This window comes from Aptenodytes forsteri, unplaced genomic scaffold (genome assembly GCF_000699145.1).
Source record: "Aptenodytes forsteri isolate BGI_AS27 unplaced genomic scaffold, ASM69914v1 Scaffold112, whole genome shotgun sequence".
Taxonomy (NCBI): domain Eukaryota; kingdom Metazoa; phylum Chordata; class Aves; order Sphenisciformes; family Spheniscidae; genus Aptenodytes; species Aptenodytes forsteri.
In genome coordinates this window covers 717,074-776,492 of record NW_008794883.1, presented here as the reverse complement: position 1 = coordinate 776,492, position 59,419 = coordinate 717,074, and the positions used below count along the sequence as shown (strand labels likewise).

General features: G+C 38.3%; 1 protein-coding gene across 3 annotated transcripts; it reads left to right on the top strand.

The window, feature by feature from the left end:
• Positions 1-290: 290 nt before the first annotated feature.
• ZNF532 (zinc finger protein 532) lies at positions 291-49,328 on the top strand. 3 transcript variants are annotated; one of them, XM_009274727.2, is made up of 11 exons: positions 291-363; positions 1,395-1,550; positions 2,029-2,138; positions 14,132-16,491; positions 22,824-23,005; positions 25,567-25,743; positions 34,163-34,325; positions 38,069-38,347; positions 44,505-44,617; positions 46,357-46,504; positions 48,308-49,328. In XM_009274727.2, exons 4-11 carry the CDS (start codon positions 14,152-14,154, stop codon positions 48,800-48,802), a joined length of 3,897 nt encoding a protein of 1,298 aa, XP_009273002.1. In that variant the 5' UTR covers positions 291-363; positions 1,395-1,550; positions 2,029-2,138; positions 14,132-14,151; the 3' UTR covers positions 48,803-49,328. The 3 variants fall into 3 exon arrangements, with proteins under 3 accessions (XP_009273002.1, XP_009273003.1, XP_009273004.1); XM_009274728.2 differs by having other exon boundaries at positions 1,395-1,584; XM_009274729.2 differs by lacking the exons at positions 291-363; positions 1,395-1,550; positions 2,029-2,138 and adding an exon at positions 7,964-8,025.
• The last annotated feature ends 10,091 nt before the right edge of the window (positions 49,329-59,419 follow it).

Genomic DNA, 59,419 nt, shown 5'->3' with positions numbered 1-59,419 from the left:
AGCAGCCCGCCCGGGCCGAGGGGCTGAGGGAGGGCCGGCTGGAGCCGCCTGTGCAGAGAATACGGGGCTGAGGCAGCGGAAGAACATGGTCGTTTTCCCCAGAATGGGGTGGGGATGAGGGATGTGGAGAAAGTGCCAGATCTCAGCTCTCTCCGCAAGGGAAGGGGGGTTGAAGGGTTGTGCCCGAGACCTCTGCTAACAGTTACAGGTGCAGCCCGGAGAGCAGAGGGGCTGGTTGGTGTAGCCTAGCGTGGCAGCTGGCTTGGAGGAAAGCCTTGCTGAAGAGCCATCTCACGGCAGATCCCGGAGAGGATGGGGCTTGGCGCGTAGGCGGAGGTAGTTACTGGTTTTACCAGTGCAAGGGTGAGTAGCCAAAACAGGAGCCGGGTGAATAATGTCTCAATTTGGGGTGACTGTCAGCCACACAGGAGGAAGGCCCTGGGTGGCAGAGAAAAAAGGGGGAGCGGGCTAGGAGCAGAGCTGCCATGGGCAAAGGTGGGTGCAGAGCCCTCCTCTGGAGGGACTTTGGGACCGTAGGGAATCATGACCTTGATGAGGAATTGCCCCAGAGAGAGATGTGGGACCGAGCAAACGGCTGTAATCAGCAGCCATCTTTGTGGGGTGGGAACTGAGCAGGCTGCGCAGAGCTGTGTCCTGGCCTCCCCCACAGCTGTGGGTGTGGGAAGGCGGGGGGGCTGGTCAGGCATGGGTCTGCAGCTTTCGTCTTTTCAGTGCCTCAAGGATAGTTGAATAGCAAAAAAAAAAATCAGCTCAGCAGCCAACTCGGTGCTGCTAGGAGGGGGCAAAGGAACTATTTTGCAGGCATCTCGCTGCTGCTGCGGAAATGGATTTCTTGAGGGGAGGGAGGTGCGTGTGTGGGTAATCTTTGTAGTAACGCTGTGCAGAGAAGAGAAAATGCCATTCCAGCAGCCCCAGATGCAGCGAGGAGTGGGGAGGGAGGATGGGAGAAGACCTTGATCGGCCACCCCACGGCCGTGGGCATGAGGGGGCAGATGTGACGTTGATCAGCAGCCACCCCTTGTGCTGTGGGGAGCAGAGAGGGGGGAGCAGTCCTTGGTTAGCAGTCTGTCTCCCAGTGCTGTGGCCGAGCCTGCCTGGTGCTGCAAGAGAGATCCTATGAGGATTTTTATTGCGGTCTCTTTGTTAGCTACAGACAGGCACGCACACACTCACAGCTTTCAGCCAGGTTGTGGGAGGTAAGTGGGGGAGGAGAGGAAGGGAGCGTGTGGGGCGGCACTGGGGAGCAAGGGGGCTGCGTGGGCCGGGCACGAGGGGAGCAGGGGGACAGGGCTGCAGCTGTCCCCACCACCACAGAAAAAAGAGCCCCTGCGATTTTCAGGGACTTGTTGGCAACTGAGCGAGGGTTGCCATAGCTTTTTATGTAGGGTGACCAGAACCGGCTGGAACTGGTTTGAGGCAGATCAGCTCCTGAACACAATGCAGTCACTGAGCTACTACAGTGGGATAGCTTCCTCCCTTCATGGCAGCCAAAAGCAGAGGAGCTTGCAGAAAGATACCATCCCAAAACAGTATGTGAATGCACACTTTAGACACACAGCACTGGTATGTGGCTAATATAGTCATAAAGGATTCTGTATATAAATGTACATATTTGTAGTAACTGAGATTACTTTGGCTTTTCGTGCCTTTTTATGCTTAAGGAATGGGCAAGAGCTGAGATTTATGACCCTTATTAAAATATTTTTGCTTTGCAAGGGTGGGACACTGGTTATGCAGTCTATTTTAAAACTAAACTAAATAAAATTGATTGAATGATTTGTAATTGTAGTTATGCTTGTGACTGAGGAATGCTGCTTTGCATGCTCTTTTATTTACAGGGTGCTGTCTTGTGGTTTTCTGCTTTAGGAGATGTTAAGGGGGGGGTGCTGTGCCTTTCTGTAAGGCCAAAAGGAAACAATATTGTTGTAGAATTGTGCATAAAAGCATTGCAAAGATGCTGTAAGGCATACTCGTTTTCCCTTTTTTTTTTTTTTTTTCTCCTTGTAGGCCTATTGATTGGGGCTGCCTTTAACCCTTTCATATTTGCAGAGGTAATGCATCTGTGGCAGTAACTGAGCATTGGCTAAAAAAATCTTTCAAAGGTCAAGGTTCACAAGGTGAGATGTGGTGTTTTGGGTATGAATATAACAATAGCATGAAGGTACATGTATGTGAAAAGTAAATCTGGCTCCTGATTGCACACTTGGCACATTAGCAAGGATACAATTGTTTAAGTGTTACTAAAGAAATGCTGTTAATGTCCTCCAGTTTTAATGGGATTAAAGCTATTATTTGTAAAGACTTGCTGATGTCTTGGCTAAATGCAGTATTTTCATTGAAATATCTTCTATCCAGATATACATTTTTTTCACAATGTAGTGATATGGAATAGGCCTCTGAGTGACAATTATAAATTGTGGACCACATGGCAGTGAACTTCTGTGTTGTATTACAGTGTTACACATTCAGAATTTGCTTTCTGATTATTCAAAGGTTGCTTGTTTGGCCATATCTGAGTAACCCGATATTTACTTCTGAATTAAGGTCTTCAGTGTTAAACATGTACTTAATATAGCCTACATAGAAAAAAACCCCATATAAATAGTATGGATGGTGTTTCTTAAACTGTTGTAACCCAGGGAGGACTTTGCAGCAGCCAAGTGGAAAGATGTATTTTAGAGGTTTGATGGAGCTCCAGTGGGTTATTAGTGGCATGAATTATAATATTGTGCAGTAATGAAATAAGAATAGGAAACCGGATGGGCAGTGCATCAGCTCCTGAGGGATGACTACTTTTAACTCAAAGCGATGGATAATGGATAGGATTTTTTTTTTCTCTCATCTAAAAAATAAATGTGTACTTAGATTTGAGCTGGCATTTGTATCTTACAGTGAAAGCTGAAGGATTCAGAGAGAGGGAGAGGGGGAGAGAGAAAGCAGTAATGAATATAGCAAAGGGAAGAACAAAGGCTGTTAGAGCTTGCACATTGGAACACTAAACATTTTGCCTTGGGGATTCTTTTGCTAGAACTGTTACTTCCTATAACAGGAAATCAGCAACTCTAGAATCTTAACCAGTATGATTTTTAAAAAATCTGACCTTTCCTGGCTGTGTTAGCTGCTTTGGTAATCTACAATCAAGATAAATATGGAGGCAAAACATTGAAAATGTTCTGTTCTAGTGTGAAATGAGGGTTTTTTCCTCTGTGCTCAGCAGAATAAAGTAGACAGTCTTAAAAGCCTTGAGAGGTTGTGGATATTGGGTAAGTTGTATGGTGGCTGGTGATAGGCAGGGTGCCTGCATCAAAGAGTGACAATACAAGCGAACCTTTTTATTTCTGACTGCAGTAGATTATGTAAGGTATTTAGATATTAATTGTAGAAAAGTGAAAATAGCATGCTAATGTTTAGCCTGAAATTATGTTTTTTGTGGGTTTTAATGCAGCTACAATGTGTTGTTTCTCAGATTTGATAGGGCAGTAAATAGCTTGTGTGGTGGAACAAAAACAGATCACTGTGCTGATTTCTGTTCATATTTTTTCATAATTTGGATGCAGAGGTTCTATATTTGACTATAGACATCTGTAGCAAAATTATGCTTGCCAACATGAATTCTTGTTGCATGATAGGAATAGTATCTATTGCTGCTGATGATGCATGTTTTTCCAAGTGTCAGCTAAAATTCATGTGTTACATGAGAGCACCTTTTAGATATTTTTTTTCTTTCTACCAGAATAGTAAGCAGTTTTAAAATTGTAAGTTCTTGAATTGTCACAAAATTCAATGTATCTGTTTTGTTTGGATTTTTGAACATGATCTGTACTATGAATTTTTATTTTTAGCAAAGGAGGTTTTGAATTTGCAGGGATTTTTGTAGACTGTAAGATGAGAAACCTGAATAGATGCTGGAGTCTGCAGTGTTCTTGGTGAGTTTTATTTTTTTAGTCTAATAATATTTGTAAATGCTCTTCACCAGGAGATTTTGATTTTGCACGTAGGCCAGCTTTCCAGCAGAAAATGCTGCTTAATGCTGGAGGGTTGGTCCTCTGTATCAGCAATCATGATCTCATTTTGCATTGAGGCTTGTCTCAGGTATTTGATCTCGAGAATAAGGGTAATGATTTATCAAGTTCCAAGCCTCTTTTGAATGAATTAACTAACTTTGGTTTTCTTAGAAGTATGAACGTGTGTTAAAACATAAATATGCATACAGATTGCTGGGAATGTATGTTTAAAAAAAAATAAAACTTGACCCTAATGTTTTAGGGCCTGTTTGTTGCTAGTGTTGCACAGGCGGGCCCTGCCTGACTTGGAGTGCTCTCACTGAGATTGTCTGCAGCTGCTTCACGCTGTTTTTGAGCAAGAATTGCCATCCACTTAAAAAAAAGTACATTAAAGAAAATAGGCAGGAAGCAAGTGCCATTTAGAATGTGATTCGAATTTGCGTTAAATTGGGAATCTCAAAATTGTATTCATTATTGTTGCACATCTGAATTAGTCACGTGTTACTGTCCCAGCCCATTTTACATATAGAAGTGCAAAACTAAACCATTTTTTATAATTCATTTTTAAGTAGAGTGCAAAAATAATGGTATGGGGATTTACCTGCTTTTCATGAATTCATCTCCATTTTAGGAGAAATTCGGGAAGTTGCTAGGCCCCAAACCTTTTTTTGTGTTGAAATATCCCTGTTCTTTTTGCCAGCCAAAGGCTGATAATAGTGAATGTTGAACCAGTTGCATGTGGTTCTCTTTAAACTGTGCTAGAGGTAGTTCAGTGCTGGTGTGAGAAGAGGAAATGGACGGACTTCAGAAGATGCCCCTTCTATTTCCCTTCCTGTTTTCTCTTACCCAAAGAGAACTTGAGATACCCATTTTACAAAAAAATAAGAAAGTTAAAAAATGGAGGAGGTAGACTACAAGATGAGGCTTCTAAGGAGTCGTAAACTACAAGTAATTCTATTCTGGCTGTCAAAAAACCCCCGTGGAAATTTGCTTAAGAAAACAAACAAAAATTCTCAAGAACTGTCTTTACTTAATGATACCTATTGCAGGGGAAAAGGGCTCATCTTTTAACAGGTCAGGTAAGAAGGATCCATAATCAGATGCAGGATATAGTAGAAAAGAGGACAAAGACAATTCCCCACTCTTTTATAATCAGTTATAGGGTTGGATATGTTTTGAAAACAGTGGTAACATGCTTACAGTTGTAAAACAACTCGGGCTCCTTTTGGGGATATATCACTTGTGCGTTTGACGTGGCTTGGTAATCCATAATTGCAAAACTCAGCTAAGTGAAAAGCACAAATAGCACTTTGCCATACCTCACATTAAAGACTGAATAAGAGACTACTCTGCAGAGATCTTGTATTCCTAAGGCTCTAAACCTGAATCCATGGGCAAACCGATTGGAAAAAGTTTTGCCTGTATGAATTAACAGCAAACAAGGCAACATAAATTCTCAAGTTTTAGTCTGGCTGCAACTGCATCTGCATTCTGTGCGTGGAGATAAGTATCATCCTCCTGGCCTCTGGGGACTCCCAAATTATTTTGTTTACCAGGAAAAGACAATGTGCATGCACATGCACTGTAGGTCTGTCTCTATGCCAGGTTATAGCAATACACCATGAACATCATGCAAGTGCCATTCAATATCTTTGTGATTTTTTCCATAATTTCCATTTTCTGCTATCCCAAATGTAGTTTGCTACCATTACTTTCATTCTTGGTGTATGTGATTCTGAACTTCCAAAATTTGTATGGAAGACACTCCTGAATTGAAAAGTTAAAAATATTGTAAACAATGACAACCAAACTGCACTTTTATTCAAATCAACAGAATACATTGGTAATGCATTGACTTTGGTGGTTTTATTGCTTGTTTGTTTTCAGCATTTGCTAGTTTAAAACAACTTTTGCAGCCAGTGTGTGAATTAACAGGCTTCTGCGGTATTCTAGAACTAGATGAATAAAAGTGGAATGGAGGAATGGGTTAGTTAATTTTTTATTGTTTTGTAAATAGTTTAGCAGTTATTCTAAAACAATATTGTCTTTTGTGTGTAATACTGAACAATATTTTGGATTAATAGTTGGGAAAGGCTGGCATTCAAGTTTTTTTTCCTCCTTACGGCATCCAGATTTGTTTATAGCATCTTAATTGTACAGCTCACGTGAAAGTAGATTAAAGTCAAATGTGAACCGGTACCGTCTGCTGTGGAAACAGGCCGCAGAGACAGCATTGTAAATCACAACCACTAGCTGAGCTTTGTGTAGCTTCTTACCCTGTCCCAATTCCAAAATGTTCTGCCTGACCATGGTGTGAGCTGGGATTGTGCTCTGGATCAGCAGCATATGGGCAGTGATTTGATAAGCTTCCATAGCTTGCTTCCATTTGATGGTGCACTCTAAAAATGCATTTAGATATCGTTATAAGTGGGTGGTAAGGCAAGTGAATGTGAGTAGGTCTGAATGCTAATTAATGGTTTAAATACTTTTTACTGTGAGGGTGATGAAACGCTGGAACCTGTTGCCTTGAGAGGTTTTGGGGTCTCCATCTTTGGAAATACTCAAAACCTGACTGGGCAACGTCCTGAGGGTCCTGCTATAGCTGTCCCTGCTTTGAGCAGAGAAGCTGGAGTTCCAGAGGTCCCTTTCAACCTCAGCTATCCTGAGATTCTGTGAAATGCCTGTTGAAAACTTTTTTGGGTTAGTAAAGAATAAATGTTGAAATTCTTCTGAAACCATCAACAGCAAGGTTACTGCATTGAGTAAAAAAACCCTTAAAATTTTAATACTTGAAATACTGGGCTAATACTTACCCTCCAAAGCTTTTTTGAGGGGGCGGAAGGAGGAAGAAAATTGGTAGAATGTTCTCTTAGAAAACCAGAAGTGCAAATACAGATTTCTCTTACTCATTGAGGCTCGCGCATGGAGACAAATTGGATTATCCTTTTTTTTTTTTTTAATGCAGATAGATAACGGTGTATAATGTTGAAATATGAGATTGCTTGGTATAAATTTTAACTGTAAAACACCCCATACTTCATAAAGATGTTTATATAAGGACTGGCATGACCTTATTGATACTATGGATGGTAAATGAGACCTTTATCCTAAGAAATCAAAGTGCTGCCTGTTATGGAAGATATATTTCTGGAAGCAGGAATCTGTCTGAGTTTTGCAACAGTAACAAGTCATGGGACCTTTGATAAGCGAAAAGCAACCTGTATTTTATGTGAATATGATAGGCATTGCTGATTGTGGTTAAAGTGGCCTCTTGCATATCCTACTTGCCTGCTGAGTATTTAAAACCACACCAAGTTGTGATTTGAGATGTGGTTCTCATTTCCTGAAGAAGGTTTGGTGGTTGAATTAGCATATTGCTTTTGTCTTTCTTTCAGATACTTAGCTTTCAAAGTAAATAATCGGAAGTGTTAGTCAGTCATAATTGCTAATATATGTTTAATAACTAATGAACTGCTCACAATCTGTGTATTAGGCTGGCATGTTTGCCTAATGTTAGGATATATATTACTGTAATTCTGTAATTCTGATTGAATCACTTAAGACTTCTCTACCAGATGAAATTTCTTGGCATAACACAGAAATTAAAAAAAAAAAAAAAAAAAAGCTTTTATGGTGGTTAGGCTCGTATTACTCCCTGTGTAGGCATTTTGTTCCAGAATGAGCATGATGTTATTTAGGCATCATTACTCATGTTTAGAAGTGGAGTAATTATACCAGATTATCAGAATTTTGTTCTGGAATGGTGTGTCTAACTGAGAATTTATACCAGTCTAACTATAACAGAATAGTTATTATATATGGTTATACCAGAAGTATGCTTCCAGAATCAAGACATTACCATGTGCTAGACACTGAAAAGTGGTGTCTCTTGTTTTCACAGTACTGAAAAGAACTCTGATTTTCTTTGAAGAACATACAAAAGAAAAGGTCTCTGCCCTAAAGAGTGAACAGTCCACAACTGTACATAGTACAAATGGAGGTAAAAACTGTAGGAAGAGTTTAGGGAACGTAAAAGGATGTAGTCACAAGAACATGAATTCCATAGGTAGATGAAAATTAAAGTTGGGTTTTTTCCTGTTTCCTTAAATAATAAACAGACTTGCTGCTGAGGGAAGCTTAAGTTGAGTAGTTGTTTGAACAAAAGCATGGAGTTACATATTGTAAGTATAGACAATTATGTGGGATTTGAAGGCCAAGGGTAGGAATTTAAATTTAATACGGTAGAAAAGACAGGGCTAGTACAGACAGTTAAAGCAATTGCATAGAGTCACCAGACTTGTGGTTGACCAATGAAGATTTGGATTAGCAGGAAGGTGAGTGTCAAGGAGGAAGAGTTGGTCAGTTCTTCAAAGGTTAATGGTGAAATAAAAGAATAAAAATTGAGCATGTGACACCATGCTTGTGATCCAGAAACGATAGTTAGAAGCCTTCATGCATAGAGAATATTAATTGGAAAAGTATTGGAAAGGGAGGAGGATTATTTGTCATTGCTAGGCCTGGAAAGCTTGAAGTTGTTCTTGTACCTGACAGACAAAAATCAGAGTTTTGAGCAGTTTGGAGATATGACCTGTCTGGGAGCTGCCTGATGATTCTTGTCTTCATTAGGCTGTTGAACTTCCCCCAAACGAGTCTGGTTTGAGTTTTGCAATTGCTTAGCTTTGCACCAAAAAGTACTTTTTAATTTCAGCAGCAATTTATAGGCAGCTTGGTCTTGTGGAGAATATGTGCCCCGTCTGCAGCTGTCCTAAAGCCCAAGCTAAAAGATAAATCATATTTAGAAAGTGAGAAAAAAATGTTTTCTTCTGTGTGTTTGTCTGCTCCCCCCCCACCTTGGCAGAGTACATGAAAGGGTAGGTTTGTCTGTTTTTCCTCATATGGCTAGAGTCCCTCCACCTGGAACAGGTATAGATACAGGGCTTGAGGAGGAGTGACAAAAATTCCATGTAGTAAAACAAAACTGCCTTTATTAATCCCTCAGAAGCACCTATTTACTCAAATATGTCATTGCATATTTGAGCCTTCCTCACATCTACACAAATAGTTGCTGTAAGAAAGCAGTATTTCAAAATGGTCCCTGGAATCCCTGATAATAGGGCAGAAGCTCCTGGATGCACTACATCTTGTAGATATTTTCCCCTTTTTCTGGAGATCAGCCTTTTAAAATCTTTGAATACATCCTTAGGCTTTCCATCTTAACAGCCAGGATATGAAGGCCCCAAAAGGTTTACAAGAATTTAACTATTTCTCATGGGTGTAGCATCAAATTCTTGTCCTGCTTGCTTCTTCCACTGTCAGTAGAGAGTTCTCATGGACTGGTTCTTGTTTTGACATAATTAGCCAAGTGAGTGCTTCACTGGAATGTGTTATCAGATGAACTGGAGTAAAAAGGCTAACTGGGAAAAGTAAGATAGTGGAACAGTCAAGGGGTATCTTCCTTTGGCTAAAACCTGTGCCATTTTCTTCATGCTGTTCATAGGAAGCACTTATTTCAGGAGTTACATTTCCAAAGAAAGAAAAATGTAGAAAGTCATGCACACATGCTTGGAACAAAGCATGAACAAAACAGTCTTGGTTTATCCTCCAGAACTTAATTCGCACCTTATGTTTCATTAAGATATTGATGCACACATAGGGGTGGATGTTGGCACCAAAGAGATTAATGGAAATCATGAAGTAAGTATATTCAGAGTCTGCGATCTTAAGTTTTTAAGACTAATTGATATCTTCCCAGAAGTCCTATCACCCACCATCAAAAAAACAGAACCCAGAAGCATTGCACCTCACTGCTCCGTGGCTCTCTAGCTGTGTAATTCCTATTGGCCATATCCAGAATTTTCTTCCTTTTTACTTACTTTTATCATTGAATAATCAGTAAGCAAAGTAATGCTTGAATTTTTAAAGAAACTGATTTTCTTTAACAACTTTTCTCAAGTAATTCAAGCACCTTAAAGGTTGCAAATCTTACAACAAAAGTGATAGGCTTTTCCTGGCATTCTCCTGGTAAACATCAGCAGACAACCAGGTCGAGAGGCAGGAAATGGAACTAGTCCATGGGAAGGAAAAGGAATGTTACAAAGGGAGACTGTCATCTGAAAATTAAATAGCACTTTGGACAGAGTCAATAAATCTAAAAACTAACTCTTTATGTGAGTACCCACAAAATTAGGGGTGTTTAATTTATTGTATCATCTATCCATTGTTCTTCGTACTATATGCTTCAAGTTAACATTCCTCTGTTGAGGTGAATTTTGTTTCTATTATTTAGAAACTAAAAATGAAAAAAACCTCTATTTCAGACAGATTTTTGAGGAGGTGGGAGTCTTGCAGGTTGTTTCTTTAAATACGGTTTTGTTTGTTTAGTCTGAGGAATGTATCCTTGATTACAGTCCTTGTGGACTGTTTCTCAGTTCAGTTCTGAAGATCATCTTAATGTCAGCCCTCTGATGCTAGGTTTTTACACTTTTGTGTGTCTCTTTGGAGACACTGAGCTTTGCTCTCAGCACTTTAAAAGCAGTTCTCAAAGAAATTCCAGTTCCTGGAAAATCACGATTTCCTAGGGAACCAGGAACTTGCCTCATTTCCTGTTCTGAAGTATTTAGAGGCATCATGTTGGCCCAGAGAAGGAATAGACTAACAGCTTGTCTGGCAGCCAAGGTGTCACTTGATTTTGATCTTGGATAAAAGGCGGAGTTTTATCCTTAAGGGAAGGAGTTACTGAAAGATTTTCAGAGGGGAAAAAAGGGAGGAATGCGGCTTCAGAGTCCTGGCAGTTGTGGTAGAAACGTACTTTATATACTGAATCTTAAAATGGTATACTAGAATAGTGAGGAAGAGATGAATAAAACGTCCAGGTTACAACTTTGCTTACTTGTTTATCAAGACTGGCCATGTCTTTTGTCCCTTTTTGTTTAACTTAGATTGCTTTAAAAGTTTGAAGAATGGGAGAGATTCTTCATAAGGGCAGTAGTAATTCTGGGTCCCCCACATAGAAGAAAGCATTCCATTCTCATGCTCTGGTAGACCATGGGAGTTGTTCCTTCTGCATACACTTGACAGACAGTTGCAACTATATGCAGTGTGCTCTCTATGGATAAATTTATGATCTTAGCTCTGCAAACCTCTGAATTCTTCTGAGGTATTTTCCTGTTTTGGAATTAGCCTAACCAAGTTTCTCAGTAAAGGACAAATGTATCTCCTCTGCTACGCAGTTTTGCTCTTAAACGTACTTGCATAAAATACTGTGTAAGTGGGCCCTTGCTTAATTCATTGCTATTGGTAAATGTTAATTAAACTCCAGTATATGTAATTAGAGGAAGTTTTAGACTACTAAGACTTTCTAGTTCTTTTTGAGTGTATATAATAACTGTAAAAAGACACCTGTGGACAGATGTACAGAGTGCAAATAATTAGTATCTCGAATTATGAAAAACTGTGTCAATTAAGGGTTGGTTTGTGTGGTTTTACATGGATTTGATATGGTTTGGTCTCTGGAATCTTTTCCATTTAATTCTTATAAGAACTTTCTTTGTAATTTTGATATTATGTGTGTATGTATTTTTGTATTTATTAGATAACTGCCTTTGTAATTGTGGCCCTTTCACAGGATCTTGAAATCCTTCAGGCAGAGGGTAGACTAAAATCCAGGCCTGCAGAACTGTGCATAAGTGTGATAATCATCTTGCTTTGGTATAGGAAGGTGTCTACTGCTACATGTGCTGAACACGATGGGTTAGCTTCTGAATATACTGCGAGAGAGTTGAGCTGTGCTGGTTACTTGTCTAGTCTCTTCTTAAATCTTTATGTTCATTTTATCCCAATTACTAGTTTTAAATGCACGAGGGCTAGAAACTTGCTTTTGAATAAGTGGATTTTAAAATTTTATAATTAAACAAATAGTAAAACCAGGATTACCAGCATTATGAAACAATCTTACGTCTGATAAGTATGGATCATAACCCTATGCTTTACGACAGTAGTGAAGTCTTGATAATGAGCATTTACCATGATAGGCTACTATATATTGTCCATTAAGTAAAGGAATTATGAGTTAATTAAGAGAGTAAATTCATCAGTTGCAATGGTATACTCATATTTTCTAGAGAATCACATGCTGAGTTCAGCTCTGCAGAAGGACTTGGTGTAATGAAAAGGAGTTAATAAGTTAGGCAAAGCAACAAAACCATTAAGTGGACCGTGTAAACAATTTTCAAAACTATTACATATAGTTTGAAGGTATTATATGAAATGTCTGTGTATTCCAGTATCCTTGAGAAATTTTCCTCAGTTGCCTTTCTTAGAGTCCATAATGACTTCCAGGTAGCCAGTGTTGATGAATACGTAAGTCTTAGATTTTTATCAAGCAAAGGGATTACGCCATTTTAATAAACTGCATCTTTCTCAGGAACAGTTAGAGTGCTGCCTGTGTTGATAATGATATACATAAAAATATGTATTTAAACATATATGTATTTTGATTAGTTTTTCTTAGCATTGTTACAGCTGAATTCAACAGTCAGCAAGTAGTTTCTCTCCATAGCTCAAGATAATGACCTAAGAGGAGGAGGAAGTGAGCTATTGAAGTTGTAGGATGCACCTCCATTGGCAAGTGGCTTACAACAGACCTTCTGCCATGGGGCATGTAGCTTCTTGCTTACCTGAGGTAATATGAGGAGTTTGGAGAGCACTGTTGCAGTTAGTCATACTGTGGTTCTCTGGTGGCCTATGTTAATTGATACTGGAGACAGAACATTGAGCTATATAATAAGAATGTTTTCCAGTCCTTTAGTGCTGTTATAAAGGCAGGAGGACAGACAGGATGCTTCCTAAATGGGCACTTTCTAACAATAACACTTATTTGGTTAAGTATCTTTTCACATTGAATACTGGCTTTGGCCTGATAATTACTGAACAATGAAAGTATGTTAAAAACAGCTCTGTCACAACAATACAAATCATACCTGTGCATGGTTATGAAAGAGAATTAAAAAGTATCTGTGCTTTCTGTAACTGATTTTTTTTGATCTCTACAAGTGATTCCCCTGCACACGTCTGCATATTATTGAAACGTCTGTGGAAAAAGGCAAATGTCATAGTAGGATTTAAATCTAAAAGTATACTCAAAGTTAGTTTTTCTTTTTACACAGCATTTGTAAAGTTTTAGTTTTGAGTTACCTGTTTGGTTTGGGAATTGGAAGGAAAAAAATCAACAATAGAGGCCAGTGGTGAACAAAAAAATCAGGATCTGGAAAATGTTACCTGTGAGGGGAGTTGGTTAGCCTAAAAAGGAGAAGATTGAAGGGAGATAATGGTCTCAGGGTAAAGTGCTGTTGCAAAGAGGATGGGTGAATGGAACCACATGTAGTTCATTCAGATTGCATCAAGAAAGATTCAGATTATGCAGTAGAAAACATACAACAGTGAAAATTGTGAATGACTGAAATAAATTACTTTGGAGGTTGTAGAATCTCTGTTATGGGAGGTCTTTAAAGTAAGTGAGACACCTGTCAGGAGTGGTGTAGATACAGCAGATCCTTCATTAGAGTTGCCGAAAAAACTCATTGTGAACATTGGGAGACACTTATTCCATAATTCTTATAAAGCAATTTAATTTATAGAAAACAGTGCAACAGTCTTAAAGTGTTAGTAGAAACACATTTGTTACCATCTTCAAGAAGGTTCATCAGGTTGGTAATGCAAATGTCAAGGAAAATCTAGACTTAGGAGGAGTTGTAAGTGCCTCACGTTATTTTCATGAAAGTCTAGGTATCTTGCTGTAATCATAGTGTATGTGGGAGAGAATAGGAGGGGAGTGTAGGAGAGGGGACAGGAAGAAAGTCACTGAAGAGAAATTTGTGCCTAGAATGAAATGAGTAGGTTACAGTCTGTGAAGTTGATGGATTACTATAGCTCTTGGTGCAGTAATTTGACTGTACACTTGCGCTGTAACACTGTTCTGTGATGTATAATTTCTGAAAATATTACTTCAGAAGTGAAATAACACCTTCTTGAACATATGCTTATTTTGTGTAAGACTGTGCTATTAGAGCTTAAAATACTGAAATGGTGACTTTCTGCTTATTTTACAGATTTGCTTACAATCAAATACATGACCATGGGGGATATGAAGACCCCAGATTTCGATGACCTTCTTGCAGCCTTTGACATACCAGACATGGTTGATCCAAAAGCAGCTATTGAATCTGGACATGATGACCATGAAAGCCACATAAAACAAAATGCTCACACAGATGAAGATTCTCATACCCCGTCATCATCTGATGTTGGTGTGAGTGTCATTGTGAAAAATGTGCGTACTATTGATTCTTCCGAAGGAGTGGACAAGGATGGCCACCATTCCACAGGCAATGGCTTGCATAACGGCTTTCTAACGTCATCAGCTCTTGATAGTTACAGTAAAGATGAAGGGAAGTCACTTAAAGATGATGGGTCAGCTTCTGAGACTACACTGAAGGATTCAGCTTTCAACCAGTTTAGCCCAATATCAAGTGCTGAAGAATTTGATGATGATGAAAAAATTGAGGTAGATGACCCTCCAGATAAAGAGGAGATGCGTGCAAATTTCAGAGCAAATGTCTTGGCAGGATCTGTATCTCAGCAGGAATATGACAAACTAAAGGCACTTGGAGGGGAGAACTTGATTAAATCTGGAATCCCAGTTTCAAGTAGTATAGATAAAAATAAAGTTGCTAAACGAGAGACAGAGACAAACTCCATGAATTTAAGTGTCTATGAGCCTTTTAAAGCTCGAAAAACAGAGGACAAATTGCTAAAAGACAATTCTGAGAAGCTTCTTGAAAACAGGGTACTTGATGGAAAACTGAGTACTGAAAAAAGTGAAACAAATCTTGCCAGCATTTCACAGGCCAAAGCAAAGTCATCAGCAAAGCTTTCTTCGTGCATTGCTGCAATTGCAGCACTGAGTGCTAAAAAGGCAGCTACAGACACCAGTAAAGATTTACAGTCTAATTCAGGAGAATCTTCTCCATTACCAAAAGACATGAGTGAAAGTCCCCGGGCTATTGAAAAATCACCTGAATCTCAGAGTCTCATTGATGGTGCTAAAAAGCCATCTATCAAACCACCCGATAGTCCCAGAAGTGTATCAAGCGAAAACAGTAGCAAAGGGTCTCCATCTTCTCCTGCAGGGTCAACACCAGCAATTCCTAAAGTTCGCATAAAAACCATCAAGACTTCTTCTGGGGAGATCAAGAGAACTGTTACTAGAGTGTTGCCAGAAGTTGATTTGGACTCTGGTAAAAAGCCAGAGCAGACTGCTTCTATGGTAACTTCCATGACATCTCTCCTGTCCTCACCAACTTCTGCTGCTGTTCTTTCCTCTCCTCCTAGAGCTCCTCTCCAGTCCACAGTTGTCACCAATGCAGTTGCATCTGCGGAACTTGCACCAAAACAGGTCACAATCAAACCCGTGGCTACTGCCTTTCTCCCTGTTTCAGCAGTTAAAACAGCAGGTTCACAAGTTATTAATTTGAAGCTTGCTAACAATACTACAGTGAAAGCCACTGTAATATCTGCTGCTTCAGTGCAGAGTGCCAGTAGCGCCATTATAAAGGCTGCCAATGCTATACAACAGCAGACTGTTGTGGTGCCAGCATCAAGCCTTGCCAGTGCTAAACTTGTGCCAAAGACAGTTCATCTTGCCAACCTTAATCTTCTGCCTCAAGGTGCTCAAACCACCTCTGAACTCCGCCAAGTGCTAACGAAACCTCAGCAACAAATAAAGCAGGCAATAATTTCTGCAGCAGCCTCACAGCCTTCTAAAAAAGTATCTCGAGTCCAGGTGGTGTCATCTCTACAAAGTTCTGTAGTGGAAGCATTCAATAAGGTGCTGAGTAGTGTCAATCCTGTACCAGTTTACATCCCAAACCTTAGTCCCCCTGCCAATGCCGGAATATCATTACCAACACGAGGTTACAAGTGTTTGGAGTGTGGCGACTCATTTGCTCTTGAGAAGAGCCTGACCCAGCATTATGACAGGAGGAGTGTGCGAATTGAAGTAACATGTAATCATTGTACAAAGAATTTAGTTTTCTACAATAAATGCAGTCTTCTTTCCCATGCTCGTGGACACAAGGAAAAAGGAGTTGTAATGCAGTGTTCACACCTGATTTTAAAACCAGTCCCAGCAGATCAAATGATAGCATCTCCTTCAAGCAATACTGCTACATCTATGCTTCAAAGCCCTGTGGGAGTTGGCACGCATACTGTAACAAAGATACAGTCTGGCATAACTGGGACAGTAATATCAGCCCCAGCAAGTACACCTGTCATTCCAGCTATGCCACTAGATGAAGATCCATCGAAACTCTGTAGACATAGTCTAAAGTGTTTGGAGTGTAATGAAGTTTTCCAAGATGAGACATCTCTTGCAACTCATTTCCAGCAGGCTGCAGACACAAGTGGACAAGTAGAGTATCATATGTTTAAATTCCAATGTTTCATCTATAAGCCTAGGAGACTTTGGATATGTTTTCACTTTCATTTAGCTGTTAATTAGCTGAACCTCCATGATTAAAAGTATAAATGAAAACCACAAAAAATCTTGCAAGCCCTTACATAGTGAATGTCAACGTTTTTTAAATAAGAGTTTACTTAGAATTTTTTTAGGCCCTGAAGTCTGAAATTTACACTGTATATTTTTACTAAAATTCAGCATTAGCGTTCTTACAGCTGAACATTATAATACCGAAATTAATAATGGTCTTTACTAAGAATTTTTAATGATTCTGTGCTTTGGAATTTGAGTATCCTGTGGAATCCACTTAATTGGCACCCTCATTAACAGCCCACCTATTCAATCTGAATGATATGTTTAAGTGATTCATTCTTGATTTGTCTTCAGTTTTTATTATTTTCATATAGCACCGTAAGTGAGCTAGGCATTCCTCTTACCTACAGGGACTCTAGGCAATGAATTAATGGCACACTGATTCTGTTGACAGGATACGCATGCTGTTTTCTTCAGGTCTTTCTTAAACAGAAGTGAAAAGTGATGTTCACTAGCATGCATTTCTTGCTGTGTGACCATGTTTATTTGTGTTGGTTTTTCTTTCCTCTTACGATTGCTAATGAGTTAAACTTACAAACCATTTTAAAATTCTTTACTAATGTATGTGGCCTAACCTGAAAGAAACACATCATTCAATAAAAGTTAATATTAATCAGTGTGCGATGTATTTTATAATCCTATAAGAGTTAAGATCATTAATTAAATGATATAGTTGGATTTCTGTTGGGGCGTGCCAATTAAAAGGGATTCTGGTGTGTTTCAAAGCATTCAGTTTAGCTTGGCGTTGCAGCTTCTTGCTATGTGGGAAGCTGAAAACCTGCAAACATGCTCAGACTGATCAAGACAGGAATGCCCCAGAATATTCCTGGGAATTGCACAGCAATGTGCAGGATAAAGGTTTTCAAGTTCTGCAGTTAGGAAAAAATCCACTAGTCATAGAAGTGCAGACAGGTTCCTGTCAGAATCTATTTACTAAACTTAAGACCTATTCTGTGGCCATGAAGCAGTTACACTGTGCCCACCACTACAAATAGTAATGTAAAGAGATTTGAATGTGGAAATAATCTTGACTATATGGATTATGTGGCTCTGCCTCAGCTCCTACTTTACTAACTGGCTAGCGGACTTAGGCTGAAATTGCCTGGATTCACAGTGAAATGCCATGTGAGTGAATTTCTGTTTGTAAGATGCTACAGATGTGCCTACCTAAAGCGAGTTTATTTAAGCTTTTTGTCAGAAAGAAGTTAGCAGAATGTATTCCGTCCTTAGATCTTGCTTCAGTTTTGAAAAGTATCTAACGGTTGACCATGAGTATATTCTGCACCAGCTCTTGAGTTATTTAATACTCAGTAATTGTTTTTTAGCTAACTCCTTTTCTGGTGCTTATTGGTGTTAGATTTATCTTTTTTTCCATAATAGGTCCATTAGTTATCATTTGGTATGATAAGATCCAGTAGTCCTTGTGAAAACCCTGTTGTTCTTGATACTATAAAATCAAGCAATTAAGAAGGCACCAAGATAAAGCAAGTGGATGAGAGACAGGCAAATATACTGAGAATAGGTTGGGAGGATGAGGTAAGGATAAAATGAAACAAATAGAGAAGAACAAAGATAAAAAAGTGATGTACTTGCTTTCTGTGGGGGCCTTTTTTTGTATGGACAGGTAAACTAAACAGATTGGTAGAAACACCTTTTGCCCTTTCCTGCTACCTCTGTCTGGTGCTTTTGCCCTGTTGCTGCCAAGTTTGCTCTCTATGCATGTCCTGTTAGATACCGTTTACCCTGGTGATTTACTACGGGAAAGCAACTGAGATCATAGAATGTCAAAATATTACTGCAGTTAGGTGGAAAGATAAGTATGGGTACACAGATACTGCTGTTCAGGGAGGAAAGCTCATGAAGCTACAGAAAACAGTCAGCATTGCCTACTGCCTATCAATGTGTTTGTGTCTTTTGTTGGAAACTTGCTCTCTTTTAAGAGCTGATGTATGAAAAAGGCCTTAATACCCACTTACCGGGCCATGGATTTCCAGGTTTAAAAAAAAAACAAAACAGCCTTGTTGCTGCAAAGCACTGGAGGAAAAGAAGCTATTTTCATGTTGTTCCATTTTAAAAGAACACTCTTAATAAACGTAGTTTTAAATGTTCTTTGTTGAAATATCCTCTTAAAAATTAATTAAATATTTTTCTTAGTCCTTTTCATATATCAAGCAGCAGTTTTCAATTCTGTGCTGTTTTTTTTATGTTGCATTTTATTACACACTGTAGTGTTGTAGCTATACTGAAATGCCCAGCATGAAAACTGTTTTAACTGAACAGTTGCTTTAGTGAGAGCAATACGTCCTGCTTTCTTTTTGTTATATTTTTGTCCATTTTTTCTTCCAAGCATTGCTGCAAGGGTAGTGTTTGCTGAAGAAAGACTCTGTATAGGCATTTATTAATAAACATTTTAACACTTTTTCATTATATGTTACCCCTTGAAAAGCTTGGACAAGAAATACTCTGACTTCTGTTTTCCTTCTTAGTGCTTGGCACTGGCTTTTTTGTTGCAAAACTACCATTATTTTGGGGGGAAGGAGACAGGAAAGTTAGATGAAATTGGTATTTTAACTTTGGAAGGAAGGAAGAAAGAATAAAAATAAACATTGGGACTTTGCAAACAACTAATAGGAAAATAGTTATTATTTGCAGCTTACCATTCTTTCTAGTGCCCACCTAATTGCTCTTGAAATGGAAATTGTATACTGTTTTATGTTTTCAATGAGTCTAAGCAGTAAGTAGCTGTTACTTCTTGTTCTTCTTAAACTCCTGTTACGAAGGTAGAATATTTCTTTTAAAATAAACAATAGTAAAACATCCCTAGCAATTAAAAGATGTTCCCTGTAAAGTTGTTACCTTTCTGTAATATTTTACTTCCATTAATATTCCTGTTAAAGGGAATGGGACCACTCACTGACAGGTTTCCTGGCTGAGTGAAACCCTCATGTATTTACTGGGGGAAAAAAAAGTAGCAAACCTGGGCTAATTAATGTTAATGGTCGTCTTATTTACAGATATAAGTGTATAGCTTCCGTGGAAACTACATAGCTCATTTCCCTTCATACTCATAGTTCTTGTATATCTTTTATTTTCCACCTCCACCATTTTTTCTTCTAACCCTTTTTTTTCTGAAACTTTGACTTTAAATGCAGGCAGGTGATGATTTTCACAAACTGTGTTTTATTTTGGTATGGGTTGGAATGAGAGAACTGGAAGTTAATACCACGTTAAGCCCAAAATAAAATGGTAAGCAAACATGCTGAATTTCAGAATTTCACAGTAGATTCTTCTTGTTCTACTGTAATCAGTTACAATTAAACATTTTACTGTACTCATCAAAATAGCAAACCAGTGGCCTTAATGAATAGCATTATTGGCATTTTGTGTCAGTCTGAGTTACTAGCATTACAGATGAATCTTGCAGGCTGCTTGTTGCAAAATCAGAGATACTCCCTTAGTTGGGTTTGGAATGTTGTATGGCTCTTCCGTGGCATAGCATCCCGGTTTCCTTTTGTAATGCTGCAGACAAAAGGCTTTGGAAGGACTGTGAAAACCCCATATGTTTCTATTACTGAAATAAGAAGTTCTGTTTTGCTGTTTTCTTACGTAATCCAATAATACTCCAGATTATCCAGTATTATGTTGCTGCTTATTAATACATAAATGGTAAAAGATAGATTTTAGGAATGGTACTGAAGCCAAGTAAATGTGGCAGGCACATTCTAAGTAGAGTTGTGGTTAGTCAGGATTTGGCCTTTAAGCCTGAGCTGAAGACAAAGTTAACATCCCAAACCAGTTCTGTTCATTGTGGGAGGGCATGAGTCGGTGGTTCTGGCCATAGCTGTTTGGTCAACTGGGGACAAATATTTGGCATTTCAAAGTGAGTATTTATATGCGTCTGAACACAATTTCAGACTTACTGTGTCACAAAGGCTCTAATCAGGCTGATAGTTCCAAATCCCCGCATATAGTTAACCTCAGGTAAAGCCTTCCGCAAGGGTAGTAAATGTATCTATGCTATCTACTAATCTTGGCTGGCAGTAGTGCTAATATTGAACCTGAATTTGAGTAACGGTAGATTTTCTTTGCTTAACTTCCTCTATTTTAATGTTTTGCATTTCACCATCTTGCTGTCCTCGGGACATTTGAGAACTATGTTTGGATGGAGACTGTGTTGAAACATACCAGGCCACAATGTTCACAAAGTAAACATTAAAAGTGAACCATATGAAAATACACTTCTTGCTTCTGTGTGTGTGACCACAAGATGTTTCATGTTAACATTTCTACTTAAAATTACTGTTTTTAAAAAAAGAATCGAGTCAAAGTATTTGCATGCACCCTCAAAAAAAGCATTTAGATTAAGCTATTTTGTAAAAAGAATAAAAATGGAGTGTACAGATTGTAATACAAAAATATACTTGTTCTTTGAATATGAGTAATATTGTAAAAATGCTAAGGCAGTTAAGAAGTTACTTTAGACCTTGATATTAAACAGTGTTCTATTTGAAAAAAAAAATCCTTTTTTGCAGTGACTATAAAGACTTTTTCCTTCCGTCTTTGGAGTTAGTGTGTGTCTCCTGTTGATTAAACGGGCACAGGTTATTTTTTTTACTGGTGTAGTTGCCAATACTAGTAAGTCAGACTCCTATGAAAGCTATTTGTAACACTGTACTATTTCTTCTACAATGGTAGCTTTGATTCTGCTATTATATGATCTGGATATTACTGGTTTTTAGAAGAGATTTGAAGGAGAGTTGCCTAAATTGGAAGAAGGGGGTGACTTTTTGTGAAGCACCTGTCTTTTAGTAAGAAACTATTATTTCTTAATTATTTATTTCAGGATTTCTTCATACATAGCTTAGTAAATAATTTATAATGCAGCTCTGGAGATCTTGTTTTGTTCTGTGTTCTTGAAAAATGTACACATCGATACATCTGCAAGACTCTTATGGATAACATTTCTAAAAATATGCAAATCTCATGTTAAAAAAATACCCATGTCATGAAGGAGTCTTGGTTTTGTTTTTGAATCTTCATAAGTCACTGGTGAGATTCATAAGTCCCAAGTCATAAGAAATAATAATTTGAAAAGCCTTACAAAGCAAAGTCTTATGAAATGAAGTTGAGTTAAAGTCCTGTTCTGCAAAGACTTGTATTTGTGCTTGACTTTGAGACCATGAGAGTTTCTGTTGAAGTCAGTGAAGCAGCTTCCATGATCAAAGTTAAACAGAAGCATAGCTCCATACAGGATGTCAGCTATCTGCCTAGAGATTTGAGAGATGTATTATTGTAAATGAAACATTTTCTGGAATGCTTTCACAGGTTTGGCTCTTTGTGCCCTCCAGTGATGGAAAGCAACTGTGAGCAAAAGTGAAGCCTGTTTACAGCTGGGTTGCATCATTTGCATTTCATCCCAAAAATGGCACAAAGCACCCAAAGAATTTCAGTGTTTCTGATTTGGCATATGGTCAACATGTAGTTGAAGATTTTTTTTAATTATTTTTGTGTAACAAAATACTAGAATTAGTTTAGTAAGTTACTCCTGCATGTAGAAAGATTGCCCTGCAAAGAAAAGCTTTGTAAATATTTTATATATCTCTAGTTTTCATTCAGATGCACCGTATGTTGATAGAATGCCGATGTTGTATTCTAGCCTGAGAAATATATTTTGAAATTATCTGTGCGCTTTCTGCCTGATAATATTCCATTTTATTGGTATTATGGATATTACCATAAGAATTCATCAGGAGCAAGGATCAAAGAAAACGAAGATAGCATATTTGCTGTTTTGGGGTTTTTTTTTACTTTATGTGGTGCACTGAGTTAAAACCATAAGGTTTGATTCTCAAGTTGTACTTAGGCCCCTTGCACTATTAAGGTAATCTTGTGAGGCACCTACGTAAAATTTATATAAACCAACATGCATCTCCCATGGTCAGTGGTATATGAAAGAGCTTTGTTGTGTCAGAATGGCCCGGAATGCCAATATGTCTGGTTGCCAGTATCTGCCAGCTCTGTCCTACAAGATTTGTCAGTAGGGCCTGCATTTAGTACTTGACTACTTCTTTTGGTTCACATCACAGTCATAACATTTAATTTTTTGTTTGATATATTACAATGTTTGACACAAGACGTTATGTATAGCTGAACCAAACCTTTTGTTTCATCTATTTTGGTTTATCGTTTAGAAGACATGCAATATCTGCCAGATGCTGCTTCCTAACCAGTGCAGTTTTGCATCACACCAGAGAATTCATCAGCATAAATCTCCATACACGTGTCCTGAATGTGGAGCAATCTGCAGATCTGTCCACTTCCAGACTCATGTCACTAAGAACTGCCTGCATTATACCCGAAGAGTTGGTTTTCGGTCAGTATAATGATTACTTTTGTTGTCAATTTATGTATAATTTATGCTTTTAAAAGTAATTTTCCATTTTCATAAGCATTGTTTGTAGAATACAGCTTCATGGGTTTAATGTTGTCATGGCAACAATGCTATTAGTACTACAAATTTTGGAATAAATACCACATTAGGATTCTGCTTTGTTTTAGGCATCCGCTTTTGTATGTTATAAATCAGCATATTAGCTAATCTCATCCAGCCATAAAATGTCAGATTCAGGACTTCACGGTTTATAAGGTCTAGAGAATTCAGATGTATTTTCTTAATTTCAGGTTCTTAAAAAAACCTTCTGAGTTTTTTCAAAACACTGGATTTTAGATTGTTCTCTCTGGTAGAACAGTAATTTTCAGTATTTACTGCCAGAATTTATTATTGGGATGCTGATGGGCATACTGCACCTATCCGGTTGCTCTCTTTTCTGTGGGAGGTCAAGATTCCTCAGCTTTACATTGCTTGAAAATTACCTTTCTCATTCAAACAGCCTTGTCTTTTGGTTCTTCTTTGTTGCTCTTCAGTTTCCCTTTAATTCTTATGTTTCCGTGTAACGGCAACTCACTGAGAAAATGGGGATCAGAGGCATTTCATGGCAATGTTAAGTTTTGAAAGGCTTGAAAAATTGTTTTGTCTTAGAATTTTACTCACACTGAATGGCAGGCAGCACAGCAAGAAATCAGAAGAGCAACCCGTACAGCCGAGCTTTGCTCAGCACTCCTAAAACATTTCCACTTCACCCTGTCAGACTGGAGATGTGTGATTTAAAATCTTACCAGTAGGCAGCTTCTTCCCCCTTAAGGTCCCACAAGTTCATTTGCTAGGATGGCTGTGAAATCTTCCACTAAAGGAAGAAAGCATTTTTACTGCATCAAACCAGCTGCTGTGGCAATCTGTTTTCAGACTGAATCCATGGCCTGACACAACTCTCAGCTCTTCACGTTTCTTTGGGTTCTTCTCTTTTATTCTTTTCTCCCAAGCAGTAGTCTGTCTTGTCCTACATTTCTTACATCTGCTACCTCCACTCTACTTTCCTTCCCTCTAGTCTGTGTCTCTTGGGTTTGTACATGGAATCATCTTCAGGGACTCCGGCGTGTACCAGTAACACCAGAAGATTCATAAATCCTTCACTATGAATCTAAACTAAAGTTACTAAACTTTTCAAGATGTATCATAAACATCTCATGTCACACTAAGTCAGAATTTCTGTATATGGTGAGACTAAACCAAAAATACCTAGGCAAAGAAAAGCAGTATCTGGGAAAGTTACTGTCTTCCTTCTTAGACTCCTCAGCATCTCCTTATCACCATGGTGCATTCACTTGAGGAACAGCATAACCAGTCTTGCCTTTCCAAAGGACCTCTGTGAGGGAGTTCAGTTTGATTTCAGCGATTTAGGCTAGTTGTCTGAACTAAATCAGCTGAAAATTTCAACCTTAAGTTTAATTGCATCCTTCCAAGTTGAAAACAAGAAAGCTGTTATAGCAGTCCAAGAAAGGAAGGCTTGTTCCTTAAGAACTGTTTTAATATACAATGGTGGATGCTGAGGATCATTTATTATGTTGCATCACTAGAGAATAAAGTCCAGATAGGATGGGATGGGGAGGCAAGAGATGCAACCCAAAATTTTGGAAGGGTAGAGGCTTTCTATGTTTAAATTATAAAACTCACTGTAAAATACTAGTCAATAAGAAATGTGTTCATTTGACAGGTTATTTTGTAATTTCTTATTGCAATATGTTCTTGGACTTACTTGGTAGCATTTAGTACTGGAGATGTATGGCACTAAAACGGACCATTGTGTATGGAAATTCTTATGTACTAATATTCAATTTTTTAATCATTTTATTTTAGAATAGATGCGGGAAGGTCACAAATTTTCGACACAGCAGAAGTATGTTTTTGAAAAATATTTTCAGAATTCCAATCTGATAGATTGATCTGATTGTAGAGATTTGGTTTAGTTGTCTTGAGTTTAAATTACTCTTTTTTGTTTTTAAATCCAAGTGCTGATTTGATTACATGTACAGAAAATCATTAACAGTATGTCTTCATTAAATCTAAACAAGGGAAATGGTGGAAATGTTTTCCTTACTGGTTTTCCATTTTGGTGGTAGTTTCTAAATTGCTGTGGCGTACCTTGTACAATCCACTGCATGTGATAAAAATGCATTTTGTAAAATCTCTTTACAAATTTGCAGAGGTTTTAAGCATTCTTTTTACAATCAATAGAATATTCCTCTGTTGACCCTTCTATCTGTTTTGTTGTAATGCCATAAAAACATGTTCTGACTTCATATCTCTTAGATTTTCAAATTAAATTTGGGAAATTTCTTTTTTCTTACTTTCTGATATGCAAATGTCTGTTTATGTTGATTCTTACTGGGTTGTTTAAATTGACAGAATAACGTAGTTTTATCCGGTTGTATATATATGTTTATCTCTTGCACTTGCTTGAAAATCAGTGTTGATTCCATTTCTTTCAGTACTGCTTTGGGCTACGCTGAACTGACTCTTTTCCACTCTTTTTGCAGCTGCGTGCATTGCAATGTTGTATACTCTGATGTGGCGGCACTCAAGTCTCATATTCAAGGTTCTCACTGTGAAGTCTTTTACAAGTGTCCTATCTGTCCCATGGCATTTAAATCTGCTCCCAGCACACACTCCCATGCCTATACACAACACCCGGGTATCAAGATAGGCGAACCAAAGTAAGCAAAATTAACCTTCTACTGCACTTGCCTGCATTTTAATATGTGCATTGTGAAATTGCATTCTGTCCTGTGCTTACAATCTTAAAAGTCACGTACTGTACAACCAACAGTTTGTCATCCTGTTGGTAACGTGTGGCGTTTGTGTAATGTTTTCATGAGTTTTTAGCTGGCAATTTATTTGGCAAAGGTTAAATTTCCATTAACATAGCAATAGCAGTTCTTTAAACACTGCGTGCTACAAGAGAGTAATACAGTAATTACAAAAATTATTCGGACAGGCAGCTAGTGTGTTGCTCGTTCTTATTTTTTGCTTAGCTCATCTGCATTTTTACTGTGAATTAAGATAATGTGATTCCAAAAAGAACTGCTAAGACTCATCAGGGCTTATGCAGTGATTCTCGTAACATCTGGTTGAAAAGGTAGGAAAAAGCAATTTTATTTTTTTTCTATTACATGCTCATGGATAGTCATCTGGGAGAATTCGGAAAATTGGTTCTTTCAGTGCATCAGTTCACAGGGGTCAGGGTGTGTACTTGTGAGAGATGGTTTTAGAAGTGGCAGTTGTCTCTGGCCTGACCTCAGGCAATTCTCATGGGCTACAGCTGCCTGCGGTACCCTGTTCTTTTGGTCAGGCAGCCGCTCACTTGTTGGGGCGGTGTTTTTCCTGTAGGATCTGTTCTCCTCTTTTTGTCTACTAGATTTTTCTTTATGAAAGCCGTAGGTTTTGGGAGTGGTGAGCTAGGTTTTTGCTTCCCTGAGACGGTCATGTCTCAAGGAGAGCAATTCCAGTGTGTTATTGAGAGGTGCCAGCCTTTAAATCATTTCCAGCCTTGCCCCTCCAAATCAATAGATGCATTTATAGAGCTGTTTATATAAGCTTTTTTCTGATAAATAGTCTCTTTTTTCTGGATTAAAGCAGAACTGATTCTGTTCTGTAGCTAGGAAAGTTGGGCATAAATACAGTGGTTTACTGATGATGGTAACACAGGGCACAATTAGGAACTCGGCTTCAGGATCTTTGTTTTAAAGATGTTGAACATTCAAGGCCTCCGCTGAAGCCAATGGGAGCTGCAGGTGCCAATGCATGTGAAAGTCAGGCTTCAAATCTCATCGGTCTTAGCCTGATGCCTTCTCATTGCAGGCCTTTTTCTTCTGTCTTCTTTCTCCTCTGTTGGTAGGAGTGCAGTATTGAGAGTAAATACGCAAGTATTTAACTCCATGTTGTTTCTCTGGAGTGCACAGAGCACACTAGTACATTTTAACAACTTGCAGACTCAGGAAAATAGAAGGCAGATGAGAGAAACAAGGTACCATGTAGCGTAATAACCAGATTTCAGAAGAATTTGTTTTATCACTGTTTCTTCTACCATATTAACAGGAGATTTATTCTTTAGGGTGTTTAAACCTACATTAAAGCAAAATGGCAACAAACTTACTGTGTCTGATACCAAATTAACACATTTCCACCCAGTGACAAATGATACCTTGTTTTAATTCAGGATGGTATCTTCAGTGAGAGGCTTTGAAATACCAACATTTAATGTAAAACTTGTTTCTGATTCCCATAATTTTCATTAGAGAAAACCAAAAGATTAAGAGCACCATTTGTGTAAGATACTTCACATATGAAAACTGCAGAAGACTTCTTGAATTGTGCTTGGATCTGCTGAACTGTTTCTGATCAACTTCGTGAATTAAGTATTTTGCATTAGTTTTCCTTCCATATAGATGTGCTTATAATTGTATTCTTTTATGAATTTATTTTGATTATGAAAAGACTAAAATAAAATTTTATGAAGTACTATTGTATTTTAATAAATCATATAATTCATAGTTGAGTGCTCCTCTTAAGAAGTGGTGTTTTCTTTAAATTTGCCAGTTTTAATCCAAATGCTGTCTTAAATGCATGCAGAGTGACTAGTAAGATTTTCCCAGTCTTCGCAGGTTTGGAGTTCTTTGCTTCCATTTCACAAGCATTTGTAGGTAATACGGTGTTGACACCAACACTCAAGATGTTCGCATTGACCATTTAATAAGGCCTATTTCAAGCTATCAGGACCTGTGGTTTTCCTCTACCTGTGGTAGAATTAACTACATGTATTTCTGCTACTCAGTAGCAATTTAAAAAGGAAATGTTTTTGTTGTTTAAATTAGTTGGTTTCTGAGGATATTGCTCATATATCTTGGTCAAGTTGACATCAAATGTTTGTGACATTGCTCAAATTCTGGTTTATCTGCTGTAATGTTCTGTGTTAAAATCACAGAACAGCCCAGTTTGGAAGGGACCTCAAAAGATCATCAGGTCCAGCCTTTCATGGGAAAGGGAGCTGATCTGAGCTGAGATTATATAGCACCCTGTCCAACTGCATCTCGAAAGTCTCCAGCAATGGGGACTCCACCACATCCCTGGGGAGGTTGTTCCAGTGAATGATTGTTCTCACTGTAAAAAATTTCTTTCTTGTATCAAGATGAAACCTCTCCTGGTGCAACCTGTACCCGTTGCCTCTTGTCTTCTCCATGTGGCTCCTAGTGAAGAGAAGACCCTTTGTCCTCTTTGTAGCTGCCCTTTAAGTACTGGAGCACTGTGATGAGGTCCCCCTGAGCCTTCTCCAGGGAGAAGAGACCCAACTCCTTCAGTCTTTCCTCATAGGGCAGGTTTTCCAGCCCTTTGATCATCTTCATGGCCCTCCTTTGGACCCTCTCCAGTCTGTCCATGTCTTTCTTGAGTTGTGGGGACCAGAACTGGACACGGTGGTCCAGGTGTGGCCTGACCAGCGCTGAGTAGAGCTGACAGGCACTGTTGTATTTGAGGACATATATTCACATTTGACCAATCTGCTGCTGCTGGTTTATCTGTATTGTATTACCTAGCATCTACATTGCATATGTCTGGTGTACACTTCGAAAGCTTAACAAATCCATTATTGAAAAGAAGGAATGTAATATAGTCATATAACACCATAGATATGATTACCTAAGTTCAGTTAAATTTTTGTTCTTCTGAAGTAAAAATTTTAAAATGAAAAGGGTACGGTAGCCTTCTGTGTTTGGAAATGTGAAGCTTTTGAGTTTTCATTGAGTATATAAAAGGTGTCTGACACTTGAATGTGAGTTTCAAACCTCACCTGGTAGGCAGATGTTGTTGAACTCTACATGGCCATGGAGCCTGGCTTCTAGCTGTTCCTCTGGGCGTCACAGAGGTGCAGCCGAAAATAAGGCCCAGTGTGTCAGCACATCAGGGTGGCTGGGGAAGACTTACTACTTCTGTCCTGTAAGTGGGCTGAGGCCAGTCCGGTCCTGAGGGACTCTTTACTGGTTCACACTTTTTGTTTACAGGAATTGGGCTCACTGGGTAAATGGCTGTCTGCCTCTGGCATTTACTGGAACTGTGTGATTTACAATTACATTACAAATGGTTGTTTCAGAACAGATACAGTAAACTATTTGGTGTATGAAAAATGAAGTTTATGTGCAGTGATTCTCAGTGGGATGAAATTAGATTATTTTAACATAGGGAAATGGATGGCTGTCTTCTCTTTCAACTTTGTGAAGCTCTCTCCTGTAGTATACCTAAGATGCTACACGGGTTTTATGGGAAACCAAAGCTTATATGTGATTTTCTTTTTTCAGTAAACAGTGTAACTTCATAGAAACGGCACTAAGATATTTTTCATGGCTGATCTCTTTTTGGATATTGGAGAAATTCTTGCTTATCAAGCCAGATTATGGATATATACTGTACTATTGGTACAAAGTATATTATCCCACAAGTACCATTTTTTCAGAGAAAAAAAAATATGGGAGGGAGAAATACCATATGCTGGTGCAGAAGCTTTCAAAATGCTAAACATCCTTTATGTGATATGAAAGTATTTTCCAGTGAGATAACATCTATATTTATTATAAGATAATATGTGAATTTGTTAACCTGATTTTTGAAAAGTGAAAAAGTGCATGTACCATGCCTATTTTGGTGTGTACTGTGGGGCAGGAGCAGTTACTGAGTCACCACCCCGGTGGTGTGATTGCAGTTGAACTCCTTGCCTTACTCAAGTGTCTTGTTGAATTGAGGTGGTTGTAAATTATGTCCTGACTAAGCATAACTGCCTTTAAGCTTTGGACAGGGTTTTAAGCTGTTACATGTTAAATACTGACTACTTCAATTATAGAACAAACCAGCATACTCAGTTGCATGTGTCTAGGATTGAAAATCATGCTTTTGAATGTGACTGAAAGAAATACTCGAAGTGGGTATAGTCACAACCCATACTATTAGGTATGTTGGTATGAATTTAACCAAGTACAGTCTTTTCTCAGAGACCTGTCTGAAATCTGGATCTCTACCAGATAGTTCTTTTGCTTCTGTGAAAACAGAGTAAAGTCTTTTAGCTTACATAGAAAATATATGTTCAGCTCTTCCTGTTTTTAGAGAGATATAATTTTATATGTGATAAATTCAGAAAGATGTCAGATTTTTTTGTAGTAGATTCACTTTCTCCTGTCAGTGCTCGTGAGTGCTGCATTATCCAGGGATGTGGTGATTAAGGGCTTGGGAAGAGCATTGCCAGCAGGTCGAAGGAGGTGATCCTTCCCCCTTTGCTCAGTGCTGCTGGGGCAGTGCTGCAGTACTGGACCCAGAGTTGGGTCCCCAGTGTGAGAGAGACATGGACACGCTGGAGCAAGTCCAGCAAAGGGACACTTAAGATGAATAAGGGAATGGAGCATCTCTCATGTGAGGAGAGGCTGAGAGCGCTGGGACTGTTCAGCCTGGAGAGGAGAAGGCTCAGGAGGACCTTACTGATGTGTATAAATACCATATGGGAAGGCACAAAGAAGAGGGAGCCAAACTCTTCTCCGTGGTGCCCGGAGACAGTACAAGAGGCGATGGGCACAAACTGAAACACATGAATTTCCACCTGAACACAAGAAGTCACTTTTTTACTGTGAGGGTGGTCAAACACCGGAACAGGTTGCCCAAAGGCTGTGGAGTCTCAGTCTGTGGAGACATTCAAAACCCGACTGGACGTGGTCCTGGGCAGCCTGCTCTGGCTGACCCTGCTTGAGCAGGGATTGGACTAGATGACCTCAAGAGCTCCCTTCCAACCTCAGCGATTCTGTAGTCTTCTGTTCTTTACTTTAGATACAGTAAGAATCTGAAGCATATAGTAGATCATAGTTTATTTTATTAAATTATGTAACCCTGCGATGATAAATTTATATACTACAGACCTGAAATCATTCCAGCTGAGATCACTGTCTAGTTCCACCACAGATGACAAAACAGGTTTTCTACTTTGTTGTGTCTAATTTTATTTGCAAGATATGGTTCTAATAGAAATATACATCATGAAATAATCAGAGAATTATTTTTAATTCTGCCAGTCTTTATTTACATCTTGCTAACCTGGAACAATGTAACTTTACTCGTCTCTCTTTAGCACCTAGCCATGGGATCGACTACTTGGCAACAGGCACCAAAATGCTGGGATTCTGGATGTTAGCAGTGGTATGTGAGCAATGAACCAGAAGGGTGAAAATCACCCTGCCAGGGACAAGGCTGTGATAGTCTTGTGCCTCGGCTTGTTTGCCTGCTTAGTTAGTAATCAAGATTGATGCTTCCTGACTTTTGGACAAAGTTGCTGATGGAGATGTAAGACAGTGTTATAAGAGACAGGACATAAGGGACAGAAGAAAAATATTTGGTGCCCCAGGATTAGGGAATGTGTGTGGTTAGTACCAGCTCTCTAGCTTGTGACATTACAAGCAGATTCACTACAGAACTGCAGCGAGTACTTTTCTGAGGAAACTGGTTTTTTTCTTGGATGGAGTGAAGAGGGCTGACAGTAAAATCACTGCTTTAAATTATCTCTAGCTGCTCTGCTGAGATGGGACCAAGATGGTGGAGCATGCTTAGATGCTCAGTAGCTTTATGTGCTGTGGCCAAGGGAAATGATCCTTTGCATAGTGAATCCTTTGGCTGTTTCTACCCTTAGAGCTTAAACAGTGCATCCCACAGAGTGTGCCTGTAATAGCACTGTGCCTGGAGAAGGTTCACATTCTCTCTCTTTCTGTCTGTGTGCAATTCAGCTGGCCTGCTGGGGTGGTGATCCATTGACTTCTTTCCCGAGAAGTTGTCTCTTATGATCTCAGTTAAAACTATTAGTAAGATACGTGGGTTTATATTGATGTGAGGTGCATGAGGCAAAACTGCATTTTAAGAACCTGGGGTTTCTTTCTTAACAATTATTATCAAGAAGCATGTCCTATTTCTGGCAAGATCTTTAACACCTTTCATACGGGAATTATCCAAGAAGTTAGGATTCTGAAGGGATATAGATCAGTAATAATGTAGGAAACTAAAATACTTGTTTTGAATAATGTTTAAGAAGCTTTTATGAACAGTACTGTGGGGGGGTCAGAGGATGGGGAGGGGGCTCCCCTTTCTAAGTACTCCATGCTTAATAGGTGAACCTAGCAGGTATATGTTCTGCTGTGCCTGTGCAGAGTATGTCATCCCATGCAGAGGGTTCACCACAGAAAGCAGTACAATAGTATGTAGGTCATCAGAGGATGCTGTGTGAATAAATAAATTTATCTTAGCATATGTAAGAAACTGGGACCACTTGATATACCACAGAAATAATATTTTTCACAGTTAATATGATTAAGTGTACTATTTTTCATTATTTCAAATATTTGGACTCACTGAATGGCTTGGACATTGAAGCAATGTCCCTGTTCTTGTCATCTCAAAACACAGTGCAGAGTGGTCTTTAGAGCTCTTGAACAATGTACTATTGATGGTAATTGCTTAGAGGGATATAGAAAGGACTTGTAACATTTATGTGGATAATGAGAAAATTCAGCATTCTAGCAAGCAGGGTTTGTTGGTTTGTTTTTTTTTTTAAATGAAAAGTCATTCTTTAGGACAGAGATCAACCTCTGATGGAATTAGGAAGACTGCTTTCGCAGAGGAAGCGTCTGTCATTGTACTGAGGACCTGTTGTTGGGTTTCTTTTATTTTAGCTGAACTTTTCTGAAGTACTACCACTACTGATGGCTAATGGATTAGATTTCTCTCTCATCTGATGATCTATGGCAAATTTCGTTGTTACTTTTCTTTCACGTGTCATTTTCCTTTCATTCATTTTCCAAGTTAAAAAAAAGTATGGTGTTTCTGAAAGAATAGAATTATTTACTGTTTATAAGCAGATACATTAAAGGGTTGCAGTTTGAATGGCTAATTGTGTTACTCACCTTTAGTTGCCAGGGAAATCATTCTTAATATAATCAAACATGCAGATAAGCAAAAACAACAAGCAAAGTATCAAGTAAATAATTACGTAGAATGCAATTTAAACTATACTTTTCATTATAAAATCATCAGCAAAATGAAACAAGCTTCAAACTATTGTCATGTAGTAGTTGTTGCAGCATTTAGATCAGAGGATTATGTTTCTGGTTTCCCTATACTTTTTGTCTGTTGGACAGACACTTGACAAGAATCTGCTAAAAATACGACTATTTTCAGATTGTTTAATAACTTTCTTAGGATTTTGGGATACAGAATTTTGGCTATCATATTCATTTTCAGGGACTATGCTTTTAGTGTCCAGTACTTATCTAGCTCTTTGTTAATTAGTGTATCTATTTCTAAAGCACTTTTGAAATTATATTAATAGATGCATTGCTTCACCAGTTACACAGCTACTAAAACATAAATGGCTTTTGTTATAATTTTGATTAGAATATTGCCTATTAGAATGGGAGATTTAGGTTACTAATTTCAAAAGTCACATATGCTCTGAGAGAGGAAGTTGTGGTTTTGGTGGTGTCTCTACATTGCTTCAATAGACAGATTCTTAAAGGCATGTAATTGCAAAACAGGGAAATACCATCCTGTGAAGTTTCAGCTTCAGAGCATTAACAGAGTCTAGGGTTGGCATTCAGGAGGTTCAAAACCACATACATTGCCAAAAATAAATTTATCTTGAAGTATATTACCAATTATGATCAAATCAATCACTTCCTTGAAACATAATGCCTTTACAACCTGAAACAGGTATATTGTCCTTTAGTTATAATGTGAGTTCAGAAACTGAAGACACTTAACTTTCAGAGTATCCTAAGCAGATGTTGGTGTTATATATGTAACTGGCATATGCTGTTGTTTTCTGGATTCTTGTTTGCACTTTTTAATTTTTTTTTTCTATTTTTGTGGTTTTTTCTACTGCTCCCATATTTTGAAATTGGAGGATGTTTGGAATTAGTTTAATTTTAACTTTTTTCAGGCAGTGTGAAATGATTGCTTAAACATGTCAAGTCTTATCTCTGCTGAGGAAAAAAGTTAACATCATGATTCTTGCAAATAGATCATCAACATGACTGACGTTGTTTATTGTACTTCTGTTTTTAGAATAATATATAAATGCTCTATGTGTGACACTGTGTTTACTCTACAACCTTTGCTCTATCGCCACTTTGATCAGCACATTGAAAACCAGAAGGTGTCTGTTTTCAAGTGTCCAGACTGTTCTCTTCTATATGCACAGAAACAGCTTATGATGGATCATATCAAGGTGTGTAGGCATCTTCTCTTGTTTCGTTCGTAGATACCATTTGTCATGCAATATATGCTGTGAGAAAATACTGTAAAAAGGCACAGAATAACAAGAAGACTGCTGAAAGAGAGAGATGTTAATAATTCCAAAAGAGTAATCTGTGAATAATGTTCTCAAATGTTAAAATGTTATATTTCGTGTCATCTTCAGTGTATCTATGATGTAATCACTAACTCAGTTTTTCTATATGAATGTTGATTTTGGTATACCAGGAGTATCTCAGTTCATTGCATTCAATAGGTCATTTTATCAAAATAATAATGGGTATAGTGAAGTAAGTTAGTCCAATCTTAATAAGTATTGAGCCTTATTTACAGTATTCTAAGTATTATTCCAGTTGTTAGGAGTTGAGAATGCTGAGTACATTTTAAAATCAAACCTTTGATGTTCAGAACTCACCAGTAGGAACCAGTATGTTTCTTGAATAGATGTAGAGGTTATTTGTGTGTGTGTTTACATACGAACATGAACACATGCATGCTTTGGAAAAAAATTGAAGTGGATTTTCTCATAAATACCCTTATAACTGAAGAAGATTTACTGTCATCCTTGCAAATGAGGTTATTAAGAATCAGCAGTCCCCTGGCTATAATTTGTTGGCTGTGTATGTTAAATATGCTGTGTTACCTTGTTTTATATATAGCAAATCTGTTAGCAGTGCTGTAATTCCTTATGCCTTATTAACATGTTCTGGTGCCTGGTAACAGTTGAAGTTATTTACACCATTGCAAAGTATTGCAATCCAGAATGGTAGCACTTAATTCAGTGGGTTTCTCTTGCAGTGACACATAGACTTAGTAAAATTTGTATACAGAATAGTGGAAAACCAGACATCTTTCTTGTCTGCTAAAACCATCTTTTTGCATTTTAGTCTCAACTATGGCACTTGTAACCTCAGAAATCTTGAAGTTGTGTTGAAAACAAGATTGCAAGTCTTGAAAAAACAGTTGGGTGTTCAAGCCAATCTTAAACTTGAGGACGAGATAGGGAAGGGCTGACCCAAGACGTTCAGAAATACTGGAAGGACTGGATATTTCCTTTGTTTCTGAACTAGTTCATGTTTACTGTAAGAATCGTCTTACGTTTATGCCAGATATCTTAAATGGTCCTCTCATACAGCAATGCAAAGTCCTATTTTCTATTTCCCTTAATCTACTTGTATTGCTTATTTTTTTTAGGTAAACAGGCAAATTCCATATATTGCACTGTATGTCTTATTTACGTAATTAGTTTTTCTTGACTCAGGTATTATTGTAAAAGTATTGTTATAACTGTACGTAACTACTCTTTAAGACCTGAAAACAACTATTTTAGGAGCATGATCTGACTGTAGTTAGGGCCAGAAGCTATTCTTACATAAATTAGGGTTGCTCAGCATCTCTCATTATAAAGTTATTCTCAGTTACTTACGATTTGGGCACTATTTAACTCTTTCGGCTTTAGTGTTCCATGCCAGTGTTTGTACTTTCAACCTGTGGTTTTTTAGCATGTTTCACTATAAACGATTCAGACATTTTTGAGAATAAAATTAGAGGATTAGAACATACACGTGCAGTAACAGTATGACTGCTTTTATTCAGAATTGCTAGAGCTTTTACATTTAGGATGTGTGTATAGTAGTAGGGACAGCAGCAGCAAAGTATAAATTGGACTTCAGTTAAGGGAGAATTAAAAAAACAGTAATAGATAAAAACAGAAAAGGACTCAGGGAGAGGACGAGTGCCAGACAAGGGCAGAGCTCAGCCCAGCTGCACAAAAAGTAATTGGTATGGCTAGACATCAACCATCAAGGCAGAGAAGACCTAGATGAAAATAGAACAGAAAGGGATAGAAAGAAGCTCAGAAGAAGTTTATTTAAAGCTACAAAAAATAACCTAGAATAATTCCTGCAGATGTGAATGTTTCTTGTTGGCAAAATGTATGTCTCATTTTCCTGTAGCAAGAAAATTTCTAACAGCCAGTGAGAACAGGTGGTGAAGGTCTGGACTAGAGGTGTAACGCTCCCCATTCTGCTGGTGATATGTGCTGTGATCACTGTGACTCCATGTTATGCTTTAATGCTTTTTGTTTATTTTCAAATAAGAAACTAAATTTCAAGTATTGTATTTAAAAGACATTTAGAAAGTTGAGCACTAACATTTTACATGCTGACAAGTTAAGCTGGGATGGAATCTCCAGGTCAATCTTCAGTTGCCTGAAAAGTATAGGAACCTCCTTCTCCCCTACCCTGTGCTTCTTTCTTCTTGTCCTGGTGCAATGGGATACTGAAGGCAACTTCCTCCTTAACTACCCAACTTCAGTTTGTTCTTAGAGGCAGTCAGTTGGTCCTGTGTGCTTTGCTTTTTAATAACATTTTAGGTTTTTAAATTACTGGCTTTTCTTTTAAAAGTTGTTAAATAGAAGAACATGTTCTACAGATCAGGTTGATATTTGCTGTAGAGCCAGCAGGTAGTCCCAAAAGCCACAGGATTTACAAAAGAACTTCATACTGAAGTATTATACTGGAGTATCAGATTTGTATTCTTATATTTTGAGAATCAAGAATGTATTGATTGTTTTTTTGTTTCTGAGATTACCTGTAGGAAAAATAATTATGTTTGGGATGGCTAGACACATCATCCAGGAGAGTTATAATAAAGGTCAGTAGGTGAGATGATTAGAACACTGTCATTGTAAAGGGCAAGTCTTTAGATGTGAAAGAGACCTTGGTAGTGGATCCATGTTCAGCAGTATGTTAAGTCTGGGCTGCAATCATCTTTGTTGGCCCAGAAGCCTGCTGACTCATTCCTGTTGTGTCCATGTTCATATATGAAACTCAGACACACCGCTGAAGCCCAGGTCTTCCTGAACTAGTCATCTTTTTGGTAGGCTGAGGTATCACACCAGCATATGACACTGGCTCCAGAAATTGGGGAAGGAGAGGGTGGAGTTATTCCCTTCTTACTCGTTGTTTACTTAAAGTCTAGAAATAAATCAGTGAGGAAGGGTCACTACCTGAGAGCTGCAGGGTGCTTGAGAAATGCTTGTTACACACCTCTTAGCTGTCCCCTGGTCTTGGGGACCCCATTAGCCCTGCACACCTTTGCTTCTAAGGACTGTTAGCAATGTAGCCCTAAGTTAGGGTGCTCGTAACCTGAGCATGGAGTAAGACGGGGCTTAGCTCAGCCTCAACATAAAATATTAATATATCCTAAACAATATAGTTGCCTGATCTTTCCAGAGTTGCCTTTTCTTGTCTTATTTACCAATGTGCCAAGCCAAAATTTGTCAGTAAAAACCTTTCCTTCTTGGAAATCTCTAGTCACGTAGTTTGAAATGGAGATGCTCAATTAATACGTTAGGTAAGTAAAGTGAGAAATTAAACTTAACTTAAAGTACTTCTTGAGCCCTTTTTTCCTCCCTATTAAACAACAGTTTAAACTTAAACTACAAAGTCTTTCTTTTTTGTGAAAATATCTAGCCACTGAAGAAGACTTCTCTTTAGCTACGGATGGTGTTTCTTAGTGTTGTTGGCTAGTTTCTCTTTATGCTAGGCCTTGCCTTTACTTAATCATGTTTCTTTAAGTTAAGAATGTGATCTAATAATAGTATGACAAAGAAGTAAATGAAGACTTTTGATTCAGAGGGTCTTTGCATTTTGTCAATACAAGTGTATACATCTATGTTAGTTTTGTACTTTTTTTTTTTCTCTTTTATTGTAGTCTATGCATGGAACTTTGAAAAGTGTTGAGGGGCCACCAAACCTGGGGATAAATCTGCCTCTCAGTACTAAACCCACAACTCAGAACTCAGCCAGTCACAACAAAGAGGACACAAAATCTGTCAACGGAACAGAAAAGTTGGAGAAGAAATCTCCTTCTCCCATAAAGAAAGCAGAGCCTAAAAAAGTCGCTAATCCTGGCTGGACGTGTTGGGAGTGTGATAGGCTCTTCACTCAGAGAGACGTTTACATCTCTCACATGAGGAAAGAACATGGAAAGGTAAATGAGTAATATTCAATTACAAAAAAGTTAATTAAACCTGCAATATGAAGCCATTTTTTTCCAAATTCAGTTGCGTTTTTGCAAATAATTCCTTTAATTCCATTGTTGTTGTTCTTTATTCTTATATCTATTTCATCTTTCTTTCTTTGGCTGGTTACTTTTTGTCATTTTCTACATAGTTCTACTGAGAAAATCCACACGCTCTTACTTAATTGTAGGCTTGTTCATCCAGTACCAAAATCTCTTCAAGATGGGAAGAGTGAAAGATGTTCCAGTATTTCATTCAAGTCATCTAATCTGACCCAGGTTCTCATGTCTTCCTTTGTGCCCTCTCAGTTCCCTCTCTCTCTTGAAAATTCATTAACTGTTAGACTCAGGGAATGGAGTCTTGTTTTATTGGTCCAGTGAGTGCCAAACAGCAGTTCATTTTAAAGGTAGACTCACTCTAAGGTCGAGCCATTGCTCAAATCTTACACTTGTAGGTTTAGCCAACAAGTCAGCTGAGTTGAACGTTGAATTTTGTATTTAAAGCAGCTGGATTTGAGATAGCTTACTTAAAATGGATTGAAAGTGAAATACGGGAATGCTCAAGTCAGCAGAAAGACAGCTTGATATCCTTGCTGCATCCCATAGCTTTTCCAAATAAATGAAATGAAAAAGACTGGCAGGTAGGCAATAGTGAAGCTGATCCTAAGATGGAACCTTCTTAGCTGCATTTGAGACAGACTGTAGCAAGCTCCAGCCCGATGCTGAGACACAGCAGTCGTCTGCTATCCAGTCCTGTCCTTCGCTGTGTGCTAGTGAAAATGGTCTGATTCTTTCCTCAGTTGGGAAGCAGGGAATTAAACTAATGTACTGTGCTAATCTAAGAGCAGAACTGGAAGGGATAACAGACTTATTTTGTCTAAGTGGAGAAGAATCATCCTGAGTGAAAATCTGTCGTTTTCAGGATGCTAATATGCTATAATAAATGATAGCACATTTCCAGAGGTTTCTGTATCCCTTCAAATTACAGTGCTTATCTCTAAAGCTGTTGTGCAAATTATTTTATTCTGTTTATAAACATTTTATGGAAAAGCTGAAAATGCCAGACTACTGAGTGTCATCTCTAATTTTCTTATGACAACTTCAAGCAAATAGCACCCAAGCCTGCCTGACAGAAGACTATTTCCATGTTTCCTCCTGCCTTCAGTAACTCCCACTCCATTCTTTCAGCCTTCCTGCTGTAGAGTCCTGTAGCTACATTGCCAGTCCCCCTTGGAATGAAACACACAAAACCAAAGGATTATGATTCACAGAACTGCATTTTCTTTTACCTGGTTCTCCTTTTACAGCTTGAGGGCATGAAAAGTAGACAAACAGCTGAGATCATGTGGTCTCCATTTGATTTCTCCAGTTGCTTTAAAAGACTATTTTTGCATTTCTGTCCATTTCTGTCCATTGAAAATAAAATTCCTTCCAGACCTCTCGAAATTTTCAGTAATTGTTAGCTTTCAAAATGACTATATTCAAAAATAAGGAAGAAATTTTTTACGCTGAGGGTGGTGAAACACTGGCACAGGTTACCCAGAGGGGTGGTGGATGCCCCATCCCTGGAAACATTCCAGGTCAGGTTGGACGGGACTCTGAGCAACCTGATCTAGTTGAAGATGTCCCTGCCCACGGCAGGGGGGTTGGACTAGATGACCTTTAAAGGTCCCTTCCAACCCAAACTATTCTATGATTCTATGAAGTCACAGAAGAACTGTTAATTACTTCAGTTTCAAGCCTAGCAGGTATATTCCTGACACTTCTGCTAGGCAGTGTCTATAAAGAAACTCCATAAAATCTGTTACAGTCCCTGTGGCATGCCTATGCACTGAATACTTGTTTCTGATCCTGTAACACTCACACAATCATAGCTTAATTTTCTGTCAAAATCAGTCTCTTTAGCAGCATATAAACTGTTGGTCCACTCTGTTTTGCCTGTTAGTCCAAATATTAACTTAATCAGTGCTTTTACCAGCAAACAGAAATAAGTTTAAGACCAGATGCATTTTACATTGATGCAATTCTTAAAAACAAAACAACACAACCTCCCTATGAAACTGTCACTTCAGAGCAAACTAGAGAATGGTATCTCTGATCACATCTACAGCAAAGTGACAGAAGGCATGTAAAATAAGGTTAGTAACACATTGATAATCCTTCTAAATATTAGCTTTAAATATGTATCTTTCTATCGCTGATGTTTAATAAGAATGTGCAATGTTACCTCAAGAACAGTCCTTATTATGAAATATTAGATAATTGTTGCACTCAAATACTGACCTAAAGGCCTGTTTCATTGCTTACATTTATGTGCTATTTTTTATCCCTATTCAAGCAGTTCCTCGAATAACACGGGAGGCATGTATATATTAAAATGAATAGAAATACAACTCCATGTCTTTCAGAAATGGATGATAAAGACCAGTTGCTACATTCCTTCCAGACCTCTCGAAATTTTCAGTAATTGTTAGCTTTCAAAATGACTATATTCAAAAACTAAACTTTTATGGATACATTTTATTGTAGAGAGACTAGAAATGAGCATAAGATAACTAAGTATGTGATATGGGTTTAATAAAAAATGCAATTAGTTTATAGTCTGTTTTTCTTAAGAATTATAGATGTGGGTTAAATGCTCTAAAATGATCTATGCAGAATGTTTGTTAAAAACTTTAAATAAGCTATTCACAAAGTCCATTGTCATGTAAGGTATTTGAAGAGAATTAGTTTCAAACTTCTAATTGCTGCTTTCACAGGATCAGAGTGAAAGTCTGGAGCTGTAACTCTTCTTAGCTGATCCCAGGCTGGATTATTCAGAGATATTCATAGGAGAGGTATTGCCATGTATATCCTCTTTGGACAGATTCTTGAGTTTCCAGACCTTATTGGGAAATGTCTACACAGACAGATAGACAGATTCTGTATCCTCTTCCTGAGCTGGTTGAAGGTAAGCCAGCTGTAAGGTAGGAAAATTTGTAGCCAAATTTGTGACTCTCTGACTGATCTTAAAAGTGCTGGTTTAAAAAAAAAAAAAATGTTATTAGCTCAGACAAAGGGTGGTTCTAACAAGTCTGTACAACTCCTGGCTTGAAACTGGATCATGTATGTCTGCACTCAGCCAGGTAGACATACACTGAGCTTCCTAGGACTTGTGTGTAAGTGTGTTTCTATGAAAGGACAGATGTTTTCTAAGCAGGAATTGCTTTACCAATTCCGACTTGCTGTGCATCTAATTGAACATCCTCTTTCTTCCTGTAAAGACAAGATGCTGTACAACAGGTCCTGCTGCACCTAATTACAGAACTAATTTTTTAGTTCTTTTGGTTTTGGCTGCCATTGCAGAAACTAATGCATCCAAAATCCTATTTGGGTCTCTATCCAGAATCTTCCCAACAAATTTAGAACAAGTGTGGTGTCATGGATGGTTACCCCAAGTAGTGCCCCTGGTGCTCTGAGAGGGACTGGGTCCAACTGAGCACAATCCTCGTGCTGCTTTTCTGACTAGGCGCTTGATGCATCTACACTGTGCAGTGGCCTCAGCAAAGATACGTGGGCTGCCTTGGTTGAGCTTGTATGTTTGTACAGCATGGTGCAGGGCTGTTTCTTGATAGAAGCCCTAATATGACTTCACATTTTACTTTATTTTATAAATTCTTCCCAGAGCATTGCAGTCATAAGCATGCTGCAAAGCCATACTGCAAAATGTACTGATTAATGCATTAGCATTAATGAGTATGCACTACGTGTAAACACTGTCAGGTTTCCTCCTTTAACAATTAAGAGCGAAATAAGTTATTTCCTTTTATTTTAATTGGCCTTTAAACGTGAAAAAAAAGTCTAGGTTGAACAGTACTGCGCCTCTAACAGCATTATTTTGACTAGCCCCAATAAAATTACCATATCGTGTTTCCTAATGGGCTGCTTCACATTTGCATGAATGACCTTTCAAAACGGCTGTTCTTTCCTTCCCCCACACTCCATGTGATTTTGGTCTTGATAGGAAAAGGTCTCTCATCTCACTGTAAAAGCTCTTACTCCTTTAGCCATTCCAGACATCACTTTTTCCTGTGTACAAGCCTTCTACCATTCACTCCAAACTTTGCAGTGAATGATAATTTTTGGTAATGACGTCACCTCTGTAGATCTCCACTGGCTTGTCTGTAGCTGTTCCTGAGCAATGTAGCCATTAGGGAGAATATGAACATCAATATAAAGTTCAGCACTCAGAGCACAAATATAAGATGGATGTTTTTCAGTTCCTTAAGCATTTCTGTATGGCTTGAGCTTGTTAGTATTTAGGACTGAGAATTCTTTTTTATTATTATTGTTACTACGGATTAATGTTAGGCACCAGAGAATGACTTACGTCATATTAAAATGTCCATGTGGATTATTGTGCATCTCCATGGTTTAGGAATTTGTCACTTCCTCAGACGGTAAGAATAAGTGAGCCAAACCCTTTACATTATTCCATGAAGAAGATCTTTGCTATTGAGTGCTTTGGAACACAGGGACAGGTCTTGGGTGGATTCTCCAGAAGAGTCAAGAAGGGTCCCATTTCAAGTGTTGATCCAAGTCTTTTGCTCAGTGGCCTCAGTTGGAATAGTAGAATAAAATTATATTATTTGTTTTTTTCAGTTTCCCAGTAAATGCAGGAAAGAGAATGTTATTGACACTATGAAGGAAAACTATGATCACTGCTAGAGCAGGAAAAAGTAATCCAATGAACGTGATTTTCCTTCTAGATACTTGACTGATTGTATGAAACTGTCCATTCCTTCACTTGTACCTGACTAGCAGGCATGAGCCCTCCCTCAGACTGGAACACTTGAAATCTGGGTCCACGCGATCCGGATTTCTTTTGGGAGGTTCCAATAAAATCCATTTCTTTTTCAGACCCAGGACATGTTGATTCTGGCAGGAATCATTATACTGAATGATGAGTGTGGGATCCTGGCCCTGACTGGATTTTTGAAAAGTAAACTGGAAAAAGTTTACTTTTTTACAAAAGTTTTGAAAAGTAAAAAAAAAAAGTTTTGAAAAGTAAACTGGGCGTGGTGGTGTTGGGTTGACAGTTGGACTCGATGATCTTAGAGGACTTTTCCAACCTTGATTCTATGATTCTATGAAAAGTAATCTGGAAAGGTCTTCAATTAGATTTGTTTGGTCAGTGTTTGGATTTAATTTCCAAAATGTTGTTTCGATTTGCTTGTTACTGCAAAAACAGCAAAAATTACAGATATGAGCTTGAATAATCTAGTTACCTGTGAAATGAAGCAGGAAATCTGATTGGGAATATTTCCATTTCCTTACTGCAGCTACTCAGGTTGATATGACGTGCCCTTTGAACTGAATTCTAGGACTGATGGAATTTAAGGGATAGGACCATGTCATTCATTCATTCTTGGGGCTTGTATAGTCCGCAGTTTTGGAGATGTTATTTCTTCAGATACTAGAGCTCCTGTGGCCATGTTCAGCTGGAATGACATAGATGGAGACCACTCCATCCTTTTCAGCTTCCTTCCTTTTCTTTCTCTTTCCACTCTAATATAATTGTAATATAAAACCCACAGAATTCCCCAAACAGATGTCCCTCAAGTTGGCATCGGACCATACCTCTCATTTCTTCCTGACTTTTCTGAGCCCTGTTAGCGTGTCAGTGTTCGTGATGTTTTGCTTTGGTCCTTATTATGTGCTCTTCACCCCTCCTTGTAGGTGACTCATAAGCTCTCTCAATCACCAAACACAGACATAATTTGGTGATGGGAAGGGAAAGGTTACTTTATAGTGAAAGCAAGTCTCTCACTGTACTGCCTTTACTGATCCAGAAATAATCCACTGATCTTCCTTGCTTCTTTGGTGGAAGAAATTCACTTCATCCACAGTCTGTGACACCGGTTTACAACTGGTGATAGATGTGTGTGTAATTCATGCTGGCCACACTGCTTTGAAAGAAGTCCAGGTCCTCTGACTTCTGCAGTGTTGCTGTAGGAGTGGTGTGTACTTGAAGATATAGTACCAGACACTGGTAAGTGATGTTTCTTTCCGATTATTAAAAGGTTCAAGACATGCACTACTTTTACTGAGCATTTTTAATTAATGTATTTTTCTTCTTTTTTTGAAGCAAATGAAGAAACATCCATGTCGACAATGTGACAAATCTTTCAGTTCATCCCACAGTTTATGTCGTCACAATCGTATCAAGCACAAAGGCATTAGGAAGGTTTATACGTGCTCGTAAGTTCTACTTTTATTTATTTAGAAACAGAGTACAAACCAACAAAAAACATTGTTAGTTGAATTTCTTTTCTTGATTGTATGAAAGCCAGTGTCCCATTCATTCGAATGAATCAGGTATTTAGATACATAGACAGGCCAAACTATTTAGGCTATCCTGCATGCATAAAACATAGCAGGCTACTGAGAATGCATGTACATGAAGTCTGCTGTCTTTTAGGGGCTTTGGCAAGCAAATCTGAAACTTTACTGAGCTGAGAGTTTGCATGGCTGATAGTTCTACAGAGGTGAACTTGGTTTTCAATAGTGTCTCAAATATATAGCCCACTCTTCTAATCTACAAAGGCTAGTATTTGTAGTATTTTTCTCATACATAAACCAGTGTGTAATATCTAAAAAATCCTTAGTGATGTTTAAGTGGCTGGAGGGACGATACATAATTTAATAGAAAAATCCATGTCCATCAGATAAGATATATAAAACAAACTTTCTGTTGTATCTCTTCATTCGTAGTTATGTATGTGTTTGCATGCTGTGGAACCGAGTTTGAAGGTCTGAAAAGGAAGCTGCAAGCAGCAGCCATTCTCTGTGGCCAAGATCTTACCAGTCCCTTCCCTGCCGTAGTATGATCTCTGCTTTGTTACGGAAAGCACAAGGCCTACACGGCCCAGTGGTGTGGAAACTTGAGACTGCCATGCACAGCGTTCCAACAAAGTGCTTTATAACCTCCTGTCTCCCTGCACCGTGTTTGCCTGACACAACCCATGCATCAGATTGTTTCTAATGTACCCTTAATTTGTACTTCAACCTACATGAGCTGGCTAGCCTAGACACTATTTCTCTCAGTATATGACAAGCAGCGAGTGCCTGTTTTTTGCATACCCTTGGAGCAGAAAGCTTATTGTGGTTCTCTGTTTTAATTTCAGAATGCCCACAGTACTGTCTTTTTTTCTTTTTTTTTTTTTAAATAAAGTTCAATGAAACAGCATTTAAAAAGTTAAAACCTTAGGAGGGAGACTTAGAGTATTACAGTTTTAACTTCTCCCCTAGAGTTCTTGTTTGGCCATCCCTCCTCCAGACACCTGTACAATATGTTAGAACATTGGAGCTCAGAAGAAATACACTCCCCAAAAGCACATGAGAGGTTTAGAAGTGATGCAGCTGGTTCTGTGTGGGAGAACAAACCACAGATTGTGAAAGACAAGTTTGTTCTGCTGGTTAGTTTAAGGTTGGAAAGGGAGCTGAGAAGGAATTACTAGTTCCAAGGAGATAAAGTATTTGGATTTGAATGCAGAATTAAGTGTCACTTGGAGCTAGCATTCATCCTACATGGAAGGTGATTGCTTTCCCTATGAAATTTAAATTAAGGAGAACTTGGGAAAGTGTCTAATACAATGTACAGTTTGGTGATGTTAGCAGAGGTCTAAGAAACAAACTTGGATGCTCCCAGGTATTATTCTGACTCACGCTTTGTACCATTTTGGATATTATCTTCAGAGAACTTCTTATTTGCTCTGAATATAAATTGCTCAAACATTTCTAGTTTTATTTTGTAATTATGCTCATTTTCTTATAATACTTACCTGTGCAATTGATTGGAAAAATATTGTCGCTATCTTTAATAGATTGTACTCTAGTCTGGATTTATTTACTAGTTCTATTTATATTCTTCAGAATACTATGACTTACTGTTATGCGTGACATTTGGATCTGTGCCTGTCTGCTTTGTGTTTATGTAGGCACTGCCCAGATTCAAGACGTACTTTTACCAAGCGGTTAATGTTGGAAAAACATATTCAGTTGATGCATGGCATTAAAGACCCTGATGTGAAAGAAATGACTGAATCAACCAATATGGAAGAAAGGGAAGTAAAAGAAGACACAAAGGTAATCCCTTAGAAGATTCATTCAGTCACTGAGAATGAATTTTTTTGTGGGTACACATTCAGGATCTTTAAATAGATGCAGATATTTTGATCCCATAAAAGTCTGATCTTCTGTGAAGTAGAGCCCAAAAAATGTCTCAAAGGTTCCTGCAACAAATTCTGTCATGCTTGAACTAGAACATGTTTTTGGAAAGACTTTCTGTTTGGTTTGATCACTGAATGATGGAGAATATAACTTACCCCTTAGTGGTTTGCTTTAAGAGCACCTTTCAAATCCTCTGCAACCAGGTCCTCTCATAGCTATAGAAAAGCTACAGGTTACGTAGAAGCAATATGACCTTCTTCCAAATACCCAGCCTTGAGCTTATTTGATATAAATTTTCCAGTGAAACTGCTTTCAATCTGATGATTGAAATACAGTAGGATCTCCTGCTGTACTTGGCGTTGGTGCGGACTCACCTGGAGTACTGTGTGCAGTTCTGGCCCCACCATTTAAGAAGGATGTTAAGGTCCTTGAATGCATCCAGAGGAGGGCAGCAAAACTGGTTTGGAGTAAAGCTGGTTTGGAGTAAAGGCAGCTGGAGGGGTGACCTCATTGCTCTCTGCAGCTTCCTGAAGAGGTGCTGAGGTCTTCTCCCTGGGATTCAGTGATTGGACGCATGGAGATGGCTCAGAGCTGTGCCAGGGGAGGTTCAGACTTGAAATTAGGAAGCATTTCTTTACTGGGAGGGTGGTCAAACACTGGAACAGGCTTCCTGGAGAGATGGTCGATGCCCCATGCCTGTCAGTGCCTTAAAAAGAGGCATTTGGACAATGCCCTTAACAACATGCTTTAACTTTTGGTCAGCCCTGAAGTGGTCAGGCTAGTGGTTGGACTAGATGATGATTGTAGGTCCCTTCCAACTGAAATATTCTATTCTATTCTTCTATTGATGATGAGCGTTAGGAGCAAAGCAAAAATAAGATGACAGCGCTATTCAAAGACTTGGTACATGCAGAGATTAACAACATTTTTAAAGTGTTTTGGGTGCTGTATGATAAAGAATTTCACCTTTGACGGCATGTCCAAAGCTGACAGCAGAGACGCAAACATACCTGTTTTTTAAAATGTACTATTGTCCTTTACAGGACTCTCTTTCAGCCCAACATATTGTCTTCTTACTTAAGTGTTGAAAATATGGCAGGTGGAAAAATTGTTTTTTAAAACATCATGGAGCATTTCTGAGCTACATAGGATGCAGAGGATTCTTGAGGAATATTCATGTCAGAAGAACAACAAGGAGAATATAAAAAATGATCAGTTTAGTTAGTTTAAAAAATTGTGCATGTTGATTCACCCTTTGGCAATGTGTTAGTTTGGTTACTAACAATCAGGAGATAATCCATCAAGTCAAATTTCAGGCATGAAATAATATTAAGTAATTAAAATGGAGTTCCAGAAGGTAGTGCTTAAAAGTTCCTAGATTGATATTCTACATTCTGTACACAATTGAAGTCTCGTTGGTGTGTGTACTTGGATGCAGTTACGCTGGCAAATATTTATTCAAGTTTATACAGTGTATTAGATACTGTAGCTCTGTCAGAGGTGACAAAGCAAATTTTAAGTGCAATTTACAGTAAAGAAAACCCCTAGTTTTCCAACATGCACAACATATATTTGCTTGTGTTATTTCAAATATTGTATTTATCAAAGTTGTACTGGAATCTACCAAGGGAAAGTTTTTGAAGTTTGCAAGTCACAAATAGTTATGAAAAGAACTGCGTATTTATGCTTACATGATACACCATTTATGGCTTTTTTTAGGTTCCTAGTCCAAAGCGTAAATTGGAAGAACCTGTACTGGAATTCAGGCCTCCACGAGGTGCAATCACTCAGCCATTGAAGAAGCTAAAGATAAATGTTTTTAAAGTTCACAAGTGTGCTGTTTGTGGCTTTACAACAGAAAATCTTCTCCAGTTTCATGAACATATTCCTCAGCATAAATCTGATGGCTCTTCATACCAATGCAGGGAATGTGGACTCTGCTACACATCTCACGTGTCCCTGTCCAGACATCTCTTCATTGTACATAAGCTGAAGGAGCCTCAGCCAGTATCAAAACAAAATGGGTCTGGGGAGGATAATCAGCAAGAAAATAAACCCAATCACGAGGATGAATCATCTGACAGTATGGCATCAGACAGAAGATGCAAAGTGTGTGCAAAGACTTTTGAAACTGAAGCGGCCTTAAACACTCATATGAGAACACATGGCATGGCCTTCATTAAGTCAAAAAGAATGAGTTCAGCTGAAAAGTGATCAGATTATTTGGGACGCAGAAATCTCTCTCCACATTGGAACACTAATGACATTTTTGCTACAGAAAGTTCAAGGTATAATAGTGTTAACAGTACTGTTCAGGCTGTTGCAATATATTCTGCATAAAAGTGTCCCCCTTCACCTCATTGTCTATACCCTCAAAACCATTGAAGCAGTATTTGAGTTGAAAAGAGTTTGTATATATTTAAACTAATAACTTTTATACTCTTTGTTATGTGTTTGTATTGGTATCTAGTGGAAAATTTGCGTTTTTCTGTTTTGTTTCTGTTTTTTTTCTAGTAAGTTTCTTTAAAACAGAGTTCTGAATGCTGGGGCAGTTCCTTAGGTTCTCTTAAACTGTTTCTTATTTGAATGCTTCTGAAAGAAGCTAATGGAAGTGCATCAGAAGGCAGCGCTTGGAGGGGAGTGAGGACGGGAAGCAAGCTAAGGGGAGATTTTAAATTCTAAGAACTTCTGCTTCTAAATGTCTAAGGAAGCTTTTAAACTTTCTCTTAAAAAATATATATTAAAAAAAAAAAAAAGAAAAATTTAACTGCAGCTGCTCTTGTGACACAGCAGGTTTTTAAGGCTTCCTTCAAAGGTGCTGCTGGGGAACTTCTAGGCACTGCCTTATTTATGATGATAATGTTGTGGTAACATCGGCTTCAGGGGACGGACTTTTCAAAGCTTCTAGCTGCTTAACAGCACAAGGAATTCATGCTCCCAAGTGCCTTAGCTGCTTTTGAAAATCACATTGCATGTATGAACCTCACTATAAGGATAGATACTTGCTTGGACCATCATTTGGATTAAATGGACCCCTTTAGTGCAGAAGAGGACAAAAAATACAGAAAATTTCTGGTATTAAAAACATTGACTAAGATCTGCAAATATACATGGGTATCTCCACAGGAAAATCTTTGTGGATCTGGGTGAAGATTGCATATCAAAGTAACTAAAATAGTTACTAAACTATGAATCTTCTAGAAGAGAATAATTTCACTTTCAGGTTCTGATCTGAAGCCCATTGAAATAAAAGGAACTTTGACTCTGCAGGGTATAATGCTAGGGGTAGTTTTTGAGAGCCTTCCTTTCATTGAATAGTACAAGGAGTCGCAATGAAGTCTGTAAGATTAGTCATTTAGTGCCTCTAGGGCTACAGCAGTGAAAAACATCCTTATAAAGTAAACTAAATAAAATAATAATTGTATCTTGAGTGATTAATAGAGTGTATGTTTGGATATAATCTTCTGGAGGGAATGTTCTAAAAGATTGAGTGTCTGTTCCTGCAAAATTAGTCATAGCCAGTCAAAACATTTCAGTACCAAGTACTGGAAAATGTATTTTATTTTGCATTCATCCACACAAAGCTAGCTTTTCTCATGTGCTCATGCTTGCTGGTGATTCTCAGTAGACTAATCTGTAATCAGATCGTAAATATGAAAGAGCAAGACCTTGCATTTTTACATATGCTACAACATCAGGCGTCAGAAAAATAACAAAATACTTTTAAACAGACTTGTTAGATTGTTGTATAAATCAGTACTTTTTCATCATTATACTATATTACATCTAATCTTCTGTAAGTGTTCATGCTTATTGCTTTTTTAATGAATGCATTTCTCAGTTCTGAGTTACAGGTAGTCTTATGGTTTTAGGAGGGGCAGGTATTGTTACAAACACAGATGGTTTTGGTTCATTTCCAAAGTAAAAATTATTAACTAAGTGTTGGCAGCTGCATCTACCATTTTATATATATTTAAATCTATTTTATGGTAAGAGTTGTTTGTTCTACATAGAAGGGTGGGAAATGTATCTGTACCCTGTAACCTAATCAACCTTTCAGAGTTAACAGTGGCAATCAAGTCCTGGAAGGAACATTTTGATGAGAACAAAGCTGTCGAGGAATTCTCCCGAGTCCCATTAGAATGATGGCTTGGAATTGATATAATGCCAATACCTGTGACAAGTCTGTAAAAGTCAAAAGAAGTCTTATTGATTTGGTTATAGTGCTTCATAGATTTTCCATAAAACTGCTTTTTGTGGACCGTATAGGCAGATCATGCAGGGCAGTCTCCTGTCACGCTTTTTGCACTGACAGCACGCTGATCACAAGGCAGAAGAGTGTTTAGAAGTGGTGTTATACTTTAGAGACTTTGAATTGCCAAACTAGCGGTGAGTCTACTCTACCCCCTGACGAATGTTGGTCAATAGTGTGACATTTCCTAAATAAATTGCCTCACTGACCCTGCTCGTGGTCTTCGGGGCGCCCCATTTAAGCCTCTAGCCATCAGCTTTCTTGGTATAGAGTTCTATAGCGTGCTCATTCCAATCTTGAGGCCTTAGGCTCTAAACCTCTGTTGTTCATTGCGATCTCCTTCAACAGGTCAGGTCAACACCTGCAGTTCCATTCTCTGCAGCATTATAGTACACATCTTGTTTCTGAAAAACAATATATTATTTAAAACGAAACACTTCAGAGAAAGCAATTTTTAAAAGAGCAATCAGTCTGACATGTCTCCACATCCACCTTTCTCAAGTCAGTGTTCTCCCTCTGTAAATCTAAAGCCCTGTGCTATGTCGGGTGTTTTGAACAAAGTGAAATCACTCCTTCAACTCTCCTGATTGGGGGTGAAATACTGAAAGACTCATCTCCTCTTTTATTGCTATCACCATGCTTTAAATATCTCAAATGTCTTCATTTCCTGAAGGATTCTTTCTTTAACTATTTGGAAAACAAATACAATATATGTTGCTGTAACGTTGTCAGAAACTTCTTGTCCCTGAGGGGAGGGATGAGGCTTTAAGGTGTTCCCATGCCCTCAAATTTCATTTGATTTTATGCAGATATCAGGAAGATACTACTTCTTTATTCACGATCCTAATACACTTGTATGTTTAAAAAAAAAAAAGAGATAATTTAATAGCAAATAATCAGTAGACTCCATGTCACTAATTTCTTTGAAGTTGTATGGGTTTTATCACAAGTTTTGAATGAATGTCTTCCAATATGTAGAAATCAGCAGACAACGTGACTTGTTGATTGGTTTTAAAATTGCCTTGACAAATTGCAATCTCATAAATATTTTCTGTTTACCTTGAAGCTTGTTCTGAACACTGTTACTTCTGCTATCCATTTTTAAAAGCTTGCTTTTTTTTTCTTAAGTGATTCTTTGCTTTGTAATAAAGACACGTTACAGAGCTGCTCTTTACTGTCATTTGTTATGCCTTTAAAAATTTACAAGAATGCTGTTGTGAGTGAATATATTTGACAATTCCTCCTAATTAAAAAAAGGAAAAGAAGTCCCTATCTGACGTGAAAGTCTGTAATGTTTGCAAGGTTCTGTGTTGTTATGATGTAGAATGCTGGGAAAAACCCATAAAGAAAGTGCAATTGCATGGCAAAATTGGAGAGAGTTTCTTCGGGGGGAAGGGAGAGTTCCCCCACATGTGAAGAGATCCAGCTTTTGAACAGCTTAGCTCCACACTTCTCCTATTTTTGTTGGTATAAAATTCATCTCAAACTTTCAACAGTTGATTTTGCAGATGTAGTCTTAGATGAATGATCATGTGACTATGTAATATAGCGTAGCGATGACCAAATCAGTTTTAAATCCATCAGCTTGGTAACGGCAGTTTTAGACATGGTAGTGTATAATACCATGGAAGCTAATTCACTGTTCAAAAAGTAGTTTTATCTGTGTGTGTGTATGCAAGGTAAATTGGCCTACATGGAGTTGCTGTGGCTAAACCGCTCTCAGTGCTTGACCTAGTTAACTTTAAATTAATTTCAAGGTTAATTCATCTATCTCTAGGCTGAAGAGCAGACAGTACTGTAAACAAACTGTAAGTACAGAACTCAAACAAAACCAGAGATAAAATACTGAATAACTAAATGTCTACTTGCCAGGTAGAGTCTACCCCACTGCTGGGTATTGAAAGTGGTCATTACCACACATCAACCATCTGGGGCTGTCTCTGGATTTTCTTTGTGCGTTTGCTTATCTTGTTTTAGTTTCTGAAATATTTAATTTATTTTATTTCTATAAAACTTACTTGTGGCAATCCTTGGCCTTGCTCACAAATATGCTGTGGTAGCTCCTTGCTGCGCTCGAGCCCTCCGTGGGTGCTTAGTAGATGCTATGATGTTCTGGGAAATTTCTGTGGGCAGAAAAAAGGGATGGCATGAGGCTTTCTCAAGTCCTTCCCTCAGTTCCAGCTGTCTCTACTGTGGAATATTCTGTAGAGCCAGAGGTGACGAGAGTCCTTCCAGATGGATGACTGACTCAGGTTCCAGTGCAGGTAATATGTGTTTAATTTTCGATGAAACTTAGCAACAGAGAAAGAGACTGCATGGTATAAGAACAGATTGCCATCACTGGAACTGGAGTTTTTTCTTTAAACAGCTTTTGAAGTGCTTGTCACTTTAAGATCTTCATGTACAGTTTCTTTTTTTCCTCAAAAGGTACATGATGATGCTTCTGAAAATAAGCAACCTTCCAATGGCTTTAGAGCAAAAAAAGATTCACAAATATCTCCTTCAGCGGATTACGTTTATCAGCTTTCCAATCTCTTTTCAAGATGAAAGGTGAAAGAGTCAGACCTAAAACAAAGAAAGAAACCATATCTTTCTTTGAACTGTTTGCCAAGGAAGTAATGGGCTTATGGGGTTTACCTGTGCAACGTTGAATTTTGCTGAGAACAGCAGCTTTTAATGAAGTGTACAAAAATATTTGAAATTTAGATATATTTTGGTATGGGGGGAGGGAAAGGATTTTTGTTTGAACAAACGGTAATTCTGAAATGCTTCTAAGTATTCACCTGATAATTCTATTAATACCCCAGAGCTGGTTTCTACATATCTGTGTACCTTTATGTACTTCAATTTCAACTGAGCCTTGTATTCCAGAAGTCACTGCTTTTGTATTTTAACAATTAAAATAATTGTAGTAGCCCTAAAACATGGCTTTAATTTCTTCAAAGAGGCCATACGTGGATTTTAACTTCTTGTTTCTGGGCAACTTGAATCTTTCAGCACTCATTTTCCAAATAAACAGGCTGGTGCATAACTTCCTACATGAAGCTATTCCGATTGATTTCAACAGGACTATTCATATGAAGAAAGTATGTATATGGATGTTTGTAGGATCAAAGCACTATGAAAAACAAACCAGGAAGATAAATGCCATTACAACCAAGATCGTCCAGCAGTTCTGTGCTGATGTATTTCTATTCATTAATCTTATTAATGTGCATAGAAAGAAGATTTACTAAAAATATATATTTGGAAAAGATAAGAGCTGTCCCAGAAAATTTTAAAGCATCATATATGAAAGCATCATATCATAGGGACTCATAATAAGACAGCCAGATTATTTTGCTGTAGAGCCTTCAGCTGTACAGTAGACCAATACCTTCCTGTACTGAATACACACTGCTAGGCTTCATACTGAAGGAGAAACGTAGGGAAGCGTTTGACGTAGATTACTAGTATCGGTACAGGCATTCATATAGCCAGGATCCATAAGGTGAAATTACTTATCTAAGAATTATGAAAAAGAACTTTCCTTGTCCCCCCTCCCTTCTTCCTTCTCTTTTCCTGTCTCTATTCCAAAAATAGTATTTAAAACCACACAGTACTTAACTTCTAAGAAAACATCTATACATACTATAGCAAACTGCACATACGGAAAGCCCTAAATATTACTTTCTGGGTTCTGCTGTGCTTAAACGATCAGATGACTAAAGAGTGTGCAGAATTAACATGACACAGCCAGAAACCTATGTGTGCTCTACCAAACGAGGCTCTTTTAACGGGAAAAATGAGCCCTCCACACATGACATTTAGGATACTTAAACCAAACTGAAAGCTGCTCTCTCCTGCTCTTCAGTGAGGTGCTGTTCTTTATTCTTGCAGATGTTCTGCGAACACGTCGTCATAATACATAGCAGATACTGACCAGTTACTTCAGGTGTTCCATTAGGCACCTTGTTTCTCCATTTCAGTCCCCTACAGTCACACTTGAGTCACCCTGCAGCTGATGTGAACCAGAAGTCTAGACAAAGGCTTTTTTAATCATGGCAGTTTTAATTAGTTCTTCAGTTTACAACCAAATCTGCTTACAACAGGTAATTTTAGTACTGTATGGCTCGCTGCTAAGCCGTCTTTCTTTCTTTTTATAGAAGACTGTTGAGATTTCTCAAAAATTCTGGTGTTGTAAGTGTTCCCAGACTAAGCTGCTTTGTGATTAACAAACCTACTGTGATTAGCCAAAGTCTGAAATCTGTTCCCTTTCCGTTTATGAACTCACAGGCATCATGCAAGAGGGAAGCACAACAATACGGATTTCTTCAGTTTCTCTAATAAAGTTCAGAAATCTTGTGAATGGAAAAACTGTAATCTCATGGGGTGTGACAAGCATTATAACATAGGGTGGCCACATTAGATTTTCAGACCCAGAAGCAGCACAACACAGAGCGTTGTACCAAAAAGAGTATTTCTTAAAGCATCGTTGTGATTCTGTTGTCTTCATCCTCCTAAGACTCATCTTTCTTGCTCACTTATTGGCATCCAGGCTCATGAGAAGAGAGAAGCCTTGAAATAATATTTGACGTGAATAACATTTGTTGTAATTTAAGACCGTTCTAGTAGCCAACATGGAAAACAATTACTACCTTTCTTTTTGCAGTAGCTTAAACACAGCTGAGGGCTGTTTCCATGCGTGTCTCTCCTCCAATTGTCTACGCTTTACACTACACCAGCTTTTCTCTGCCTGTGGACAGTTTGTGAAATAATTGTGTAGCAAATATTTTTTTGAAGCGGGTATGCACGTATTCATAGGCACGCAAGCAAGGAAAACAGGAACAAACAGTATTAATTAAACTTAAATTAATTAAAGGTTAGTCTAATTTTTATTTGATTGAAAGTGGAGACTAGTATGGGAACTCTGCACAATAAATCCAAGAAATTCTGCATAAGGATTAGCTGATTTTTGGACTGGGAAATGCGGAAAAGCACGGGCAGAACACATCCAAATTTTCACTCTGCTCTCACGAGCATGTTTGCAAAGATGTTTGACCATCATCTTTGTTCTTCTGGGCTCTTTCTTTACTTGCTGAGCATTCTTTTTAGACACAGTACTGCAGAAGAGGAAGGATTACTTCATGCATCTTTCAAGCAATATTATTATCCAAACCTATCAACGCTATTGTTGCTTTGGTGCAAGTGTGATGTTGTCTATCCCAGGTTCAGTTTGTGACCAGGTATATTCCCAGACTCTCCTTTGTGGTATGCCAACATGCCCAATTATTTCCTACGTTACGAGGTGGTAACGCAAAGAACTGTAGAAATCCCTTCTATCCCTTTTACAGTGCATTCATGTCCCTAGCGAAAAATCCACCCCCTTTTGGGGAAGTAGGATTTGTGGTAAAGTGCAGACCGATGGTTCATTTTGACACGTTTTGATCAAAGCAGTTATAAAGTACTTTTTTGCTTTGATGCATCTTGGTCTGAGTTAAATGCATTCATGCAGATAAGCCCTAGGGTATGCAGGATTTGGCCCTAGTGAGGATTTGAATGAACGCTGGGTAAAGTCAAGAAAGACTGTTATTTTTCAATAAGTTTTGAATTAAGTCTTAGTGGAAACTTATATTCTGGGCATCCCTAACACATCTGCATTTTACTGCTCCTTCATTTCTGTCAATGCAGCTGAAGGCTATCTGCATGCAGAAAGCTGCCAGAGGGCCAAGGAAGTGGTTATAGCCTGTATTCAGCACTTGTGAAATAATGTTTGGGGGCTTGAGTGGGATCTAAGCTCAAGAAAGACACTGATGAACTCCTACAGAGGGCCAGCTGCTGCTTGGGGACCTGAAGTACTTAACATACAAGCAGAGGCTGAGAGCTGGGTTTGTTCAGCCTGGAGCAGAGGTCTTAGTGACCTCGTGGGTGGTTATGCGGAAAACAGACTATGGTTCTTCTTGGAGGCACACAGATGACCAGCAACCGACATGGGTTACAGCAGGGAAAATTCTGACTAGATAGAAGGAGAAAATTCTTCCAAGTGAGGGTGTTCAGTCACTGGAATAGAGCCTGAGAGAAGTTGTGGAAGATTGGAGATTTTCAAAATTCAACTGGACAAGGTCCTGAACAACCTGATTGGAACTTGAAATTTTCTCTAACTTTGAAGTTAGCTGTGAAATGGGACCAGATGATCTTCAGAGATTTCCTCTAAAATATATATTATTTTATAATTCTAACATGAGCAACGCGTGATAAAGCATCTTTAGAAAGATTTTCCTTCTACCGATCTGGTTCACCATGTGGTCCCACAAATGGCTGCATAAGCACAGCTGTAGGGGCGGTAAACTGTGACATGAAAAAAAAGGTCAGGATGGAAAGGGAGAAAAGTAGTAGTCAAAGGAAGCCTCCTAGATAGGCTCCGATGCTGGACACATCGAAAGTGGGAGCGTGTCACCAGGCACTCCTGGTGTTTGTCCTCAACTTTTGCTTTATGCCAAGAGCACCACCACACCGCTAAGGGTTTGTGGATCACTTTCTTAATGGACACCATATGGGAACAAGAGATCAGACAAAGATCATCCTGTGCAGTACTAATTGCTTAAATCTGGATAACACCTAGGGACTGAGAGGTCTACGTGGAAAGTCAAGAATGGTATGATAGATCAGTGCCATGTACAGAGGCCAGGTTGATCAGCATCAAAAGTACATGTCCCAGCTTTGGTACAAAAAAATCAAAATCTTAATCTTGGCTTCTGATAAATGTTTCCTTGTCATGATTCTATCAATCACATCAGTACCTACATCTTAATTAGAAGTGCAGCAATGTGTAATCCTATAGCTCTGTATTTGAAAGACAGAGAAAATACTGCAGTAATCACATTTGCAAAGGGAAGAAAGCACATATGGAATGCACATGTAGGTAAGTATGTGGGGAGGCTTATTGAGATTCTTGCAGAAATAAGGAAATAACTGAAAAAACTGTTGTAACTACTAAAAGCTAGCAATTCCCAACATGAATCTTAATTATTTTTTTTTTTAAAAAAGGTAATAGATCAAAGAGTGTCTGTTCAGCCTTTAGGTTATTCTTGGACTTTAATAAGCTAGGATTCAATGCAGGACATGTGGAGTCTTCTTGTAAGTAATAATAGGGCTCACTAAAAAGCCTCCACTGTGACTCAAAATCATAATTTCTGAACTATTATATTCCAGGTGTCTTTACTGTTATGCCCATGAACACAGACTACAATAAACTGATGCTGGGACGTTGTCTGCCTGTGCTTTTGTCTGTTACGGTAACAAATGTTTACGCCCAGACAAAAGTCTGCTCTTCTGCTGTACCTTATGGAGGAAAGCAAAATTTCTCCTAGTTTGTGTCCTTGTTTGGGAGAACTTACTTCCGATGAACAAAAAAGAGTAGTCACACGGATGTCAGATCCTCATAGAGATGAAATGCCAGAAGTGTTGAAAGTTGTTGCAACTAAACGCAGTGAGGTGAAAGCCATCTTCAGGAGCCCATTTCATGGCTATCTTTTCTCAGTGTAGAAGTGTGTTCGTTTTAGCAGTTTGCACAAATGCAAGCTTAAAAACAGAGTTTCGATCATAAGTTTATTTTTAAATAAAATCATCACAGAAAAGAGAGATTCTTGGTGGTTTTTCAATGCAGTCTTATTAAAATCTGTGGAGTTATTTTAACTTTACAGCAAAATAAATTAAAAGCAGAATACAATCCCCAGCATCATGCCGTGACTTTCTATTTTAGATGAGATTCGGTAGTAGACTGAATTGCTGTGATAACTAAAAGCTCTGTTGCAAAGTTCCTATGAGTGATCAGAAAAGAAAAAAAAAATGTGAAAAATTTTGTCAGCCTTATTATAAAAAATAATTTTTCCTTAACTGAAACAGTTTATAGTCATTCTTAAGTGTACGATTAACATTTTTCTCATCCTTTTCCCATTTTTCTCATCCCTCTCTCATCTTCACAGTTAAAGAAAGGCCAAAAAGAGAGAGCGGCTCAGAAGAGCAGATGAAGTAGCCATTTCCTGAGGGGTTTTTCCTTTTTTTTTTTTTTTTTTCCTTTCAAAAAAACCCACAGAATACTGGCAGCAGCAGGCCTGGGAGCATTACGCTTTGGAGTGGAATAGCTACTTTATTGTGCTAGAACACTGAGCTAAAACTGCTGTAGACTTGGTAGCTCTTCCTATCATCTGTGGGTTTGGGGGTTGATGTTGTCCCTAAAATTAGCACTACAGAGAGTGATGCTTCCAGTAACTAAACCGTAGCAGAAGTACAGCTAAAAAATGCAACTAAATGGTTATTTATCCCCGTGTGCTAGCAAAGGTAGAAAACTACTTATTCCTCCCCCAAACCAGAATGGAAGAGAAAGAGTAGGTAGAAACAGGGATGACAGAAAGCTGGAGTATGACAAGCGTACGTTCTCCTCTGTTACCGCTTCTGTTTTGTGGTCTTTCGTACATGCACAGTGCAGTCATGGGGCGAAGACAGTGACTGTCCGCTGGCAATGAGCCTAAAGTAACTGCTACTTTTTAAGAGAGGTTTTCAAAGGTACAAACGAAGGTTGGTTGGCTGAAAGAGAAGGT

Bases quoted from the DNA above. Each gene is read 5' to 3' on its own strand.
- ZNF532 (XM_009274727.2), top strand. From the start codon at position 14,152: ATGACCATGGGGGATATGAAGACCCCAGATTTCGATGACCTTCTTGCA. The intron at 34,326-38,068 runs GTGTGTAGGCAT...CTTTTATTGTAG, and splicing joins TTATGATGGATCATATCAAG to TCTATGCATGGAACTTTGAA. The intron at 46,505-48,307 runs GTAATCCCTTAG...GGCTTTTTTTAG, and splicing joins AAGTAAAAGAAGACACAAAG to GTTCCTAGTCCAAAGCGTAA.